General features: G+C 40.2%; 4 protein-coding genes across 12 annotated transcripts in view; 2 read left to right on the top strand and 2 right to left on the bottom strand.

The window, feature by feature from the left end:
- LOC128793557 (dipeptidase 2-like) overlaps positions 1 to 6,304 on the bottom strand; it is a 12,886-nt gene extending 6,582 nt beyond the window's left edge. The window contains exons 1-7 of one of the 3 annotated variants that reach the window (XM_053952849.1): positions 6,269 to 6,304; positions 3,014 to 3,297; positions 2,121 to 2,247; positions 1,538 to 1,667; positions 1,082 to 1,223; positions 572 to 641; positions 1 to 59 (exon numbers count right to left, since the gene is read on the bottom strand). The exon at positions 1 to 59 is cut by the window's left edge and continues 118 nt beyond it. In XM_053952849.1, the coding sequence (XP_053808824.1) occupies positions 1 to 59; positions 572 to 641; positions 1,082 to 1,223; positions 1,538 to 1,667; positions 2,121 to 2,247; positions 3,014 to 3,147 (662 nt within the window). In that variant the 5' untranslated portion in view covers positions 3,148 to 3,297; positions 6,269 to 6,304. Of the gene's footprint in view, positions 60 to 571; positions 642 to 1,081; positions 1,224 to 1,537; positions 1,668 to 2,120; positions 2,248 to 3,013; positions 3,298 to 4,874; positions 5,110 to 6,268 lie in introns of those variants that run through there. The other 2 variants (XM_053952848.1, XM_053952847.1) reach the window with 2 other exon arrangements.
- A 9,104-nt stretch (positions 6,305 to 15,408) lies between these two features.
- On the top strand, positions 15,409 to 26,856 carry LOC128793558 (galanin receptor type 1-like). The gene is made up of 3 exons (XM_053952851.1): positions 15,409 to 16,116; positions 16,991 to 17,056; positions 26,539 to 26,856. The coding sequence occupies exons 1-3, from the start codon at positions 15,409 to 15,411 to the stop codon at positions 26,854 to 26,856; spliced, it is 1,092 nt and encodes a 363-aa protein (XP_053808826.1).
- A 1,730-nt stretch (positions 26,857 to 28,586) lies between these two features.
- On the bottom strand, positions 28,587 to 31,014 carry DDX28 (DEAD-box helicase 28). Its single transcript, XM_053952846.1, has one exon. The coding sequence runs from the start codon at positions 30,997 to 30,999 to the stop codon at positions 29,368 to 29,370; it is 1,632 nt and encodes a 543-aa protein (XP_053808821.1). The 5' UTR covers positions 31,000 to 31,014; the 3' UTR covers positions 28,587 to 29,367.
- On the top strand, positions 30,357 to 47,109 carry DUS2 (dihydrouridine synthase 2). 7 transcript variants are annotated; one of them, XM_053952844.1, is made up of 16 exons: positions 30,357 to 30,435; positions 31,424 to 31,563; positions 32,474 to 32,519; positions 33,203 to 33,294; positions 34,131 to 34,174; positions 34,843 to 34,907; positions 35,999 to 36,042; positions 36,643 to 36,708; positions 38,323 to 38,393; positions 38,793 to 38,879; positions 38,985 to 39,153; positions 40,110 to 40,231; positions 42,839 to 42,982; positions 44,137 to 44,224; positions 44,850 to 44,923; positions 46,132 to 47,109. In XM_053952844.1, exons 2-16 carry the CDS (start codon positions 31,441 to 31,443, stop codon positions 46,367 to 46,369), a joined length of 1,473 nt encoding a protein of 490 aa, XP_053808819.1. In that variant the 5' UTR covers positions 30,357 to 30,435; positions 31,424 to 31,440; the 3' UTR covers positions 46,370 to 47,109. The 7 variants fall into 7 exon arrangements, with proteins under 7 accessions (XP_053808819.1, XP_053808816.1, XP_053808817.1 ...); XM_053952841.1 differs by lacking the exon at positions 30,357 to 30,435 and adding an exon at positions 31,054 to 31,103; XM_053952842.1 differs by lacking the exon at positions 30,357 to 30,435 and adding an exon at positions 31,088 to 31,103 and having other exon boundaries at positions 31,401 to 31,563.
- Positions 47,110 to 56,336: the final 9,227 nt, after the last annotated feature.

The following is a 56,336-nucleotide window of genomic DNA, read 5'->3' on the forward strand; positions in this document are numbered from 1 at the left end:
TATGAGGTATGAGATAAATCTATCAGCATACCCAGGCGATTCATCTCCTTTACCACTTCCTAAAACAGATGTACAGACAACAGTGTCCGTATTAAGTTTCCTGCAAGGAAGGTGTTTAGCTGGTATATGGAAACAGATAGATTAATTCTGCAGCTGCCAGCTAGTCATAAACATGCTGTGCCTGTACTTGTTGCTATGTACCTATTAATTCATTAGTGATTTATTCACTCAAAATTAGCCAACATGCCACCACATGTTCAAAACTTAGAAAACTTAGTCAAACTAAAATAAGTAATTGGAAATGTTATTCATATCTTACTGCTTGCACATATGAATTCATACATCTAATCTGTATTAAAACAATTGTAATTTAATCTAACACTTCTTTTACCCTAAGAAGCATCACAGGGAATTTAGTTTGACTGGTCACTGGTAAATCTTGGTCACCTCCTAACTATCAAGAATTTCCAGTAATTAATTTTTAACGTCAGTTTGCTTTTAAGAAGATAAGGCCAGAAACTGTTAGTTGCATGACAGATTGCCCAGATTAGCATTTGAAAGAGATCCTTACTTGGCCAAATGCAGTCAGACCAATAACACTAGGATAAAAGTTGTGTATTCCTTTAGATGATGATTCAGACCTTGAAAAAGGGAATGAGGGAGAAGAAACAACATATTATTCTGGAGAATACAGTATCAGCAGCTGAAAACTCTTACACTACACACAAGAAAAATGTCACATAGGCAGATGTGGGGATAATGAGCTACATAATAAGTATCTTGTTCAGGCAGTGTTTTTTATGTTCATACCTGCTTTCAGGTTCACTAATGTTGATTTTTGTGAAGGAATTTAAGACAAGCAGGTTGTCAAGTGTCCAAATTATGATCATAACAAGCACTATGTAATGGATGTAGTCTCCCACTGTACACATGGTAAATTATTCACCCCCAAAACCTATCACCTTGACTTGCTTCAAAGTCTTTCACAGGGTAAGTTTGTGTCTGAATCCATAGCTCTCCCATCATGCAGCTGCCACTCCTTTGCATTAGACAGTCACACAAAAATATGCACAATAGTTACCAAGGAGTGTTGCAGGAGTGTGTTAGAGTCATGTAACGAACACCCAAGTCATAGTACATCCTCAGTGTTGCCAAGCTGCTGTCAATGGAGTGGCCACCCTCTATTCCAATCAAACATGCAATCCTTCTGCTGTCAGAGATACCTGGAAAACACAAAGGGAGATACTTCCAAAGTAATTCCATGACAGATAAGAAGCCAGCACTACTGAGCAGCAATTGTCAGTGTAAATTGCAAGCAATAATAAAGACATTTTGATAGAATTGGAGCTTGCAGAGTACATGTTTATATGGCAAATTTTCTCATGACTGGACCAGGGCTGTGTGCAGTCAATGGCTGTGGTTCAGAGGAAATATTGAAGTTACTCTTTAAAGCAGGATAACTTGTTTATTTGCATCTCTCTGTACACACCTCCTGCAATCACGTTTTTAAAAATTCTTTTACAAGAAGGAGCATCACCTTGGGAAGTTGTCACAAGTTCCAGCTCTTCATAGCTGTTACACATCCTCCTGACAACATCGATTTGCTCTAAGGTCAGGCGCACAGCATCCTTGTTCTGAGCGCTGCAAAGAACATACACTGACCAAAACTGAAAGAGACATTGACAAGTAAACCAGATAACTTGTGTTTTGAATTGGAAACTTCCATTTGCTCATAGTTCAGGAACACAGACCAAAATAACTTCCTGCAGTTTACAAGGGAGTTGTCACTATAGCTTTTTCCCCAAAGAAAGGGTTGTGTTGCAAGGCAAGACCACCCACTCCAGACATGATCAAGGCCTCCTGATACACTCAGCTACTCCACCATACATGCAGGAAAGCAAATATAAGCTTCCTTTAATTTATATATCACAAAACAAATGCTGACTAAGAGTACCTGAATTATAAAATCCAAACAATTTGAAACACAGCTGTCATGAAGAGTGTCTGTAGCTTTTCAGTTCTATTTTTTTTTTTTTCTTTTTCAGCATAAAGAACCAAAATCAGGGAAGGAAGCAAATGTAGAAATATGTTCTGAACCCCACCACCATAGCAGTACATACCTGAGCTCCCACATAACCAGCCTGAAGTTTCACAAGGTTTGTGTGGGTCGTGTTGAGTTCCCTCAGGTTGACTCTACTGAGTCTATTTTGGTAAAGTATTCTCAGCTGCAGTGCAAAGTCATTGTGGCTAGAATGGAAAACAAATAGGGCTTGTGATCGAAATAAGTTGTTCCCTTTCTAACCCAAGTGTAATTTCTTCCACTGTTTGGAGTCCCTTAGACCATTAATTGCCAATAATCTTTCCAGCAATAGATACCTAAAAGTCTCTCTTCTGCCTTTTCTGCTTCTCACCCCATCCCACCAGCGAGCAGGTTGGGGGTGTACAATAAGTTGAGTGGACACAGCTGAGACAGCTGACCCCAGCTGGCCAAAGGATCTTCCAGACCATATTCTCAGCATATAAAGTCTGGGGGAAGGAGGAAGGCTGGGGGCATTCAGAATCACAATGTTTATCTTTCTAAGAAAATGTTATGTGTGATGGAGCCCTGCTTCCTGGGGATGGCTGAATGCCTTAGTCATGGGGAGTAGTGAATTAATTCCTTGTTTTGCTTTCCTTATTAAGTTGTCTGTGTCTCAACTCATGAGTTTTCTCACTTTTCTGATCCTCTCCCTCATCCCACCGGAGGGACAAGTGAGCAAGGGCTATGTGGGGCTCAGGTGCCAGCTGGGGTTAAACCGTGACACCTGGCTAGAAAATCAAAACGGTGTTTAGGGTAACACAATCCTACACTAAGTATCCTCTGAACCAAAATTCCTTCCCCACGTATCTCTGCAATGATAGCTCAGTGCTGTGTGCTCGTAAGAGCCCATGTCTCTGCTAATCTGACACTGCAGCATTTCCTCCTCACTTATCAATCTCACAAAGAGGGTTTAGATGAACATAGTTTATATACCCATCGATCAAACGTGCATCTTGCATCAGCTCAATAGCTCTTTCTCTCATTGATTTCCCACAGCTGAATGGCACAATATCAGAAAAGAACATCAGCAGCCACAACAACTTTGCAGTATTTCTCTTCATTTCCATTTTCCAGTGGAAAAAGTGCTAGAGCACAGGGATACCACAATTGTACACTGATGACAATGAAACAGCAAAATTTCCAGTCTGCAGAGACTGTAGGCTTAGCAGTGCAGGCAATTTGAATGCCCCTCCTTCTGATAAGGCCACTTGTGAATTCTGGAGGAGGAAAGAAAAAACCAAAGAAATAATAGTAAACAGAAGGGAAGGTAGCATTGGAAACTCTGAAACTGCTACATTCTCCCAAAGATTTTAGGGTCTCTGGCTATTGTGCTCTTGCACATATGACCTCTCCTTAAACTCTGCTGCTGCCACCAGCTCAGTGCTGGTGAATTGCTCAGTCAGAGCTGGCAGGCTGAGCTTGCTACACCCTGGACTCACAGCTCCCAAAAACATCTTCCAAAACAGCAGAAGAAGATTTTTCATTATTTTAACTGGCTTGTTCTCTTTCTGTGGGAAATCTCACACTGAAATGAGCACTGAAACTGTTTTCTGAGAAAGTTGAGACGTGAACTTAAAACACACAGAACATCAGATGGGATAAGAGGAACAGTGATTGCTAGAAACAAAACCATCCTCAAAATCCTTCCTCCCATAGCAGTACAGTCTCAGAAGAGAAGTTTTTCTTCCATAAATATGCATCAGAAGTATACATGCATCGTGAGACCCAAAAACTTTAGTGGCACAGCACTTCTACAAAACCATAAAGTTTAAAGAGCAATCAGAAGTTGTTTTTTTCTGCTCTGTGGCAACGATAGAGATTTCCCTCAAATGTCAAAGCACAAATAGAGACTTACCCTTTTACCACAAGTGCAGACTTTGTTACCACAGGGAAAGAAAGTCTTTGTATCTCTAATCTAGAAAATGTTAAATTGGTTTGTGGCAGCTCAGCATGCAAAATGTTAAAAAGACAAGGTCAAAAAACTGCCCAAGGAGAAGAATTCTGACAAGTTAGTACCACAAAGGCCAATTAGTTTCTGTAGGCATGTTTTGGTTGCAAATTCCTCAAGGTAAAGTACTGGACAGATCTGCAGCCTGACTCTCTAGAGCTCTGCCAGATCCTGACAAAAGGACTCTAAAGGAAAAACTAAGATTTTATAGCTTATTATCTGTTCTTCATATACACATAGAAGTTCATATAATGTGTCAGTTCAAACTGCTTAATGAGAAAGTAGCAAACCTTTTTCACATAGTAAAACTGTTCTGAGGCTATAAAAACTGATATACACTGTAGATTTTGGTCCAAATATTTACAATTTTTTCCTGAATTCAACAGCAATTTTAAGGAAGATTTTTCAGCAGGAACTAAGTGTTCTTCCAGGAGTTTGACTGCTAAAATAAATTATTTTCATCTGTACATTACCAAATCCCCTTTCTGTGTTTGTCTACAAAAATGCAGTTCTTTGTAGCTACAAGAATTTTCTATCAATTTGCGATATCAAAGTATCTTCTCAATTTCATGCAAAATATTCTTTATACTTTGACAGTAAAACTCATTTGCCTTTGAAACTGTTTAGGTATAAAAAAAGACTCATAATTAAATCATCACTCAGAGATCAGTACTTGAAAATTTAAGGAGTATTGCAAGCACTATACAAAATTAAGAACATGGTACATTGGCATCCGTGTTTAAACAACATTTGAAATACAAAACCCACACAGCTTTTTCCCATGCTGACTGAGCAGAGCTGAGAAGTGGAAGCTGAAATAAGATTTATAGCTTTTCTTTTGTTTACCTAGAGGCTCCTTGGAGCAGTTACCTTCTTCAGATAATAGAGCCGAGTCGAAATCCACATTCCACTGTGCTGGATACAGCAGCTAAAGCTTGGCACTGGACCTGCTTGGCATCACAGCAGCAACCAAGAAACCTTCTGTGTTTCTTTAGCTCATGTCACAGGCTGCACACACAGCAGGCATTTGGAAATTGCCACTTTCTGAGATGCAAGCTCTGTGCACGAGCTTTCAGCTCAGCTACACCCACATGGGAGCCCCACAAGGTTCCTGTTGTGCCTTCTTAAAAACCCAGCATTTCCTCCCTCTCGTGGCAGCCTGGCTGTGCAGTCCACAATGACTCTGTTCACCAGCAGATGATGTGTTAAAATCATACCACAAATGTGGTATGGTTCAGAAATGGGTGCCTCTCACCACAGAATAATTTAGGTTGGAAGGGGTTTTTAGTGGGATGTCATCTAGTCCAGCCACCTGGTCCCAGGTAAGGTAACTCCAAAGTTAGAGCAGGTTGCTCAGGACATCACTCAGTGGAAGCTTTGATATCTTCAATGAAAAAGATCATACAACCTTTCCAGGCCCCTGTTCCAGTGTTTGCTTTTTCACATTGACTATACCTAAGCCAATAAATATCTACTTCTTGTTACTATATCTGCTGTATTTTATTCAGGACTCACAGTGCCATTGTATTTTATTTACAAAGGTCAAAATAGTCACAAGGTACAGGAGACATTTCCAAAAATAATTATGTCTCTGAACCTACTGTGGCTTTTCACTCCCTTTCAACCATGAAAATTTGAGAACAAGGAAATATATGCAAAAACCATGATGCTAGAGTTTCACAAGAAGTGGTTTGTTTATTATAATTTTTATTTCACTTCATATTTTTTTACCGGAAACCAAAAGGGCATCATGCTTTTGTTTAGGATTCCATTGCAGAGAAATGACCAAGTCTTATGATGAAATCTCCCACAGACCTGTTGTGCAAGTCGTGTCTTAAGTGAACACACATCCATCATCAATCCTCTAGTTCCCACTAACTGGAAAACTTAAACAGAAACCCCTACATCTCTGGGAATTCTGATGCACGTTGCTAATTTGGTGAACTTCACTTATAAGCATTTACTATACACTTCTCTGGACTAGAGAACCCTAAACAATACAAATGAAGTAACAAGAGAAAAGACAACTATTTTCTCTTTCTAATCTGAAGTTTGATCCAGACCAGAGCCATTATTATGCCAATGACAGGAAACCATATTTCTTATTGAAATTAAAGCTGCAATTATCAGGTTCAGACTCCTTTTCCATTTGTGGTCTAGTTCTAGCCCATATTTCATTGTTAATTTTAAAGTTTTCAGGTTCTCATCTCTATCTTCCAGAGTAATTAAATATCACATACCTTGCAATTTACTTTTCCCATTTTCTGAATTTTCTTTCCTTGCAAAGTCAAGTTAAATCTCTGATCTGATTTCTACCTAAAACTGCTTTTCCACATGCTAGCAGAAAAGCTAAGCTCACCAACTCCTTGTTCAAGAGCATTTTTTGCTGAGCCACTAAGCACCTTCTTGAGCTTTTAACAGTTCACTTCTTTGCAGATTAAGAACATAACTGATTTTTAAAGCTGCTCAATGCCAAGTGCTTCCTTTGGCTCATTGTGAGCTTTCTTCTATAATTTTATTCCAAAAGCCCTGGATTAGTGTTAGCAGCTGTCTGTGTATTATAATTCTTACAATGTGGCATTTGTGATGTACATCCTTCCTGCAGAGTTCATCTGGCAGGACTGGTCTCTTGATAAGTATCCCAGGAGCTATCTTTATTGTCCAGAATGTTGCTACACAGCTGTCTCTCCCTGATAATAGATATCCCTATGTTTATAGTATGTTTTATTCACCTCACGCATATTTTGGAGCAGGCTGAGAAGCTGTAAAATAACTGCAGCACTCACACTCAAATCAGCTGCTGTCAGGAGGCAGAGGGATAACATTATGTGTTGGAAGTACTTTTCCCACTAGGAAGGCTTGTCCCAGCCCAGATCATCTTCATTAATTTCAGCACTTACACATCCAAACCACTGATAGTTTTTACTGTCAGCAGAGATTGAACTGTAGATGACTACAGCTGGGAAAGTAGGACTTTGTACATGAGATGCCTATTGCAGCCATTTTTAACTGCAATTTTGTTTTCTATAAAATTCTTCTCTTCTACCAGCTCCTGGCACCAGCTACACTACATAACAGCACTTCAGCATTTGGGATGGATATAGTTTTGTTTTTGTCAATCAGCTTCAAAAGCCCATTGGAATTGCTTAGGGACTTACAATAACATAGTACTGTAAGTCCTGCTTATCAAGTATTCAAACCTGCTGTCCTACTTCTGTGTGAAGATTGCAATCTCCAGGGCAGTCAGTTTGGCATTTCTTGAGGGCAGGTATCAGTGTTTTAATTAGAAACTGTTACAACATGTTAGCAAGAGGAAATCCTGTGTATCAGGATTTCAGTTTGCATAAAAATAGCAATACAGGTAGAATTAACTATTGCAAATTGAGTTCCATCTGTTTCTTCTACTCATCTCAACATTAGTTTCAGGTCCTAAAATGAAGCGAGTTCACACTCAGAGGGGGTGGTGATGGGAGGTCCTTTGATAATTTTAATCTATTTAAATCAGCATGGTTGCAACATATTTCTTAGATGAGACCTTATGAGAAATATTCATCTTGGGAGATTAAAGATGTTAAAAAACAAGTCAGTAAAAGACTTCTTTTTCCCATGTTGCTCTGCTTTGGGGGTGCCTGAAGCTGCCCCAGTTTCACGACTAATTTGACCAACATCCTGAAGGCAGTTCAGAGGGTGCCATATGGTCTCAGGACATGAACATACAGAACCACATCAATTGGCACGAGTTACTGAACACAAAAGAAACAGGAAGTACCAAGACAAGTTGTTCTTTTCACAGAGGAAATATTTCATGAAGCACATGAAGATATCACCAAAGCTCCTTAGAAGGAATCTAGAGTTGAACTTCGCCTATAGCTGAAAGCAAATAGTCCATAATGAATGCAGATACCTTTCAGGATGAACACAAATTAGTACTATTCTGATACCCATCAATGTGTCCTGTCGACAAGTTTTTCTAAAAACACCAAAGCTGCTGTGGATTCTCCTGGCTCAATACTCTGACAGAATCAATTTCTGTATTTTCTTGGAAAGAAAGGTGGAGAAAGCAGCAGTGGGAAAAAAATAGCTGCAATAAGCTTATCTAGTATTTTATATTATATTTATTTTAAAATAGCATTAATATTTACAATTGATAATGTCCAAATGGCAAAGCAAACCAAGCAAGGCTTCTGTTTGTTTAGCTATACATTTGTTCTACAAAGGTATCAGGTATCCAGATTAATCTTTTCATTCAAGCAAGGTGAAAGTTCTTGCCACGAGGTGGCAGGAGCTTCCCCGTTAAAATAATCCGTAGCCTGTGATCTGATGACAGATTGCTAATTGGCAGGACTGGAGATGACTTCTGAGAATCAGGATACAAACTAGCTTGCTGCAGACAGGTGGGCTCTTTTATTTGGAGGTTGTTCCCCCACCCAAGGAAATAAAAAGGAAAATTTTCTATTTTGAAAGGCAGTTGAAGAGGTCATGAAAGCCTCGAGGACAACAGAAGTTGTTGCCCACTTAGTTTGAGAATTTTATCTGAAAAGGCTTCCAGAACATTTAAAGAAAAGCAAAAAAAAAAAAAAAAAAAATCCTGTTTAAAAGCAGAATACTCAAAGCTCTACTTCTGCCAGTTCCCACTCCAATTTTTCAGGAAGAGTAAAGCCATTCATATCTATTGAAAGCCCTTGTGGCTTTAGGCACCCACAGCCAGGCAGGGCTCCACTAAATGCCGTGTTTCCTGTTTAGCACAGGTTTCTGAGAAGAGCCTCTCATTTTGGTATCAATGAGAAAATGAAATTTAGAGCAAGTATACTAAGCTTCATTTTTGCCACCTTTTTATTCATGTTTCAAATACTTGGCTTTGAGTTTTGGAGGGATGTTTAAAAATGATCATCCTTGCCTGATGTGCAGATGGTATCCAGGTAATCCTTGAGCAAGGCCTGATTTCTTATTCATTCCTATGCTTATGAGTAGAAGCTCTCAAACACCTTTAACTGCAAGCTTGCCAGCACATGCTAGGAGGTTAGAAGAGGATATACCAGGTTTCTAAATAATCAGCTGTGTGCCAGTCTCTTTGTTAGCAATTCTGAAAGGCTTAAGCAATGACTTCTCTTTGCTGTGTATCTGCAAACAGCTGTGTTGGGCACACATACAGGTAGTGTTTATTTTCCTACCTCAGAAGCATTATGAAGCTGAATGGAGCATGGAAATAAATTGACTGATTGTGTGTCTTGTTCATATCACATTGAACAAACTGGAAACTAAGTAAAGTTGCTCATTCATGTCAGAGACTTTCAGAAAAATCTAGAATTTGCTGCAATTGTTTTGAGTTAGCTGCCTCAGAATCTGACAGGAAGCACAATCAGATGCTCTTAAACATTCAGAGCTGTGTGGAAATAAGAGATCCTAAGTATAATTTTTTTTTTTTAATTAACATAAGTGTTAAGAAACTTCCAAGTACTTTTGTTTTGGGATTTTTTTTGTTAGACCAGAAAATTTATCAGCATAGAATCCATTATTTCTGAGGTGTTTTTCACAACATATTGTGATGCTTAAGAAGAGGTCTCTTTAACTGGGGAATTTAGCAGTAATTTCAATTAGGCAGCAGACAGAAATTTGCCGTGGTTCTATTGGAAAGAGAACTCCCTTGCAGCAATGAGAGCAAATCACCATGGAAACTTTTTGCTAAGATGGTATTAAAGCACAGCATGTACCCTTAGATCTCCTTTTGTAATAGGCAGCATTTTGTGATACAGTCTGGAGTGACTGAGTTAAAGGGTTATTTGCACATGAGGTACCAGGAGTTTCCCAGAACTGTTGCAGGATTCTGTTATGCTGCAGAGCTGGCCAGCTGACAGCAAATCGTGTTACACATAGAAAAGTGTTAAGAGATGAGTGGACAAGTGTTTTTACCCAAGTTTGGTAAAGTCAAGTTGATACACACACGGGAAAAACAGATTTATGAAATGGCCTTAAATCAGTTTATCACCATGAGAAGCTAACTAAATGTTCTCATGCTGTCATACAGCAATCTGGTTTTCAAACCAGGATGGACCAAGCTCACACACTCCATTGAAGCTGTAGTATCTCCTTACCTTCCTTCTCATAAACACCAGGTCAGGTGCAGGGGAGCAGCACCTCTCCAGGGTGACTTTGTGCTCCTGGCTCCCACAGCACAAGTGTGTCTCAGACTCTGCACTCAGATCTGACTGCCCTTTGTATAGGGGCACAGATGTATTGACAAATATATCACATTAGGACCCAGAAAAAGACATCATGTTCTTCAGTGTTAAGGCCAAACTCACACCACTTTGTCTCCTCTGACTTCACAGAAGAGCTGTGCACAAAACCACAGGAGCACACAGGAAGAGACACATTGTCTGGAATCTGTTGGCATAAGCCAGAATATGTTCCTTATTCCCTACAGAATACTAAACAAGTATCTACAAGCATTCTGTTTTGAGGTTTATTATGGTTTTGACATATTTCTGTTGTAATTTCATATGTGTCTGCCAACACTGTATGCCAGACTTCTCTTTTTGTAACTTGATTCCAACATAATGTCTGTTAGAACCAAAATCATGATTTTTTTACTCAGTTGGTCATAAATTAATAACAAACTTTGTTAAACAATTTTACCTGCCTTATCAAAAATTATACTGCAGAAGAAAGTTTGGAAACAATGTGGATATAATGCTTTTGGCTGTTTAAATGAAGCTGTTCTATTTTTATTATAAATTCTAGGTAAGGAAAAAGGAGCTTGTAGGGTATTTGTAACCAGCTACATGTCCAGTAAGGATGACACAGAAAAGTCATGCAAGGACTTAATGGCCAGAGTGAGATACATAAATTCAATTTTGATCCTTCACTGAAGAGACTCAAAGGCTACAGCTCACAAAAGGTGAAAAGATTTACTTCACTCTGGCCCTGGGAGTTTTGTAGTTGCTGTAGCACTTCATGATAGCTCCTCCATGAGCAAGGCTACTTCATACAGCTGGGCTGGGGGCCTGGTGGACAAGTAACTTCTAGGGGGATGAAGGTTTCAGTTTCTTCAGAAGCTATCTAGATGCAACTCAGGAAAAGGATTATGTGGAGTTGGAAAGGAATTGAATCTGGGTTCTCATTTTTGGGGACAAATATGCAGAGCAGTCAATGGGACCTCCTGCCTCTCTTGGGGTCATACTTCAAGAGGAATGGCCACTGCACCTTCTCTTTCCACTCGGGATCACAGCTGGAAAGGGTTGGTGTGATCCATGTGCAAAGATTTCTGACCTACCACTGCTTGCTTCCCAGTTGCATGTAGGTAGCTCATTAGTCAGCCTAAAGGGCTTTTCAGTCTGAAACAGCCTTTCAAAAAGCACCAAGAGCTGCTGAACCTAAAGGCACAAACAGGCTTTTGATCTGGATGTTTGTTTTTCTTTAAATGGATCTGAATCTGAGATGTAACCCATATTCCCCAGAGAGACAGAAAAGTGTGACAGGAAGGTTCTTGCTTGCTGTTATGCTTCAGTGCCCTCCTTCCACTCCAAAGTCAAGAGGCTTAGAGAGCTAATGCACAAGTATCAAAAAGCTGAACCATGACTATCAAAACAGTAGGAGTGGTTTATAACATACCTGATATTCAGTGCAATTAGGAGCTGAAGCACCCATTAGCAATCAGAAAATGGACAAATTAGTTTGTACCTAGACAAGCTAAAAATGCTACCTTTTAAATACTACTATTTAATCTTTTGGGGTTTTTTCCCCCCACCCTTATTCTTAGGGTTGACATTCTCCCACTCTTACCTTACTCTGGGATTGCAAATTTGTTCATAGAGGTCCAGTACTATCCTCTCTCAACAAGACACATCTAATGCCTGTTTAGTCAGGGATGAAAATCCAATGCTTTTAGCCCAAATCAACTCAGACTGAAGCAACAGCATCTGGCTTCCAGCTCATTCTTGATCTTGATCACTAGTGATGGCTGTCAGACTTCTACTTTTTTTTTCCTCTCACAGAGATTATTCTGTGTCCTTTTGCTATGTCGTCCCACTCATGTTTAAATATTTGTTGTCTTCCTTTAAGAAGCAACAGAATTTCTAAAGAACAGCAGAATTTTTACAGCTGAGATATTTCATGCAGCTCAATCCACAGGGCATTGTTTCTGGTTTCCAAGTGAAACACTGTGAATTTTAAAATACCACACATAATGTGAGTGCTCCCAGCAAATTACTACAGATTCACTTGCTATTTATGCTCCTGTACTTATTCAAGACCTGACCTTCTGCTAGTTGGACTAATGAACAGGTCTTACGGCAAGTACTTTGTCTTGGCATGGTCAGTTCCCTTCTGACTGTATTTGGATTGGGAATTGTCAGGGACAGGAGATTTCTCACTGTCAAAACCACATGATTTAAAGCAGTGGAGAAGTGGCACAATGAAAGAAACAGAAGAAGGAATCTTTATCTTTGTGAAACTTTTGAGTGCCATGGTAAACATACTTTCAGGATAAGTTTTCAGCAAAGCATGTAAATTAACACTGGAAATTACTTCCTCGTGAGTAAGGCCAGCCAGGAATACTTCCACACCAGCCAAGCTCCATTTGAAATCAGATTTGCAGCATCCCAGTTCCCTAATGAAAACGAGCTGAGTTCCTGCACATAGTTTTCTGGATGTCTAATTCAGCAGGTGACTGCCACTTTCTATCCAGAATATTCACCTTTCTTCCCCCTGCCCCAGTTATAACACTTTCACAGAGCTAGAATGTTCCTTCTGTAAGAATTTAGGTAATTGCTGAATTTTATTTTTTTAACAAATCTAAACAATTCTATGATCTGTCCCTCCTCATTGCCAAAACTGTGCTATTCTGTGCCTATATTCTGCTTAGCATGCCATGAGATCTTTCAGATCTGCAAAGCTGTGTTTGTTCTGCAGGTGACACATACAAGCAATTCCTAAATTCCTGCATGCATTGTTTCAAATCCCCTGCAGTAGAAACCACACATGCTGTAGTTTTTATTATTTTTCCCAAACCCACTAAAACACTAAAATGCACATTCTCATTTGCTGTGATTGTTACAGGTTCTTTTAAAATAATTATTTCTGGTATGACTGTCCACTAAAGAAAAGAGGAAAAAACGAAACCACAAAAACCCCAAGTGTCGAAAATACAAAGATAGCCATTGGAATCACTTTCAGTAGCCTTTCCTAAAATGCTACGTGTAGTTCTATGAGTAATATGACAAGAAGTAACCTTACAGTGGTCACGTATTATCACAAAAGGAAAAAGGAAAACATATTTATGTTTGATGATTTAAGGAGGTGGGGCGTGGGTGTGCATAAGGACGAGAGAGAACTGCAGCAGGCAGAGGTGAGCACTGAGCTGACAGTGCTTGAGGGAAAGAAAGGCTGAGGGCGGCAGGAGCTGCCTGAAGGCAGCAAAGGAGGCAAAGCGTCAGCAGATGGCACTCGGGCTGCAGCACAGCCCCGCAGCTTGCGGAGGTCCCAGCAAACACGCAAATCATTCGGGAACTGGAAGACTGAAAGGTGTCTGAGGTCCTGGGCCATTGAAAGGTGTCTGAGGTCCTGGGTCACCGAAAGGTGTCTGAGGTCCTGGGCCACCGAAAGGTGTCTGAGGTCCTGTGCCATTGAAAGGTGTCTGAGGTCCTGGGCCATTGAAAGGTGTCTGAGGTCCTGGGTCACTGAAAGGTGTCTGAGGTCCTGGGCCATTGAAAGGTGTCTGAGGTCCTGGGCCATTGAAAGATGTCTGAGGTCCTGGGCCACCGAAAGGTGTCTGAGGTCCTGGGCCACTTGAGGCAGCCAGGCCATGGAGCTGCAGGTGGCGTCAGGTCCAGCCACGGTGATCTGCTCATGACAAGGGGAGATAATTTTTTCCACTGCAGCTCAGACATCTTTCTCTCCCTGGCCTCACCCCATAACTACCCCAAAGCTGTGAGGGAAATAAGGGATTGAGCTCCAGATCTGTTTTAAGCGAGGGTATAATCAGAGCAGGCTACAGAAGGCAGCGCTGTCACTTCTCAACAAGAGCTTAAGAAAAAATCACAAGGCAGAGCAGCTCTCAGTTCCTGAACTTCGTCCCTAGAATTAAGGGCCCCCCCCGAGTCAGACCCTCCCATTCACAAGAGCCAGTGGTGCCCCACTCTGACCAAGTGCCCGGAGTTGTAACCACTGAAAATAGACGTGGGTACTCTTCTTTGCGGGCAGCTGTGCTGCATCCATAAATCACTGTGTGCAGGTACTGTTAATGTTTGCCTAAACTTTGTTCCCTTCTCACTGCCTGCAGAATCCTTTAAGAAATGTGAGGAAACAAACCACTAGAACTAACCTGCTTATTACCTTCCAAAACATATGTGCTGTTTCTATAAGTAAGCATTAAAACCACAGTAACTGAGCTATTCATTGTGAATAAAACTTCTCTTAAAAAACCCAAACCTATCTCTGCTCCCTTGCAGGGAATATTTCAGCTGCTCACAGCTACTAAGACTGAACATTTAATTTTCCAGTGCAGATGCTGTTGGCACTACTAGACTGAACCCAAAATGTCTTCGAAGCTATATCAACAAGGTCCATGAATATTCAGGCACTAAGGAATTTGGGCAGATATCCCAGAAGTGGCAAGACCCAGTGCTGAATCTAAAGCTTTCCCAGCTTTTTGTGTTGAAAACACAACTATTCAGATGGCTTTATGTTCTAATGGGACCATTGAAGACTATGAAACAAATAACTAAAGTCATTCTCTGTCGATTAAAATAAAGAATTTTAGCTTTTTTTCAGTCTTATGCAGCTAGTAACAGTGCTGCCCCTCACAGAACTGCACACACTATTGTTCAGCAGCTGCTGCTTATCCATCCCTTTGGATGAGAACTGTTGCTTTGCTCTTTCCCCTCGTGAGCAGTAATGCACGGGGACAAAGCTGGCCAGGGGTTGTTTTCTGAAGGGCTCAGGTCACAGCATTTGTTCTCTCTGCCACAGCTCAGGGTGGAGCTGGGAAAGCAGGTATGACAGCCACAGATCCAGGCAGTGTGGGAGGGAAGCAGAAGAGGAGGAGCATGTGGAAGCCGAGCTGCTGCTGCTCTGCTGCTGCTCCAAGCTCCCAGGGCAGCCTCATCCTCTGTTCTTCTGGCACAGACTTTTTCTCTGCCACACCAGCACCAACTGCCAACCCCGGATGTCACCTCTTGGATGACACAATTTCCTCAACTCCTTTTTTTTGCCAGTCCCTGGAATAAACTGCACCAGAGACAGAGAGAACTCAGAAGAATCATCTGAAGAAAATTACTGCTCAAAGGAAAGACACAGCATTGGAAAAGGCAAAAGTTCACCTCTGGCCACCCCTACCAAACACAGCAGTCAGGGCTGCAGTGACTGTTCCTTGCCTGGCTCCATGGAGGAGCAGGAATACAACTTTGAGCTTTCCTTCGGAGCCAACACCAGCAAGTGCAGCCTTGAGACCAACCAAACAGAGATCCCAACATGCTGGGCAGGAGCAACCAGGGGCGGCCCAGAGGTGGTGATTGTACCAGTGCTTTTTGGGTTGATATTTCTCCTAGGAATGGTGGGAAACACATTAGTGTTGGTGGTTTTGGGGCGTCTCCGGCCTGGGGGACGCCCATCACGCAGTGCCACCAACATCTTCATCCTGAACTTAAGCATTGCAGACTTCTCCTTTCTGCTCTTCTGTGTTCCCTTCCAGGCCACCATCTACTCCCTGCCAGAGTGGATCTTCGGTGCCTTCTTTTGCAAGTGGGTTCACTACTCGGCCATGGCAACGATGCTGGTCAGCATCTTCACTCTGGTGGCCATGTCTGTGGACAGATACATTGCCGTGGTCCATGCCAAACGCTCTCCCTGCATCCGCAGCAAGCGCAACGCTGTCCTCGGCGTGGCTGTCATCTGGCTGCTGTCTCTCCTCATTGCCATCCCCGTGGCCCAGCACCAGGCCCTCATGAGTGGCCATCAGCAGGCTCCCAACAGCTCTTTCTGCTGGGAGCACTGGGCAAACGGCTCCACAGCCAAGCAGATGTACAAGATTACCATCCTGCTGGTGGGATACCTCCTGCCCCTGCTGCTCATCACCTGCTGCTATGCCAAGGTGGGTGCCAGGGATGGGAATCATTTTAAATGGAGGGAAAGATCCCAGATTCTTGGTGGCTTGTGTGTGTACACAACTACACAGCCAACCCTTTCCAAATCCTCTCCTGGTACAGAATACGTTTTTGAGGTGGGGGGAGGGAAGGAAAACAGAGAATGAAATTACACCAGCTCACAAAAAGGATTACAACTACCAAGATGACACCCAGCCTGTCACTCAAACATTGCTGGTTTTCATTTTTTTTATTTTTCATATTTTTATTTTGTTCTTTCTAAATAACAAATGTTTGCTACTGACAAGAAGAAAAACCTATGACGGTTAAATATAAACATTTCCAGGTTATTGCTGTGCTGTAATCAGGTTTCAAAAGCTGCATCTAGATGTTGTTAATTGACAATTGCCTACAGTGCTCCAACACTCCTTATGACCCTCCCTCTGGAGGGTGACCCACTCCTACCACTGCATTTGTGCTGCCTCCAGGAGCAACAGAACAGTCCCACCAGGGTACAGGACTGGCAGCCTGCTCTCTGCCCATGTATATCATCAGTCTAGGGAATAAATGAAGACAATCTGAGCCTTAATATAAAATTCAGAGTCCATCTGAAAACTCCTGTGGATTTCAGCATTGTGCCAGCTGAGCTCTTAATATATGCTGAACTACTGAAAGCCTAGCAGGTTTAATGCTCTTTCCAAACCTTGTTTCTTGAAAGAGAAATTGGAGAGCTTAGAATTAAAAGTCTGAAACATCAAATTCATCTTTGAAGTCATGTTAAAACAATTACTTCAAATTTTTGGTGCTTGTAGGAGGAGTTCAAGTATTAATACACAAATTTTAATTTCCCATTCAATATATTGCTCCTTTTTTTCCCCCAAGGTTTTATACCATCTCCATACAAAAGTAAAGAACATTTCCAAGAAGTCAGAGAGATCAAAGAAGAAGGTAAATATCTTTGCTTTAATGTGTATATTGACAATATACAATAGATATACCAGGTTTATAAAGTAATCAGCCTGGTCTGTGCTGATTCCAGCTGATTTAGAGCCGTTACAGTTTCTGCCAGTCCTTTTTGTCTATGAATCCCAACCAGACTTAACTGCAGATTATATGTAGTTTCTACTGGTTCATTACATTCACTAGCATACACTCAGTTTTGTTTGCAATTTACTTATGAGGACCAATTCATAATTGTTGTTCATAATTCTTGCACCTTCACAGTCTGTAAGGGTGGTATTCAAAGGGTATTTGCAATATTAACTCATAACAATAACTGTCAAAGTTATAATACACCACAAACAATATTTATTAGACAGGTGTTATTTACCCTTTCAGAGTGTTTTGAGCATGTTTTCTGTGTTCATCTAACATCAAGTAGGTTCTGATAAACATTCTTTTCACCACCTTTTCTAAGGCAACACATTATGCAGCAATGAGCTGCTGGGTATTGCCTGCTGCAGGAACACCACCAGACCTAGATGGCACAGACTACCTTGAAGAGCACCGTGTCTTATTTTGCCTACTGACTTTTTGATAAATGTTGATGCTGCTGCAGATAAACTGTGAATAAAAATGTCAAAACCAGGAGTATAATTTCTGGATCAATACAGCAGACTACAAACAGAAAGCAGAGTCAGAGTTTTGTGTGTTTAGCAGCTACTATGAGAAAAAGCAATCAAGATGTGTTGACAATTTTGATAATGTGAAATGCAGCAAATGAAGTGCTAAGAAGTACTGTCATTCCACATAGAATTGTTTCACAGGTTTGAAAAATTGCTTTAGGTCTCAAAATCACCAAAAATCCCTAAACTGGTTGGTTTAAATTACCCTCCAGAATTTCCTTACTTATGTATGAATGGCAAAGTACCTATTTTGTTGCTAATTTTTAAGAGAATGCTATCAACAGTTAAAAATAACTACTGTTACTTTCCTGTAAAAAAGTTAAGAATTTCATTTATGACATTTTTCAAATGTATCCACTTGTTTTGTTTTCAGATTTGCTCTGTAGAGTTTGATGAGAAAATAGCTCTACAGTTCCTTCAATCTCAAGTTTAGCTATTAGATATTGCCAAGAGGATCAATTCAAAAAAAAACAACTTTTACTTTAGCTGTTCAAACAAGTTAGTGGTGCAGCACTTCTTCCTGCCTCCCCTTAAGTATTTCCCTGGCCATAATGATGAAACACCCTATAGCGATTCTTGTTCCATGTAGCACAGTCAGAGCGAGTTAAATAGGTGATCCTTTCAGATAGAAGAAAAATTAAATACATTCCTCTAAACACACACATCATCCTTCACAATATGTCTGGAAGAAGTTCCAGCCCTGTCTGTGTAGAAATTGTCCATCTAGCCTTCCTGCATGCCAAACATCTTCTTTAGTGTACTTACTTAAAGGGGTTTTCTGTTGCAAGCACTACTCAACATTTCTTAGGGAGACTTCCTTGGGTTGGTTGCAGACACACTCAGTTCTTGTATATGCTTTCAAAGCATACTTGAAACATAAGAGTGGGAGTCAGTTTTTTAAAGCACACCTTCTTAAGAACACTTCACATTAGAGCCTAATGGGAAACTCAAAGATGGCTGTCAGTTCTGTTAACCTAGCTTCCTTCATATGTACTTAGTTGGTCCATTTGTGCAAGTAGTTGTGTTTGAGTTTAATTCATAAACTTCATCAGGGATTAAGTGAATAGCTTTTGTTTATTTAACTGAAAAATGTTTGACAAATGAATCTTGATCCACATTTGGAAGGTTAATTTAGTACATACAGAACACTGAGTTTGTTCTGAAATATGTGTGACTTCAGTGGCTAAACCCTGATTGCCTTGAGCTATGAGAGAAAGTGTAGCACAACAGCCAAGTCTTCCCACATGAGGTGATAAAATTGTCTGAGTCACATCTGTTAATTCCCAGTGTGTGTCTTCACCAAACTGACATGGAAAACAAGGTGATATATTCATAAAAAAAGAGGATAGTCTGAAACTATTACCATGCAGTTCCTGCTTCACTCCTATAATTTCAAGAAAACAGGGCATTTGAGCTATTATCCTCCTTCTACCTCCAAGAGAATGGAGTTTGGGTTTTCTCTTTTTGGGTTTTCCAAACCTTTGGATTTGGTTTGGGTTTTTTCTTTTAGTTTGTGGGTTTAGTGTTGTTTTGTTTTTAAACAGTTAAATAGTAAATTTTGGAAAAAGCTTTTTGTTTAAATCTCCCAATGCTCATCTGGGCTCCATACATGAGTAAAGGTCTCAAAAGAATTAAATTGCAGACTCAGAGTCCTTGTTGGACAAGATTTTCCAGTGAAACAGTTGCCAACATTACCACTGCAGTTTGCCCTGTCACTCAGCATTTCAGAAGCTATAAGAACTATCCTCAAGATTGAACACTTCAAGATAAAACGTAGTTAAGAAAGAAAGTAAATGACATAGAGCTCAGGGAATGGTCTTGCCATAAGCAGCATTCCACATGCTGACTGGAAACACATTGCTATTATTCTCCATTATAGGCTGCTTCTAAAAAAATAGTATTACCAGGTAAGATTTTTTTTTTAATGTCAAGACTTATTTCAGGATCTTTAGCTTTCATTGACCTTGCTGGAGTCTTGGTATAATACCAGTCCTTCCCCATCCCCAGATCCTGCAACACTGATAACAGGCAGAAGAGATATCATTCTTACATCGTTTGAGCCATACAACACAGTAAGAAGCATTACTGGGACAAATCCAAGTTAAAGTCACCTAAAAGGTCATAGAGGAGCTGGTATTTGTCTGCTATTAGTACACCCTCGAAATCTGGAAACAGCATGTGAACCTCAAAAAGACAAACATTTACAGAGCAAGTGGGACACTGCTGGATCCAGACCTAAGGTGGTTTCTAAAGAGAAGATGATAGCATGGCCAAATGAACAGTCCCAGTGCTGTGCAAGTACGTGCATGATTTTCCTAGCTGCACTGCTGTAGCAAAGAAAGCAAAATAATCCTGGATTTAACTGACTCTAAGTATGTGAAGCATATTACTGGAGCCCAGGTACTTGATACTCTAGCTCAACCTCCTCCTTTAAAGGTCATACCTTATCAGTAATTTGTATCTATGCATTTAAAATGAAAAAAAAAAAAAAAAACCTTTTTTTTTTTAATAAATCAGACCCATGGAAACAGGAAAAAAAGCATAATGAACTACAGTATTAGGAATTTGTTTTTCCAATAAGTCTCTTGCTTGATTCTCTACCCCTTTCTGCCTTTTTGTGACACAGCATGGTTCCCAGTGCCTGCTCCTTCCAGCTGTGCTCCCTTCCCTCCCTGGTGTGTGCTGCCTGCTCCCAGCAGAGCAGCACCTGCTGCCCAGGGCCCCACAGAGCTGCACAAGCAGGCAAGTGTGTGATAACTCTGTCTGTTATCACAGTATGGAACTAAACCCAGTTAAAAGTTCAGTCAGGGGGAGGGTTTTGGCTATCCACATACTTAAAAGGAGCTCTGACACATACACCTACAGAGTGGCACTGCCATCCCATTGCCTCTCAAGGGGGTCTTGTCAGAAAGTTCCCACTGCTATATCAAGCATCATTTTGTTCTCTAAACAAAAGTCTCCAGTACCAGGCTTCAGAATCTGAAGACCCAGCTGTTGTCTCCCAGACCACAGTGCCACAAGATATAGCTGGGCTTTCAGTGTGGATTTTATTTCCTGTATGATGTTTGCAAAGTCACTTTTCCCTTTTCTTCTATTACTGGTCTTTCTACAGTCTGTCATTGTCCCATTTGCCACAACATTGTACTCAAAGTCTGTTATTTGAAGATATGTAGGGGCTAAAAGGACAACCTAAGAGGGCCCTGGTTTTTAGGACAAACTATTCATGGGCAATGTTTAGACCCACTATTGTAAAGACAGTTACAACCATATTTTGTTTGAATGGATCCAGTTTATGAATAATCCAGAAAGCTCTGACAGCTGTCACCCTCTCCAAGTCAGTGTTCAAACACCTGGTGAAAAGAACAAGTTTGTCTTTAATAGAATCCTACAAATGCCATACAGGCACATATCACAAAAACACAAAAAAAACCAAAAACAAAAACCCAAACAACAACAACAACAACAACAAACCAAAAGGTTTTGTGCTTGGGTTGTGATCTTTAAGCTTTAAAGTTACAGGATGGTTATGTTCAAACTACAGCAACCTTTTCAATTTATGCACACGTGAAACTTATGAAACTTTGCAAGAATTTCCCTTGCACAAGTTTGCTGCATCCTGACTTCATTCCATTATCAGAAGAATTTGACCCTTAATTCAGATTCCTACTTTAAAATTTTTATATAACTTTGCCATCTACACATCAAATGTTAGACATGCTCAATTTAAAGTGCTTTTCCATCTGTATCATCTGTGCATTAGAGCAAGGAAGATGTTTAGAACATTTTGCATGCCTAGGCTGAAATTCTGCATGAAGAACTAAGACTGTGCCTGCAGAACAAAGACATGACTGGCTGCTTTCCCATTTAATGCCATAGTAGCTGCACAAGTTTGCCGGTCTTGAAAATCAGATGGTGTGATGCTGCAGGATTCTCCTTTGAAGTTTTGAATAATCATTTTTTGAGGCCAGCCAGCAAGAACACATGCTAAGACATTCTGTGCACTCCTCTATGACAATTAAGTGTATTTCAGTTCTGTCACCTCTTTTCTGAACTATTCAGAGTACAGCATGTCTGTAATTTGGCTCCAAAGAAAGTTAACAAGTCCCTGTTTGACAGTGTTGCAAAATATTTCATAAGAGCCCAGCCCCAGGAACTCTGATCTTACGTCTGCCTTAAATAAGATGATTTAATGATGGAAATTAATGCAAACTAAGGTCTAGCAAGGCCCTGTGGTATTTTATTGGCCTCTGGAGCACACCAGGGTTCTTCAGTGTTTACTCAGTTCTGTATTGTGCATCTTTAAAGAACAAATAACAAGCTTTGCAAACTGAACAATCTGAAATTCTTTTTCAAGTTTAAGAATGTGTCTGGGGATGTGAATTTCACAGCTATTTTACAAGCTCCCTTGAAAGGATAGGAGTTGTGTGACCTTGAGGCCAAAAGCTTCAATTAACAGACCAAATGAGCTACTTAAAGATAAAAATTAGTACTATGCTTTTCTATTGGTTAGCTACAATAGAAAGGTGAGCCATGCCTACCTGGTGGGTAAGCAAATCAGCTGTTCATTGCTTCCAGAGCTAAGTAAACACAAAGACACATGGAGTCTCCTTGGAGTGCTGGACTTTGAAGGTCATACAAGAGCCTGAGGTAAAAGGTACAGAATTCCTTCAAGGTAGACAGGTATTCCTGAACATCTTGGCCAAGAGAGGCAGATAAAAGTTGCTCTGTGACTGCTTTCCTGTAGCTAAACAAATTATTTGGCTATTGTTCATGCAAACTGAAGGTTTTCATGTAGACAATGAACGTGATGTTCAAGGCCTTGACATTTGAACAACAGTAAATACAGCAAAGGAACATGGAAGATCCTGGGATCCATCGAGCAGAAGAATATAATTCAGAAGTGTCATCCTGCACATTGTTTGCTTAACAGGCACCCAGGGCAGCAGGAATTAAGAGCATCATTACCAATTAGGGAGTAATAGAAATATCACAATGCTCATACACATTTATGAATAGAAAGTGAATAAATTTCAAGGGCACCAACAGAGGAGATTAGTAGCATAATCCCAGAATGAGAGATGTGCAGATGTGCAGCTGGAACAGTGCAAGCAAGCTGCTGGGAAATGAAGAGTCCCTCTTAGCACATAAAGCAAGTAATCAAAATGAGCTGATAACATCTGAAAATATATTTACTTCAGTCCCTCCTCTTCTTCATGAAATACAACTGCCATCTCTGGCTCCTAGAAAGAAGACAGAACAATAAGAAAAAATACTTTCAGTGTGGTTTTAGATCACAGAAGAGTAGCATTAGACTCAAGTGTAATAAAAAAAAGACCAGAGGGCAATCAGAAGTGCTTCAGTAGTAATTAAAAGATGTGGGTGATCTGAAGTAGAGACAGCTGCTATCCAACATTTAAGTTATTTAAGAATAGGTATGCCATTTTCTAAGCATTTTGCATTTATCACTAAGCTATGGGCATGTTTCTGGAGATCACAGAATCACACAGAATCACAGAATAATGAGGTTGGAATTATGGAAGAAAAAAGGACGAAAAATAATCTCACCATATTCAGTAGACAGCAGTTGTCTCACTAATGAAGCCCAGTTTGTCTGCAAGCCAGTAATGTTTAATAATAACCTAACTGAATGCTCTTTCCCATTTCTGTGTGGCTGAGGTGCACAGTAGAAATGGATGCAATGATCAGCTCTGAAAAATGATGTGCAGCTGGGCTGTCTCCAACTGGGACTAAATTAGGAAAGTGACAAGCCCTCTACCCCTCTAGACTGTCCTGTCCACTCTTATATTTTAATCTCAGGAATGTTTATTAATATAACATTCAGGTGGTTCTTCCTGAAATATGTAAATCCATGGAATACTTGAAGCATTTGACTCAGTACAGGAAATCTTAATTTTGCCCTTGACAAGATGCCTGACAAGTTGAAGCAAGAAAATTCATGAAAAGCTTATCAGGGACAAAAGCTCTAAACACAATTAAATGTTAAAGACTTCATCATTCTTGTAAATGAGGTATCTCACCCAAAATGTTTTTTAAACACATTTTCCAATGCTTTTTGAAGGATGGGGGAGGGGGAGGAGTAACAGAAGTTCATCTAATTATCTGATAAACAATAATATCTTCTTGTCTTTGTTACCATGCTATTGATCCACTGTACAGCTTAAACACGCTTACTTTGCCAGTACAACAAATACACTGTAAGTTATATCCTGGAGCTGCTTGAAAGACTTCTAGGAATAGTAAGAGAGACTTAAGTGGTCAGTAGTGGCCATTGTACAGGTCTGTTAGAGACCCACCTAAATTTCAGAGTCGAACCAGAAGTTTGCATTAAGTGGGGACAGCTTGATCAACAGTAATCCAGTGCAAACTATCACAGCTCATGGAAGAAGCTCAAACAGTACACAAACTATTTGGATCAGTCCTCCACAGCTGGTCACAGTCTACAGTAACAGTAGTTTAAGCTACAGCAAAGTTACCACATTAAAAGCCAGTGTTTTGTTTCAGTTTCCTCTGTCTTAACTACATATTCCCTAACTTGAAAAGAGAGACGCAAGTTCCATTTCTAAACCTGTTTCTTGAGTCATTAATTATGTACATTAGTTCTCTAGTATTGTCTGTGTTTTCCATCTGCAAAATCCTAAAAAGCTAGACCCCAGAAACAGCTCTGTGCTATTACACAGCAACTGCAAATCCATTGTTTAATACTCAGCCCGACATTAAATGTACAGTTTGTTATTTCACAATAAAAGGGGGGGGAAGCTAGGTATATAAGCCTTATTCAAAAGAATATTTCAGTGCTTGTAGCCCCCTAATGTAAGCAGATGGATGCTATGAAAGGTTGCCTGGGTAACAAGCCTAAGGTACTTAACATTGCCAGAGGGTAAAGAATTAGCACCATAATTGCTGGTGAAAGCTAATGACGGGACCTGCTTATGAATAATTTCTTTGGCACTCATACCACAGTGGGTGACCTAGACCCCACAAGACCACTAGGTCTGTGTCTTTCAGTCTCATCAACTTCTAATCATTCCAGTCTATTTTTAAGGACATCATCTGGCCCCCAGCATGGTTGGTTTGAGGACACTTGGCAGGGTAGTTTGTTCACTCTCAGGGGAATATCTTTGTTAGCTCAGCTGTCTGACAGCATTCTGGTAGGTGAAACAAGGAAGCACCTGGAGCATGCCAGGTACACAACGAACCTACAGGTTATTGCCTTTCAAGGTTAATAGAACCTTATTTGAGAGACCTATTTGACAGAAATCCTGTCGTGTTTTTTTTTTTCTTTACTTGTATTGTAATCTTGATGTAACACAATAACACCTTCCTTAAAGAGGTTAATGGGTTTAACTTAATGTAGCCATGATAACCACTGACTAAGCAAATTTGTTCACTAGAAAATTATCCCTTTTCTAGGAAAATAACTTTACACTATTCATTTGAAATAATGAAAGAGAATTATTGAACAGAAACATTGACCTAGACTAGTAAGGCTGTAAATCTTGACCTGAAACGAAACTTGAGTTTTAATTTTTCTCCATTGCTTTTCTGCTACTTATAAAACAATTTTCCTTAGGGGAAGGATAGCATCTGCATGTTTGCAAGTTGTTACATTTATTAAATGACCAAATAGAAATGAGAAACACTAAATACCAAAGTTAAATAGCAGCTATCGTGCAGAGAACCAAGTGGGGCAAGAGGAGGGAAGTCACCAGCTGTGTATCTGCTACAGAACCCCAAAACTGAGGGATTAAATACAAAACAACTGCTCACCTTACATTACCATTTGTAATTTTGAAAATTCACAAAGTCAGTTGGAATTAGCCCTACAAAATTTCAGGAAAGGATCTTAGGGCCCCCAAGTCAGTAATCTCTGAGACTTGCTAGACATTCACTGAGTGTTCTAGAAGTAGAAAGTGAGAGAAAAGCAACACTACCAGCTTTCCTAAACTTGGAAAGTGTCCTGCTCCCACAGGCCTCAGGGTCTTACAAAAAGAAAGTTGGAGTTACAGCTTAATTTTATTTACTGTCACTGTTAACCTTCATTTTTTATGAAGATTTCAAAGAACACTGTTTTCAGGAAAATTTTACCTCAATACAGGTCAAGCTTTGGGACTTACAAATGAGACTGTGTCAGAGGCTGGCCAGCTAACTGGGGAGCAAGCACTGCAGGGGCACACCTCTAACACAGGCAGCACAGGCTGGGATCCCACCGGCACAGGGAGCCTCCCTCAGGTCATCACCCAGCTAGGTATAAGTCTAATCAATGAGCACTGTGTATTTAAAAAAAAAAAAAAAAAAAAACCTCTATCCATTGGTTTTCTAGGTTTCTTCTGTAATAGGGAAGATACTGGAAAAATCTTTCTCCTCAGGCCAGCCTTTGTTATTCCTCTCAGTGGCACGCCTACTTGCAAGTTGTTTTCCCCTGCAGTTATTTTCAATAGCCTCAATGTTCCTCACCCTCCAAATGTTAGGGAATATTATTTCCACTCTTCCTTGTAATACAGGTAGCATTGTTGCAGCCTTTGAACTGTTTGAAGTTTTACAGGCACTACCTCAATTGTCTATAGTTATTTGCTTGAGTCAAAACCAGTCAGTCCAAGTTTACCAGGGTTTTTAGCATCCTTTTTCATATTGTCATAATTTGCCTACCTGGCAGTTGTCAGTGTTGCCTGTATTATGCTGCCTTCACTATTGACAGAGGAAAGCAAACTCATTCCACACGCTCACTTGCTCACTGTGACCATTATTTTATATTATTGTGTATTAACACAATCTTCTCTTCTCCAGACGGCGCAGACAGTGCTTCTCGTGGTTGCTGTGTTCCTGCTCTCCTGGCTGCCACACCACATCATTACCATGTGGGCAGAGTTTGGGCACTTTCCCCTGAACAACATCTCCTTCACCTTCCGCATCATCTCTCACTGCTTGGCCTACGGGAACTCCTGCATCAACCCCATCCTTTACGCTTTCCTCTCGGAGAATTTCCGCAAGGCCTGCCGCCAAGTCTTCACCTGCAAGCTCTTCCTGCGGCCAGTGGCTGCTGAGAAACTGGCCAGAGTGCGCATGGAGAACTTCTCTACCACACACTCCACCACAAACGTGTAAGCTGGGCTCACAAATATGTTTCAGGAGGAAGAGGAGGGAAGAGGGTTCTGTCTGGGGAGAACACACATGCAAGTGCATTCCAAGGAGCGGTGGGGTCTGCAAACGTGTGCACTGTGCCAGGTTACTGGACTGGTAGGAGACACATTTCCCTCTCACTGTGATGGTATATGACACAGCCTGTCCTAGGGTACCTTGCTAGACACTGGGCTATGTGCAACAGAATTACCTGAATGCCCATAAGATAGAGCCTAAATGAAGTTGTAGTTACGACCATAGGATCTAAAGTAAGATTTACACAGAAGGTAGAATATGGACAAAGACAGCAGTTAATTGTGTCTGTAGACAGTCACTGAGATGTGAACAATGAGTGATGCGACATACAGAGAGCAATTTGGGAGAAGTCAAACTAAAGTCTTTGGATGTCTTTGTTTCTTCAACAAATTTGACCATGTGTGAGCTGCATACACATTTAGCTCACTACTGGGGGTAGAGTCTCTAAATCTCCTTGAAGGCTTTGCTGTAGCATTTACCTATTGGGCAACTACACCTTTCACATGATGTGTCAGTGGTGTGACTGTCTGCATTTGGTGGCTCTGTATCAGCTTATACATCCCAGGGTCTGAGTGTCTGTGTGCTCCTGTGTGCAATTACTGCTGTTAATCACTGGCTCCAGCAACTGTCTCTTGGTGAGCAGCAATACAGCAGTGGTATTTCTCAATGTGTGCTTTAAAAACTGTGATTTTGTTTGAAAGTACTGTCTACAAAAGGTTTTGTTGGTAAATACAGTGTTCTCTTGAGTCTATCTACCCAAGGCTTTTTATTAGCTACTTTAGTATATAAATGCCTGAAATTTGTGATGAGGGTTTGTTTGGGTTGTTTGTTTGTTTGGTTTTTTTTTATGAACTGTTGTGATCAACAGTGCTCTAGCAACAGGTAAGGGCATTTGTACTAAGTTCAAGGTTACTACTTGTAACTATATAAAGTGCATATTACTTCAAAAGTAGGAAGCAAATGGCTGAAAGAATTATTTCACTGTGTTGTCTAATTCAGTATTTCTGTGTGCTGCAATCCAGACTGACCTGTTTATAGACTAAAAATGTGAGTTACAGACGTTAAACTACAAATTATTTGCTCTCCTTGCAATGAATGGGTCTCCAGTCTCCACATGGATCGCTCTTTCAGTATATTTCTAAAACTTGGGAGCTATTGTATTGAATAATAGCAGTTTGTAATGCAGTTTGTAACTTCCCTTAAGAGCCCCCTAACTGTGCAATACAAACAGAGCACATGTACAATAGGATAAAGTCATTGCCTGATCCTTGGGTGACTATCTGTGCAAGTTTTCTCTTTAACTTCTATTCTCAGTATACTGAGAATAGCTCCAGTGAATTTTTTCCTTAGGAATTAGATTTAGATCAAATGCTGTGATCTTCTCATTTACCATAATGTAGAAATCGACTATTTCTACATTCCCAGTGATTGCACAGCCTAAAGTGGAGAGCATGGGAAAAACAGCCACTAAAAGAAAGGGTTGTGGCAAATCACTGCAACAGAAATCAGTGCTAAAATGCTTATTTGTGTGATTATTTACCACAGATACAAACTAGCAGCAAGATATGTAATAACCTCAGCCTCACTTCAGCTCTGTTGGTTTGAAGCAAAACAGGACAAAGGCACAACATTCAAAAGAAATCCTACACTCACTCTGTTACATGAGAGTCACTAGAACCTGTGAGTCAACACACTTCTTTTATTTAACAGAAGACATCTTTCAGTGCGCTGGGGGTGGGGTTTTTTTGTTTTTTTACAGTCAGTTCAGAAACTGTATATATCACCACAGTAAGCAGAAAAAAAAAGTACAGAAAACACTTTAGAACTTTTTATTTAATATAAGATGAAGGAGCAAGATCCCATTTCTCAGTGAAAGGTAACTATAACAAAATAAGGCCTTGAAAGAGCCTCAAGCATTATTGTGCCTTCTCATTCCTGCTGTACTTTACAGGTATCCAGTTTAGAGTTCTCTGAATGCACTGCTACATCATAAGAAAATAAAAGTATCCTTTGTCCTTTAGTTCCTTGTGTCTGTAACTGGTCATGTTTTTTCTCCTGCCACAGCAGCAATTTTTCAGTTTTAATAACTAATGTTAGCTGATGGTGGTGGGCAGTAATGAAATAGAACTGTGTATCATACAAACATGCTTTCATTGGATTCGAATTTAAATTATGTCTCAAAATAAGTAAACCAAATCAACTGATGAAGTAATTCCTCAATATTCTCCAAAAGCATTCTGTTACTCACTTACTAGCTTCCTTTGGGAAAGCCACATGTTGTGATGGCTCTGCAAATGAATACTGCAGCTTCCAGAACAGTGCACAAAGTTAACCTGACCACCTGGTTCTGAAACTCAACTCTATTCTTTCAATCTATCTGCCTTAAACACAGCAGCTCATTCACTCTGCCTTAACGGCCTCAAGGTAAGCCCCTACCAGGGAATGCCTCACAACTCCGAATCAACCTCCTTTAGGTGGTGGTTTATTAATAGAGTCCATTCCTGGGAGACCTGTCCTTTTCCGGGCTGCAGTCTCTATTTTCCGTACCAGGTCCACGTCCCACCGATGGGTGACAAAACTAACCACAGCTCCAGGTGCCTTGCTCCCAACCCGGCCGACTCTCCCGGCACGGTGCAGGTAGTCCTGCAGGGTGTCTGGGAAGTCATAGTTGACCACTAGCTGCACACTGCTGGTGTCCAGCCCCCGTGAGGCAAGGTCAGTGCAGACAAGGACAGACACGTCACCCTTCTGGAAAGAGGCAAAGATGCCAGCTCTAGCAGCTGCTGACATCTGCCCCTGAAGCCTCAGGTGCTTGATTTTGTGGTCGTCCAGGATATAGCCCAGCCAGTTGACGGTGCTGGCACTGTTGCAGAAGATGAGAACAGCCCCGCCAGATGATGGGCGCTCCTTGAGCAGCTGCAGCAGTTCGGGCAGCTTGTCCCGGCCTTTGAGGCGGACAAACTTCTGCTGGACGTGAGGCGGCAGGCGGTGCAGGCTCTGGGTGCTGAGGGTGACAAACTGGCCCACGTCAGTGAACTTCGCCAGCGTCTCGCTGAGCCCCGCGGGGAAGGTGGCTCCGACCACCACCACCTGCGTCCTCTCCTCGTCGGGACCGGCCGGCCCGGGAGCGCCGGCGGCCAGGGGCGCGTATGCCAGGATCTCCTCTAGCAGCTCCGTGAAGGACTCGTCCATCAGCGAGTCCGCCTCGTCCAGCACCATCCAGCGCAGCCTCTCCAGGGCCAGGAAGCGCCGCCGCAGCGCCTCCCGCAGCGCGCCGGGGGTGCCCAGCAGCACGGCGGGGCCCGGCGGCGGCGCCCGCAGCTGCCTCCGCAGCCCGCCCGCGGCCCCGCCGCCCGTGAGGCCGCGCACCGCCAGCCCCGCGGGCGCGCACAGCGCCGCCGCCACCGCGCCCACCTGCGCCGCCAGCTCCCGCGACGGCAGCACCACCAGCCCGCGGGGCGCCGCCGGCCCCGCCGCCTCCGCCGGCGCCTCGGGGCGGCCGAGCAGGCGCTCCAGCAGCGGCAGCAGGTACGCCAGAGTCTTCCCGCTGCCCGTCTCGGCGGCGCACAGCGCGCTGCGGCCGCGGCGCAGCGCGGGGATGGCGAGGCGCTGCACGGCCGTGGGCCGGCCGATGGAGAGCCGCTCCAGGCCGGCCAGCAGCACCGGCTGCAGCCCCAGCTCGGCGAAGGTCGGGCCCTGTCCCGCCTCAGCCGGCAGCGCCTGCAAGGCGGGAGCCGCCTCCTGCGAGGGCTCTAGCTGGAAGTAATCTCCGTACGCCTTCCGGTGCTTCCAGCCCGCCGACACCAGCGGCGGCTGCTCCCAGCGCCCCACCGTCTGCCAGCGGGGCTGGCTCAGCTCCGGCCGCCGGCTCCGCAGCAGCAGCTTCCCGGAACGCGGCGCCGCCGCCTCCCCCTGCTCGCGCCGCCGGCGCTGCGCGCCCCGCTGCAGGCGCTGCCGCAGGGCCCAGGGGACGCGCACCACGGCCCCGGGGGGCTGCGGGCTCCCCGCCGCTGCCGTCGTCCCGCTGCCCGCCGGCCGCCGCGGCAGCAGCAGCGGGAGGGCGAGCGCCGGCCCGGCCCGGCCCAGCGCCATTGCGGCCCCCACGTGGGGCGGCGGCGCTGCCCGATGACGCCTAAGGAGGCGCTGGCCCCGGTTGTCCCCTCCCCGCGGAGCCGCGGCAGAGCCACGCGAAGAGGGTGAGTGCGGCGGGGCTGCCGCGCCCTTCTCTTTCGCCTTTTTCCGCTGCCGGCTGAGAGCCTTCCCCGCGCTGCCACCGCGGGAGCAGCCGCGGCCCTGAGGGGCTCTGGCAGGGGCGGCGCGGGGCGCTCGGGAAGGAGCCGGTGCGGCGGGGAGGATCCCCCGGCGCCCTCACGCTGGGTGAGCCCGGTCCCCGCTGCCCGGCGAGCCCTGTCGCACCTGGCGGGGCACCCGCCGCCTGTTCCCAGCAAAGGACACGCCTGTGTTTGCGGGTGGGAAATGACAGTCCCTGGCAGCCCCCCTGGGCTCTCTCTTTCAGGTGACACAGCAACGGGAATGACGGTGAACACCCCGCTGTGCTTTAGAGGAAAGAAGATCCTGGCTCCAATGGTGCGAGTGGGGACACTGCCAATGCGTCTGCTTGCTCTGGACTATGGTGCCGATATCGTGTACTGTGAGGTATGGAGAAGGAGCAGATAAGGTGGTTTTATCTAGTAACATTATTATTAAGGAAAGTACAAATGGACTTGTTTTATTGTATGACTTGTTCTTTTTACACATAGTTTTCCATTAAAAACGAGGCAAGAAGAATCTCTATGTCTTGAGGCGTTTCTCTGAGCCATTCTCGAGTTATGGCAAATCTGTATTTTGAGGTTGTTTAGTAACTTCAAGTAATTTAGACAAGACACCATAGCAGCTTCCTCAAGTTGTACTTTTATTTGCATTTGGGGGTGTAGGTTTTGTTGTTGTTGGGGTTTTTTTGTATTTTGTTTCAGTAGAGTCAGAACTTTGAAGGAACTTTGAAGACTGACTTCATGTCTCATCTGGTTAGTTCTGCTGTGCCTCCATGTATTTCACTCATAGTATTGCTCTCCTTGTTTCTTAAGCACATTTTTTTTTAAGCTGCCTGAAATTGAGGTGTGGGGTCCTCAGCACAAGAACTGTGTGGACCTGTTACAGTGGATCCATGGAGGCCACAGTGTTGATGAGAGTGCTGGAGTACCTCTCCTACCACCACAGGCTGAGAGAGTTGGGATTGTTCTCTCTGGAGGAGAGAAGGCTCTAAGGAGACTTCATTGAGCCGTTCTAGTTCTTAAAGGGGGCTTGGGCTTTTTAAAAAGAGGGAGAGGAACATTTTACAAGGACAGATAGTGATAGAACAAGGGGGAGCTGTTTTAAACTGAAGAGAGGCAAGCTTTAGATTAGATATTAGTAAGAAGTTCTTTAACAGAATGTGCTGAGGTACTGAGACAGATTGCTCAGAGAAGTTAGTCTCTCTAGATAATTACTTAATAAAATGGGCAACTGTTTAGAGCTGATTGGTTGAAACAATTCAACTCACTGAGACTTTTTTATTCTTTCTACTCAGGAGCTGATTGACATAAAGATGCTGCAGTGTAAGAGGGTTATAAATGGTAAGTATGGCATTTCTTCTGATAATGCCTGGAAGAAGTCTCTTTTCTAGTTAAGAGAAAGGATAATTATTTCTCTGAAGCATTTTTCTAGTAATTATAGTGATGTATCAGTACATATTATCTCACTGAATTGAGTCTAGGGGCTTACAGTAAGCTTCTGAAGTGCTACCTTAGACTTGTCTGCTGCTCTATAGTTTCAAACTTTGAGTTTGTTTGGACTGCAGTAGAGACAGTTTCCAATCATGTGTCTTTTTAAATGTTAGCTGTTTGTGACATGATAATATACACACCTTTTAGTCTACTGCAATAAGGAAGCAGCACATACAAGACCTCACTGTTTATCATTCATTTATTAACTTGAAGTCCATGGGCTGGACTTGAAATAACATGATTGTCACTGCAAGCTCTTAAAAAGGTATCTTTGAGACCTGTTTGAGTGGCAAAGAAACAGTTGTTTGCAGTGTCCCTGCTGGGAAACAAAAGTTCACTACAAATCTCCTCTCCCCTCCTACCCCTTCCCAAAAATAGTACTATTAATTCCGGCTGAATCATCATCGGGCTTTGATACTTTCCAAAGAACATCAAATTACTTTGATGGCATTTCATTTATGACATGGTCATATGACTTTTTAAACATTTTTACATTTGTACAGATTTTTTTGTCTGTTTCTCATTTCATACAGAAGTACTTGAAACAGTGGACTTTGTTGCACCTAACGACAGAGTTGTTTTCAGAACTTGTGAAAGGGAGCGAGAACGTGTTGTCTTCCAAATGGTAAGATACCAGATACTCTTCTGACAACATGAGGTGGTTTCACACCAAAGCTGTTGCAGAATTTCTGAGCTGTTGGTACAAATCAAGATTCTACATTGTAAGCTCTCCTTAGAGCTGTTTTCAGAGAAGGTGATTAAGATAACCTCTGTGCTCTCCAGCAGCTTGGTTTTGTAAGAGGTATCTTTTCTGAACTTATGGATGTGGAAAATAAATTGTGCTGATGTCTGATCACGCACTGAAGTTTTGCACTGTCCTGTAAACAGTCTCACTGGAAAGACTGAAAGAAGTAGCATTGTTTAGTACAGATAATGTATGCATTGGCATTGCACAAATGAATTAAAGATTCTTCCTGCTGAAGAGAAAGACAGTAATTTGCTCTTAGAGGCTACTCTGTGTAGGACAAGAGATGATGGGCTTGGAGGGAAGGGGAAGCATGAGTGGACTGCATTAGACTCTGAAAAGACCTTTTTCAGTGGTAATGTGGCCCTGAAATAAGTTGCTTGTAGAGTCTGTAGCATTGTTATTAGTGAAGCTCCTTAAGAACATTAAAATAGATATCTGTTGCTGAGGGTCTAAGAACATTTGATATTGCTGTAGGTGAAGAGGGCAGAGAGACCTCTTTGGATCCTTTTTTGTATCACCTTTTATCATCCAGTGGCTGACTCCAATATGTGCTATAGGTAAATGTTTTAAGTATCCAGTGTGCCTCTGAGTGGGTCTCTGTCTGTACTAAATGTTCAGAACAAATATAGTTGTACACATGTGCAAGTAAGCACCTTGGGTTTTGATAATTTGATGATATTTTGTAATTACAATCCCTCTTCTTTTACCAATAGGGTTCAGCAGATGCTGAAAGAGCCCTGGCAGTAGCTAAACTTGTGTAAGTCATCTTCTCTCACCCCCTTCCCACCATGGGTTTGTCTGGGATTTTATGTACAGGGGAATTATTGTAGAAGACAGTTTTTTTATGCTTGAGAGCATCAATGTAGCTCTTGATAGAACCAGGAAAAGTTTAGTTGCATAAATTCTGTGCTGGGATGGCTTCTTGCTAGTGCAAATGTGTCCTTGATCTCTCCAGTATGAATTTCCCTGGATATTGCACAGCTGCAAGACCAATATATCTGAAAATGTCTCTTACTGTTTGTGGTTTAAAGCCTCCAGTAATGCTTTGTGCAGAAACAAAAAGTGGCTCTTAAAAAGGTGGTTTTAAGCCTTCATTTAAATGGATGGAAGTTTCAATAGGACTTACTGTAGTGATGAATTTAGTGGTGGATATACTTTATATAGGATTAAGTTGAAGGTATTTAAGATGAGTATTTGTAGCTTCTGCACAGCACTGGTTATTGAAACCTTTGAACAATCTGATCTTCAGACCATCATTAAGATTTATATATTTAACTTAAATAAAGGAGAAGCTAAAAATTCAGAAGTTCAAATTTACTTTGAGTTTTCATTTAAGCCTCAGTGATGATGGAACAAATTACCTGGAAAGATATCTGTTTCTTGTTCTAATATGCTAAAAAAAATTAATTTTTCCTTCTCTTTCAGAGAGAGTGATGTGGCTGGTATTGATATCAACATGGGATGCCCAAAAGAATATTCTACTAAGGCAAGTGGATTTTGATTACTCTTAAATGAGCCTTTTCTGTCTTGGAGGTATGGAGTGTGGAATGCATGGTCTAGTTTTCAAATTCAAGCAGTAAAATTTTGATGAAGAGAAAAATTAAATGTAATTGTTTGTAGTAAACAGAACACTCTAGAAGGTGTCATGGCCCTAATACAGTAAAATAACATAGGCTGTTAGAAAATTAAATTCTTAAAGGCTAGATAAAATGAGGTGTTTAGGGCTTTTTAATATTCTTCTGAAGTCATTAATTTGTTCGTTGAGTGAAATAAGTTCTGCCTAGCCTTAATAAAAATTGAAATCACAATTTGTCATCTGAGCAAATAGGTGGCAAAAAACAGTCACAACTTAGTAATGCTGAATTCAATTATTTGTAAGTTTTAAGTGGGAGGACAATGGATCTCTTAAAACCTGGTTTGTTTGTTTATTTTGTAATAAAGCATATGCAGTTCTAAATTAGTCCTGTATATGTGACTAGAACAGAGCATTCAAACTGGTTGTTAGGACTGTTAAGCTCTTGGTGTAGAGATAAAAGATCAATAAATTGAACCATGGCACTCCATTTTGATTTCAAATGCTCCACAGAACCATTAAGAACAAAATACCAAAATATCCATCTTGTGCTAGGGTGAAAGATCAGGAGTACAACTACTGGACAATGGTTATTCTCCAACAATTGTTCTGGGTCAAAAATATTTGTACAAAAAAGCTGTTGGACTCGGCATCTATGTATGCCGATGAAATGGTGTGGGAAGAACAGCTAAAATATTAAATTGTTCATAATTATGTTATGGATGAAAAACAGGAAAATTATTATTATTATATTTGCTAAAAATAGCTTTCCGAAATCCTGTCTGCTCTCTAAAGTGATGAGAGCAAGTTGATGCCCTTAATTACTCTGATACAGGTCTAAGAAATGTAGCACCAAGGTGTTCAGTAATGCTCCTGTATTTTAAGTTTTGCCAGTTTTTCCTTAATATAACATTGTGCTTTTGTTGTGGTCTGCTATTAGGCAAAACAATTGAGCTGAAAAATGTGTTTGCCTGGTGGGTAACAGCTTCTGTCTGTTTTGCCAGGGAGGTATGGGAGCAGCACTGCTGTCTGATCCTGACAAAATAGAGTCTGTAAGTATCACCTGGTGGGGTTGGAGCTGCCTTGGGAAGAATTGTGCACTGTGCTCTACTGGCAGCAGGAGTGAGTTGCATAGACAACAAATTTATGATCAGTTGAGTGAACTACTCAGTTTAGGACAGTGGAGTTAAGGTTATAGAGAAATATTCCTGATTTGGTTGTCCTTGCCATTATCTGGACTATAAAACTGTAACTTTTGGGTTTTTTTCAGTTTAAAAACTTTCAGTGTGGTCCAATATTTGTGAGTTTTATGTGTCTATGTGTGTAATTTGAAATCAGAGTTCACTGGTCATGCCATGTTAAAAGCAGTGTTGAAACTCCAGCAGCAGTTCATTTCTCTCTAAAAATCCAGTTCAAATCAACAAAGAAGTGGCAGTAAAAGTGTCTTAGACTAGAAGTAGGCTTGTGTACCTATTGGATAAAATTGTATATTCAGTTACAGATTGTATATATCTGTCTAGCATGTAAGATTCTTTATAGAGGAATAGTAAACAGTGTTACATTATTCTAATTTATTTTCAAGAGAGAAAGGAGGAAGGTTTTAGTAAAGCCACTGTTGTGATCAGATTTTTGTCTTCTCTTTTTTTTTTCAGATATTGACCACTCTTGTTAAAGGAATTTGTAAACCGGTAACCTGCAAAATCCGCATTTTACCCTCAGTAAGAGCATAAATTGTTGTGCTGAAGTGTTCAGCTGCTATTGCTCTGATTTACTATCAGTTAGAATATATGTTGTTCTAGTATGTTTCACTATACTCCTGTTGCTGTGAAATAGCACTTGGAACTTAAAGTATCTCTTTGGGATGCTGTCCCAGCCTAAATCTGACCTGCAGGTGCACAGAGACTGTGATTGTGGGCTTGTCAGTTTCTATGATAGGCAAGGGCACAGAGGCTTTTATCCTCTAAATTTCTCAACTGAGTCATTTTTTATATCATAGAGGTATAAAAGGGTGTAGGACAGCACCCTTGAGCAGCCAGTAGATGCTGTTAGTTCCTGCTTTTCACATGGGGTAGCCAATACATGATTGCTTTCCGTTCTTTCAGACTAATTTTTCTCCCATACTGTTTTCCTGTTCATGCAGTTAGAACAGCCAATGAAGTTAAAGGGTCAGTCAGGACTTTTTTTACATCTGATGTAGCTTCCTTACTGCTTTTTTTTTTCTTTTTTTTTTTTTTCACATGACTTCTCTACGTATTTTTAAACCTCCAAGAGATTATGTGCCTTCTCTTTTAAAGACTGATTATTTAGCAATTGAGTATTTAATTATTTCCTAGATACTATGATTGCATATGACCTAAACAGATATTTCAGTAGATGGATGAACTGTACCTGAGCCAGTTTTGATCAGGAGTCATTTATGTGTTGGGATAAACAAATGAAGCTTGTGTGAAAAGAATCAGTAACCCAGTCTAAGATCATTTTGGTTCTGAAGTGTTAAATTAGAGAACTGGTACCTTTATCCTAGAGCCTCTTCCTTTTTGTTTCAAGCTGGTTTTGCATAATGTCATCCATCAGAACAGCAGGTGAGCTTCTGTCTCTGCATCCCTGCCAGCTGGGACATGTTGCAGTTTTCAGACTGAATCTGGTATGTTTGGGATGAGCCACAGATATTCCTCCAGCGTTTGAAAGGAAAATTTGCCTTTTTTTCATTCTCCCTTTCCCTAAAGATGCATAAGACAGGCTAGTGCAGCAGTGTGTCAATTTTATTTCTGCTTTTTAAGAGCATTTTATCTCTTTGAAGATACACTGGGCCTTTTGATTTACTGGGCATGTATGAATATTCTTAGACTTTTTTAGATGCTGGTTAACATTTTTAAGGCACATCTGAGAGGAATATTTATAGTTGTGTGATTGCATGTTAGGTTGATTTCAGAAGGCATCCTCTAACTGAAAAGCATTTTAATTACAATTTACAGAGTAAATTAGAGAGGACTTGCTAATCAAATGTTCCAGTCATTTTCAATTGACAATCTGAAAAACTTTGGAAAATATTCTCCAGCTACAGAGTATTATGTTACCTGGTTTGAGAAAGTTTGTAATCTGTAAGTTCATGGAAGCATTGAAAATGGATTCTTTTTTTTTATTGCCATAGCATGTGGTTCTTTAATTGAAGTAGATATTAAATGGTTGTAAATGTTATGTTATTGGTGAAAGACAGGAATCACATCCCTCTTGATAAAAGAAGACTTCCAGCATTTGTTTGTACAATGGTCACATTATAGTTATTCCTTTTGCTTTGAATTAAAATCATGTCAGACTCTCTTATCCCTCAGGTGGAGGATACTGTGAATCTGGTGAAGAGAATAGAGAAAACTGGCATTGCTGCCATTGCAGTCCATGGAAGGTAAATTGATTTTAGGCAAGAAAGACTTAGATTTTTTTAGTTTGTTGATGACTGTACCACAGTATGATATGACTGATATGAGTATACTCTATACTCTAAATGTAATATGTGGTTCTGATTTCAACTGTTAACTGAATTGGTGTTCTAAGAAATCAAGTCAGTAATCAGGGAATTAAACTGCTTGCTGCTCTTTTCCTAATTATTTTTGTCAAAGACCAAATAAAGCTAAAATTATCTTGCATACTTTGTATCTAAAAACATCAAATATATAAAATAAATAAGCTGAAACAAGTGTATCCCAATAATCTTTGTGTCATGTCTGCTGTGGTTTAGAGATCTATAAATTCCACGGGAAATCTTTGGTCTTGTCTTTTTTTGTTTGTTTTGTTTGTTGGAAAGGAAGAAGGAGGAGAGGCCTCAGCACCCTGTCCACTGTGATGTTATCAAGGCCATATCTGAAGCTGTCTCCATTCCAGTAATAGCAAAGTAAGTTGGACTAATTAGCTCATTATGGTCAGATGCCTGTACTTAAGATTTCCAAGTGCAGGAAAAAGAACCATGATTAATTATATTGGTGTTGTTAATTTTTAGTGGAGGATCTCATGACTTCATTAAGGAATATGCAGACATTGAGACCTTCCAGAAAGCAACAGCTGCCTCATCAGTCATGATTGCTCGTGCTGCCATGTGGAACCCCTCTGTCTTCAGAAAAGAGGGGTTTTGCCCCTTGAAGGATGTCATGCAAGATTACATCAAATATGTATGTTTTTATGAAGATCTTACTTGTAATTAACATTGTTTAGAATTGTCAATCCAAATCCTACTGCAGTATCTTAACTTCATTTCAAAGACTTGGTTCTGGAGATATTTTAACATAGTGCATGTTACATGATCCTTGCAAATCAATTCCTGCTTCCTCTGTTTGATTTTGTTCAGAAAAAATGGTTCAGAAATCTCTATTCAGAAAACATTCTTTTTAGCCCTAGTTTCTTGGGAACATTTATGAGGCTTACCAGGCTATCTAAAAATGTAAAGAAATCTAAAAAAATGTAGTCCAACTCTTTCAAAGTCACAGTTGTACAAATTGAGCAGATTATTATATACAGTATACAATATTGAATTTGCAACATTGAACAGAAAGGTGAAGGAGTATTAAAAAATCAGTTGCTCCTAGATTCACTTTTAGAAATTAGTTTCTTTTCACAAATACTGTCAAGAAGTATTTGCAGTAGGGAAGCAAAGGGAGTGCTATGCCAATAAAGTAATGCTGTATTATTGTAGTACTGTAGCTCCATTAGCTAAGTAATCTAATATATAAAGTTTTATCCATTATTCAAAAGACAAAATTTTAATGATGTAATAGGAAATTAGTCAGAAATCTGTAACTTCGATCATGTCATCAATTCAAATTCTTTTTTCTTAATTTCAGCTTGCTATTAACGAGTTACTAAAATATCAGTGCATTTCTAGTCAATGATGTAAACAGGTCAACTCTTTCTTCAGAAGTATATGAGTCAGTTGAACTTTAGTTGGTGAAGTCATGCCAAAATAATCAGATTATAGTCACATTCTTGGGTAGTGTTGAATATGTTACTGAGGAAACTGCACTGTGGCTTGCCTTTCAAAAATGATTGTGGAAGTCATCAAGACACCATGTGCAGTATAGAAGATAAATTTGTTTGGTGTGTTTTTGAATTCTTTGTCTCCTTCCATCAGGCAGTGAGGTATGACAATCACTACACCAACACTAAATACTGCTTGTGTCAGATGTTGAGAGAACAGTTGGAAACTACTCAGGGTAAGAAGCTGCATGCTGCACAGTCCACACAGGAGATCTGGTAAGCATGGACTTCAGAAAAGGAGTTGTACTCTGTCAAACTTGCACACCACTTCTCTATCTAGCACTGCCTGGCATTTCACACTGTCAGGAGAAGCTGCAAAAACCCCAAAACTAACCCCAAAAAATCCATATGGGAGATATGAAATAACAGAGTAAACTTTTCCAGGTTTCCTGCATGCTCAGATGTTAAATCTTTAACCCTAAAACTCTCTATATTCAGCACACCAATTTGAGTGGTGTTTCACTGAGTAACAAGCATTTATCCAATATTTGCATGAAGTGATAAAGAAAAATTTCAGCTTGTCTGAAATTTTGTGGAACTTGTCTTCTTCCAGTGATACTGATTTGGCATGTGAGGTTTTTAATGTTACTGGAATATTTATAACATATTTGTTTTAAAATGAACACTTAGAAACTCAGAAATATGTATCAGGGTTATCTGGTTGTATGGTACTTAAATGTAATTTTTTGTGCTGCTTTTCATTCCTGTAATATCCTAATGAATGATGATTTCCTCTTTTTGAGGAAATATAGTAGCTTTAAAGAATCTTGTCATCCTGCACATCAGAAACAGACTGGATGAAATTTCTCAGTGGGAGAGAGAGAAATGAAAAAACAAACATTTTGAGAGAAACCATAAAATAGGCAGATGAATAAAGAATTTGCACAGAATTAGGGGAATTCAGGTTTGGACACATCTCAAACTGAACAAAATAAAGCTCTGAGCTTGCATGTGTCATATCCATGTTGTGTGTTATAATTATCCTTCTGATAAAAGGGAGGGAAGAGTCTCCTTATTTTTTTTTTATAAAATGAGCAGTCTGAAATTGTTTGATATCTAATGTGTATAAAAATGGATGGAAATGTTGAAAGCTTGAATTATTTTGAAAAAGAATGTATTGGTTTCTAGCAAACCCTAATCAGCATTCTGTTCATCTTCAAAATGAATGGAAATGCCTGCAATCCTTTTGCCATTTTATCGCCTTTTACCAATTTTGGCTTTCTAGAAATAATTCTGTCTATGATTGTTACATTACAGTACATTGAAGGGAATTTGTACTGCATATATAAAGGGAGATAGACTTCATTATTCTTAAAGGAGCAGTGGAATCCATGAACAACATTCAAACTTTGCAAGTTACTTTTCACTTTGGCAACTTAAAGAGTTTGACAAGTTCTAGTATGCTAACAGACTGTCTATTTTGATTATAGATTTTGAGTTTAGGAAAAAAGATAAAATATAGATTGGAACTCAAATCTTTTGCAACTTCAATAAAGTCTTAGCCCAGAGGGTGGTGGTGTTTTCTGCTGCATGAATAGCAATGCATAACATGTAAAATAAATACTGTAAAGTAACAGTTTTACACAGGTAATTAGAGGTGTCACAGTTCATACATATAAACACTGGATAGAGATCTGGTGTACAGCTGTGGGGTTTCTGTGCTATGCCTAACAATTCTTTACAGGCTTCCAAAATCAAACTGGTTTTGTACATGTGATGCAATACCAACTTCAAAATGGGCTAAAGCAATGTGTGTGCAGGAGAGGGGGACAGAGTGAGCCATTTGAAAATTTATGAAACTGCTTTCTGCCAGCAAACCTGGTCTTTTAACCCCTGTTCTGAACAACCTGTTTCATGTCCAGATAACTGAGGAACATTTAGTTTTTTTAAATGCACCAGTTTATCTTCAGACAGTAATAGTGCATAATTCTGCTGTCTCCTGGCGGTGAAGATGGGTTACAGCCATTTGAGCTTTAACCTCAGTGCTGAATGCAAGAGAGCAGCCTGCTGCTCTTCCCATAAAACATTTGTATAGCACTATGTAATAAATTGCCTTCCTTTAGAAGCATAAGTTAGTATTGTTCAGCTTCATTTCTTTTCTTCTTGGAGCATTGGAGATGGCTTTGTGGGCAGAATTCATTTTGTCATTGAACAGCCCCATATCAACCAGCATTCTCATAACAGAAAGTAAAAGTTTCTTTTATGCTGCAGGTTTTATTGCCGTTGTCATCTGCAGAAAATCAGTAGTCTCAGTTGTTCAAAGTACATCCAGCCTGCCATGAATTTGAAATTTAAAGGGTTTGAGGCTTTTGCCTTTGACTAAAATCCTGGTTGCTTCTTCTCTTTATTTGGGCTTGTGAATAATACTCTGAAGTCAGAAAATCTGAGATTTTGAGGGGTTTGGATGCTGTAGTGTTTATTGCTTATATTATTTTTAATCACTATAATTAGAAGAAGAATCTTTTTCCTGCTTGCCCTATTGCCCTTGTGGAGCTGATGCACCAGGAGTCACTCTGAGATGTTTGTTTGCTGATTCATCCAACTGCAAGTTATTAAATGAGCTAATAACTTGAACACTGCAGGACCTGTATTTCTGACAGATTCTGCCTTCACTCCCAAGCTACAAATTGCACATGTAGTGCTGGAAATTAGAACATCCTTTTCCTACTTGTAGCTCAACAATATCTGGTAAGAATTGAAAGAGAAATGATATGCTGAATATAGCCACACTTGCACTTAATTCTCTGTAAACACAATTGATTTCTACATTTTCTTTCTCTGTCATAAAGTGATTTCTAATATAAAGGAATTCTGTTTGAATAGTGAAGCCTTTGAAATGGGTGACTTCTATGAAGAAACCACAGCTATTTTTGAAGAAAAGAAAACATCTTTAGAAACCAAGACACAAGATGAAGATGACCAAATGGAAGATCCAGATGTAATAAAAATGGCTGTTAGATTTGACAAGTAAGCATGCAAATCAAGTTTTTCACTATCTTGCATCTCTGAATAATAACTGTGAGGTTCACAGTCTCTTAACAGTTTTTTGAAAACAATGATTTGCAATACAGCACTTACTGAGTGAATTCCTGTGAAGCAGTAAGTGAACATCATTGCATAATCACCACTTTTCCTGTGCCATTCAGATGTTGTAGGATATTCTTTAGTTCCAGGCTTCCTGAGACTGCTTAATTCTTCACTTAACTTGTTGAAAGTGCTGAGTGCTCTAAAGAAACATTTTAAAAGAACATGTCTATGTAGAAAAGTGTATTACAAAGATCTAGAGTTCAGTTATTTCTAGTGAAACTTGACTAAAACATAATTTTTCTATAAGAAGTCCTGAACAAACTTCTTAATACTTTTCTAAGCAGAGAACTTGCTCATCTGAAGTCTTCTAAATGTGTTCCACTCAAAAACTATTCCTTGAAAAATTAATTCATGGAGTTGAATTCTATTTTATATCATTTTTAATTATAAACTCTGAAGCTTATAGAATTGCTGTTACTTTCCATGTTACAGTTGTGTTTGCTGTTTTTGCTAATAGGCCTATCAAACAGCTCAAGAAGAGTGTGATATGTAAAATCCTCCACAAATGCAGTCATAATGCTTCAATATTTAGAGGATATATTACCTGACTCCTTGAGAACTGAATACAGATTTTTTAATGTTTTTTTCTGCTGTATGTGAGGGTCTGTAATTCTTTGTCAATAACTGAATAAATTCCTACATTTTCTACCCTTTTTTCATTTGATTACTGCTTCGTAACAGAAGCAGCTTCTCCTTTTTTTCTACTAGTGTTTAATTGGTGCTTATAATAAGCAGTACCAAACTGTATCTCTCTTCTGTGTCACATATTTAGTTAGAGTCTCCTTTCTGGTGAGTATCTCTCCTCTAGCTGTATTACTACAGGATGTAAATGTTTGGGAAAACTTTAGATTTTATTTTAGATGTCTTTTCACACCTATTACTTGAGTTATCTAATGAAGAAGAAGCATCTTTTTCATCATTTGAGCTGTAAAATTAAACTTCAAATAACTGGTAGAAGTAATACAATAAGCAGAAACTGTCTTTTTAACATGGAACTTTATGCACAATTTTTGACCACAAATTTTTCTGTCTAGGCGAGAATATCCACCACAAATCACTCCAAAAATGTATCTTCTGGAATGGTGTAGGAAAGAAAAGCATCCTCAGCCTGTTTATGAAACTGTGAGTCAATGAAAAACTCTTTCAAACCTCTTCCTCTGCCTTGTATATGAAATTAAGTATTTTAGAACTCAAGGTAATCAAAAATTCTGCTTCCCAGTCTGGTGTAGCTCTTCCAGAAAGCAGCTGCAGAAATGGTAATGCACACAGGTATGACAACAGCAGCTTATTTTATTAGAAAATAAAAAATCTAGAGTCAGACCTTCAGTCTGCTTTTGATTCATTTGTGACAGAAGTTGCTGTAACTTCTCTGTCATTATATAGGAGGCCATGACTGACTTTCTTTTACTTCTGTGAGGTAAAGAATTAAGTCTTGGAATGTTTTCTCTGTTGTTGCACACTGTTACAGATAGGAACTGTATGGGACAGGAGCACCTTTTTGCTTATGTGGGGACATTATTTCATTACTTTTTATTTTTGTAGAGCAAAAATATTTGTAGCTTGGACAATTTTGTAATTTTATAATGTTGAATATGTATGGTGAAATTTGTGGTGTGCATTAGAGTAATTTTAAAGTTATGTTACTTGTTATTTATACCTATGAAGGAATGTTGGTGATGTTGTTTCTTCTGTGAATGACATGACTGGTTTTTGACAGCCCCTTCCCTTTTAATTCTTTTTTTTACAGGTTCAAAGACCACTGGATAGATTATTCTGTTCAGTAGTGACAGTAGCTGAGCAAAAATACCGATCAACTCTGTGGTAAGCCATCTTTAATTTTTCAGCTGGATTTTTGTTTCTGAAACGTTGCTTAAAAACTTCCATTAAAGAGATATTCCAGTTTATTCCAGTTGGCTTTGATAAAGGTCAGCTAAAAGCTACTTCTTAAAGCTACCTCTAGGAGGTAGAAAGGATTAAAAACTTCTGAGAATTTAATGTTACAAGAGGAAGTAAGCACTGGCATAATCAAGTAAGCAGTTACAGATTTTAATTCACTTTGTGTTAGTCCACAAGTTGTATTGGAAGGGGAGCAAATAGGTGACCCAGTTCCATTCTGTTTGTGATGAGTTCAGAAAGAAGCCAAGGGAGATGGAGGGGAATGTTGGAAGAGGCTGGAATATCTTCAGCCACTGCAGCAGATCCAGTCCCAATAAGAAATCAGGACTAAGTGTCTATATTCAGTGAAGCAGAGGACGGTGCACTGAGTTCTTGGAGATCACAGTTAATTAGCAGCCACATCCAGGGCTGCTCTGAAGTTTCATTATGGTATTTTATACAATCATCTATTAATACTGGAGTTGATTTGAGGCATTTGCACCTAAGGTGATCTTGATTTAACTGCAAAGCTAGAGCTCAGCATTGAACATTTTAAACAGGACAAGTGCACACAACTGCTTTGCAGCCTTCCTGTTCAGAGACTTTAGGAAGTTATGCTCAGCTGATATGAAATTTTGAGTGGAAAATGTTTTCAAATATTGACTTGCACAAATGTGTGATGGGCAGTTTTTCTCAGAAATGACAGAATTTTTATTATTATGAAACAGTTCCTGCTTTTGTCAGCATCGATGAACTTGTACATCTGCCAGAGATGTACCTGAGCCTCTTTCAAGAAAAGTGATTCTTCGTAACTCAGTTTTATTTAGTGATCAGATTTGTGAAAGTTACGTTCCTGAGGATTGTGTGGGCCAAACACACATTGGCTGTGTACCTTTGAAATGGAAAGTGTTCAAGAGACAAGACCTGATAGAGACAGATTTTCTAGGAATATTGCATCAGGAGTGATGCATCAACACTGACACCTAGCAAGATTGAAATAATTTCTGGAACTGACCTGTTTTGTTCCTCTGCTGTGAGATGACTACAAGTGCTGTTTGTGTCATGATGTTGCATCAGACACAGGAAATTGTCTCTTGGCAGTGTAGAGACCTCAGTTTCTACTTTTACATGTGCTCTGTGTGCTTGCTCTTCAGGGACAAGTCCAAGAAACTGGCAGAACAGGCTGCAGCTATTGTCTGTCTGAGAACACTGGGTGTCCCAGAGGGAAAGCTCTGTGAGGGAGAAAATCACCTGATGAACAAACGCAAGAGGGGGGACCAGGAGCCCTTGATTAGCAGGGACCATGGAGAGGACCTTGCTGAGCCTTCCCATAAAAAAGCCAATTTTATTGAAGAAACTTGTAACGTGAATGTGCCGAAGATGCCACGATAGCATGGAATTAATGGAAATTAGAGTTTTCATGCCTATGCAGCTACAAATGAGCTCCTGTTTGTATATCTTGCTGTTCACGTTTCATTTGGATTCTCTCAGAGACAGATAAATTTCCCAGTTGTGAAAAATGCCACTGAGGTGTTTACTGTTCACCATTCACTGTCCCTATGGTGCCTTTCAGATGATAATGAGGAACTTGATTTTAAAAAACATGGAGAAGGTAATCCCAATAATAAACGTTTTTAAAAATATCAGGTATTTTCAAAGCAATTTTGTCATTGGTTTCATTACTTGTTTTTTTAATTTTTAATAAGTCTACAGTGTACTGGTAAGAGATGTATTAATACATCATCCACAAACACAGGAATGGAACTGTGTATTGGAACTGTGTAGTTAATCAAAAAAATCAATGTAGGAAAATAATTAATAGCAAAGTAGACATGGTTGTGTCAACTGAGTTTTATGCATGTTTTGCAAGCTTAGTTTATGCAACTTGTGTATCAAAAAAAAGGTTTTTTCCAGAAAGAAAGACTTAAAAATTATAAGACAAGCATTAAAATAACATTCTTCTGTGATAACTTCTACTACATTTTTTACCTTCAGAAATATGACAGTAGAATTAACTTTTCTTTTCCTGGTCATAGGTGTTAACAATTGTGTCTTTCCAGTCAGGAACTGGAGCCAAGCCTGGTAGCACTGGCTTTGTTGAATAAAGACCCTTTGAGTTTTTGTCTTTTGAACTTGAAAGTCCTTGTAAATGTCTACAAGTAGATTACTTGCAGTAATGGCCATCCAAATATGGTCTTGTATGTTTCTGAAATGTGACCTTGTTTGTCTCAGTAATCAGCAGTTGGTGATACAGGGGTCTTGATCAAAGGCCCATGTTCTCTTCTTTGTTTTCCATCATCACAACTTCTTATTAAAGTAAACTGTAAGTAAATGCTGTATGCCAGGAGAGGATACACACCCTGTCTAATTCATGGCAACTCAGCTGAGCTTGTCTGATTCAAATGAGACTTCTGAATCCTCAAAAGAGTGCCAAAAGAATTCCGAGATTTCTGTTATTAATAGTTGATTGAAACAGTGGCTTAGTTTCCCTCAACAGTGTGAGGGATCTTATCAGCTCTGGTCTGAAAACAAAATGATGGGGATGTATCATGCCATGATCTCTAAAGTACTTTGTCTAAAGAATGTACAAGATATAATTCATTCAGTTGTAATTCGTAAAGAATCTTTCTATTTAAAAATTTGATCCTTTTCCTCAAGTGATAGTGCCACATTAAACCACTATTTCAAAAAGGAAGAACAATATCTCATCAGATAATATTCAGGGTTATGAGTTAAAATGTCTGTTGTTTAGAGTAATTTACAGTAAATCTATACAGTCCAGGAAGAAGGAAGTTTTTCTTGTTCAATTTGTACATTGCAGTAAATGCACTTTAACATGTTTACATTTGATATCATTTTAGTTCTACAATTTTACTCTGAAGCACTAAAAATTACAGTATTAATCAGAAATTTCACAAGTAGCTCTTTTCCTTTTATAAGTTCTATCTGGACATCTTACTTTTGTCAGAACTATTTGAAGCTACAATAATAAAGAAAAAGTCATTTTTAGGTCCTGCTATCAGTGTGATTTGCAAGGTCTAATGTAATAGAATTATGGAATGTTTGAGTGTGGAAAGGACCTCTGGAGATTGTGTGGTCCAAACCCTATGCTCAAAGCAGGGTGAACTAGGGCAGGTTTCCCAGGACTGTGTCTACCTGGGTTTTGCACATCTTCAAGGATTGACACTCCACAACCTTTCTTGGCAACCTATTCCAGTGTCTGAACACCCTTAAGGTAAGCAAAAGTGGGGTTTTTTTTTCCTTCTTCTACATGGAATATCCTGTGTTTCAATTTGTGCCCATTGCTTCTTGTCCTGCCACGCAGAAGGATCTGGAGTAGTCTTGTAATCATTGTCTGTCTAAAAGGAAAACTGAATCTTTGGGTAACACAGGTGGTGGTGCCTAAGTACAGGGTGGACTTGTATGGCAGCAGTTACTGTGGATCAGTGGAAGTTTCAGTGGATTGGGATGAGCTTATAGATAAGTCAGTCATGAGAAGCATGTTATTTCTCTTTTGACCCAGAAAAAAACCCAAAAAATTACTCAGGAGAAAGTGTGTCACTGCTGACTTGAACTTCTAACAGAAGTGAGATAGGATCATTCAATTTAGAAGCCAAGGCCCTCATAACACCATTTGTACTTTGGAGGGGTTTTATTTCTGGTATTTTGTCATATGATGTGAATGTGCATCCTCCTGCCTCCTTAGTGAGGTACAGCCTGTGCAGGCTTTTCATATTGCTTCCTTCCAGCCAGTGACTCCCTGCACAGGTATGTGGTGAGAGGTTGGTGTTCCTGTGCTGCTTGAAAAGGTGTAAATCTTGGGTTCATTTGATCAGCTAAGCAGATTTCTGCAGGATTTCTGCTGTCAAAATATTCACATGTAACTGTAGTTGAAGATAGATACCTTAACACAGTTTGCATGAATAGCAGCCTGAAGGGGCTTTACTACTCATATTACAGAATATGTGCCTTGGCTTACTTGATGGAGAGAGTTGGATAAAATTGGCTGCATAGTTTGCTATGAGTGAAACAAATTCTATTAACACTAGCCTGCAAAGTGTGTTTATTAAATCAAATGGATGCTAAATGTTGGCGGGGATGTTTCTATTTTCTAATAACAGCATGTTTTTAAATCCTTCCTGAAATTATTACATGGTTGCCAATGTTTCACTTACTCCTCTTAGCTCTCTGCAGTGGTTGTACACGGCAATGGGGTTGTCTGTGCTGTAGCTATGGACAGGCCAAACAGAGCCTGTGAAAATGAGAGTGAGGAGTCACTCTGTTGGAATGAGCTTTTAATGCTAAATATAGAAGGGCTGTAATTCTGGCAAATGGCTAGAAAGTGTAACATTTGACACCTTTGATCAGTTTCAGGAAGAACCAAGAAATGTTGCGCTTGTATATATATGTATGTGCTTGCCAGAATGTTGTGATTTAATGACTTTCTGTTATATACTTTCATTCCTTGTAACTCTGTTACAACATATGTGACAACTTTGATCATTCAATTCATCCTAACCACTTGTACAGGTAGGATTAACTGTATTTATTATATGTGTTCCCTTCTCAGCACTGGTGGGAAAGTAATTACTTCAGTGATCAGTGCTTTCCTCCTAGGAATCGTTGCATTCACATTGCTTTTAAGGAGCAGTTGGTTATTCTGTGTGTTTCTGCCGTGCTGCTCTTCCCTGCTGTACCTTCGAGAAGCAGAAGGTGGCAGGTTTTTAATTGTTGTCACAAAAATACACTGTCTTCTGCAGTATTTACCAATCTAGCCATTGCACTTCAGCATTCTTGCATAGGGTGGCAATTGAGACCACAGCTGGGTTGGAGGATATTTAGCTTCACTTTTCAGCAACTTTTTTTTTCTTTTTAATTTTAATGTTGTGTGAATATGATACTTGGTCAATACTGATGAAAGCTGTGTTCTATTTTAAGTATTTGCTTAGTGAAAATGTTTCACTATTAATCCTATGGAACTCTGTGAAGCAACTGGAGGGGTTTTTGTCCCTGGGGTACCATCAGCCAACAAAAGAGCATTTGTAGTTTTTTTACTTGATAGTGATGCTGCGGAGAGTATTTGTGATGATACCTGCCAAAGTGTGGTCCATGGGTATGGGGAGAACTGTAACTTGTCCTCCCTGTATTTTGCTTACTAGAAATGTGAATGGGAATGCAGAGATATTTTTACCAGCCTTTAGTGTGGATGCACTCACTGAGGGTCTACCTCCAGGGCCTTGCTGGCTGGAATGCTTTTTGGAATGTCCCAGGCTCTGAGCCCAGCCTCGCCCTGGAATGTGAGGTTAAATGTTGGCGGTACAAATACAGAGTTTGAATATCAAAATCCTAGAGTTGCCCAGCACTGCAGTTTCAGAAACTGGCAAGTGAGCCACATGTCAGCTCAGCTGCTCTCCAAGTCAAAGAATAAGCATGCCTCGGGTTGCTGGGGAAGGAGGGGGAGGTGGGGTGGTTTTTGTTTTGGTTTGGTTTTCACTTACCCGTTATGACACGCAGAAGAACGTGCTTTTCAAACACGTCAACTGGCAAGATTGTGAGAGGTCCCACACAGGTGTTAGCTGGAAAGAGTCTTCATTCACAAAAGCATTTTACTGCCATTCTTTACTCAAACCTAGGAGCTCAACATAATGAGAGCTATTGCCTTTTTAAACAGGAACCTGCTTATATTTGGACTCTGAGTCAAGGACTGATGAGATGGCCTGTAAGGCTTAAGTTCCATCTGTGCCACCGTGCAGGACGTCGATGCTTGAGGCTTTGAGTCAGAGGTGCTGATGACAAAGCTGATGAAAAACATTAAAAGCTACACATGGAAAGCAAGCCTTTGGTGAGAAGGGAGTGCATCATGTATTGTTAAAAAACAGTTGTCTGGGTCAGTTAAGGAGAAAAACTGCTGAGCTCCAGGGGGAGTCTGGTTCAGTCACCTGAAAAGGAGCTCCAGCCTCAGTGGGGTTTGTGAGAGGAGGCTTAAAATATTCCTCACTTGTGGTGTTCACTTAGCTCCCAAATGAAACTGTGTTGCAGGAGCTAATGTGAATCAGCTGATAAACATCTATCAGTTGAACAAATAAATACTTTTCCCTTGCCCTGGTGTGGTGGGAGAGTCTCTGTTTTCTGTTTTTAGAAAATTCTTGTCTGCAAGAGCACTGTAGTACAAATTGATATTTTACTCATTTTAACTTAATTTTCCTTGATAAACTCCGTACGTTTTTTAGTGCTTCAGTATGTCATTGTGTTCCTGTTCAACTGCCTTTAAAAATTATTTCTTGGTGATTGCAACCAATGGATATCTATGTACAGTTGTGAATCTGCATTTTTAAATTAGTATTCTGTTGCATGGAGCTGGCAGAACTGGATTTGAATAGTTCTTCAATGTACTTTTTAGTTAGTTTAAAACAGTATAAGCACATTCCCTTTTCTAATACGTGTTTTAGTTTGCAAACTTCTCCAAGCAGTGTTAGGCTGCTGTGCATGCCTGTGCACAAGTGTTAACATGGATTGTCAGCAGCTGGTCATGGGCCTTCGTGTTAAACTTTTTAAACAGAAATTGATAAAGTGGTTTCCCTCATTGTGGTCAAAGAAAAGTGAGCGTTACAAAAATATTTAACTAAAGTTAGTACATTTTTACCTTTTCTAATCTTAACTGATGTAAAAGATTATCTTTTTGAGTAAAAAAAAAATCAGTCTGTAATTGAACTTCATTGGGAAGCTTCTTAGTGACTTACCTAGTTTGGTTACTTAAGAAATGGACCTCTCCTATTTTTCAGGCAGTGAAAGGGGTTTTTTGGAGGTTTTGGTTTTGTTGGTTTTTTTTTTTTTTTGGTTATTTGTGGGGTAGTTTACTGTTTTATTAGCTCTCTGAATTGCTATAAGATTGAAAGCAAAGTTTCTTACCATCTGTGCATCCATTCTAGTTACATACCCATACTAAATCCCAGGCAACAAAAAGTTTAAAAGCTGAAACCATTGTTTTCTTTTGTGCTGAAATAGAGCCAAATCCTGGACACCAGACAGAACACAAGTAAATGTGTGTGAGTAGAGGCACCTACACAAGCCACAAAACCCTCTGAAGAGATCTGAAGGGTGTTAAAAACAATATGAGGCAGTTTCACTTGAGCAGAAGTGTGCATTTATTTCTCCTGTGTGGCATACAAAAGGGGTGTTTGTAAGGGTTTGTTTTTTTATAAGTTAATTTAACATTGTGTAGTCAGATCTGTAGGTGGAAGGGAATGGAAGGTGGAGTGTTCACAAGGGCATCAGAATGATATGATTTCAGAGAGGTGCAATAGTGGGACCGCAGGATTCAGGCAGTAAATCACGGTACAGTTAGACCGTGATGCCTACCTGTCACATCAGTGGCGTGGTAATGATGTCATGCTGCCCTGTGACATTCTCTTATTACACCTAATAGCAGCTTTCATAGTTTGCAGTGCCTGAACATGGAAAACAGTTGTAGTTCTTAGAAAGTTTATAGCCTGTAGGCTATAGAAATACTGCATTATGAATGTTGAATTAATAGAGATTTAATAAATTACTTTCTCTCCCATTAACTTTTATTAGCATGCCAAGAGTTGCAATGTAGACTGTAAAATCAGTGGTAGTTTGCTCACTGGTGTGGGTAACATGCATGACTGTGCAGCATGACCTGAGAGTGCATATCCCAAAATGGCAGTGATGCTGGCTGAAGGGATAGAGAGGGAAAAAAGAAAAAGTAGAAGATGATTAGTCACTGCTGTCTTTCTGTGCAGTAGTACTGGTACAGCATCTACCCATAGATTAAACATTTACCCCTTTTTCTTGTGTTCATTTTTAGTATTTAAAGTCACATTTGTAGTAAGATTCTCTGTACTTTGTTAGAGGCAAAATGTGTAATACAATGTTTATTGGAAGTGATGCCTTATGCTGCAGAGGCAAACACAGCTCATGGTAAGATGGAGGGAAGAGTTTCCATTTAACTTCATGGAGAAACTCACTGAAGACAAACAGATTTGATCCACCCACACTTTATTTTCTTCATACGTCTTCATTTAGAAAAATCAATTTAGATGAAGAGGAGGTTTTACAGAAAAAGTTGATATATTTTCATGAAAGGAAGAGCTAACCTCATCCTGTTAGAAAACAACTTGCATCTTCACCTATTGCTGCCTGTCTGCTATTGTGTACCATTTTCCTCTCAGCCCAGCCTGTGAATTTGTGGGATCACCTGGTTGGAGAGAACATTTCACCCACTCAGCTCACTCCTCTCACTTCCCCTGTGCTTCTGAACCCCCCACGTCACTGTACTGACAGTGCAGACTCTCAGTGAGCAGCTAATCGTATTCCTTCTTGCATTAGGAATTTTTATTGGCTGTTCTAGGACTGGGACTTAAATTGATTTTCACTAAATACAACTCAGCCCTTAGAGAAGAAGCCATCTGCAACTTTTTAACAGATTTTGGGATATTGACAAGAGCTGATCTTAGCATATTGGTGGTACTTTCACTCAGGTCTGTGTGGGCTGGGAAGAGGGTTTTCAAATGGTAATTCAGGATAGCTTCTGCTTAGTTGTTTTCTTAGGCTTACTAAGCTAAAGTTAGCTTTTGTAAACACCTTTCTTTTCTTCCACTTCAGTATTTAAAGTAGGCACCTCAAGCTGACCAGTCTTTTTAGCTGAACATTAATAGTTACCTTGTTTATCTTGGAATTTCCATTACAAGCCTTTCTTGCATCTCTGGGTGAACTAAAATGAATTTGGGATGCAGCTGTTACACCTGAACAGTATTGTACAGGTATTGACTTCCATTCAAGAAGGTTTTTAGCTGGGATGACAAAGTACATCAGTTGTTTTCCAGTCTGTGGTCTGCAAAGATTGTTTCTGTAGTAGAGGTCATTACACAGCTTCTTCCTTGAGGTTTGTAGGGCACAGTTGGCAGCATCCAACTGCTGCCAGTGTTGGTTTTCCTTACATTGCTTACTCACACTGCAGCTGGGATCCTCAAAAACGTGTGTACAAATCATCCTGTTGACAGCCTCAGCACAAACATCAGTGGCAGAAAAAGAAAAGGCCAATTAAAATACTTCTTAGTCTTTTCGAGTACAGTATGTCCAGACCAGGACTTGGGTCAGTGATAAGGGCATCTGTGGAGTTTGTACAGTTACTGTCTGTAATGTAGCTCATCTCCTTAAAGAATGTAATAATTTTCATTCTTTGGCACTTCTGTGCAAATTAGCAGAGAAATTAGTGCCATCAGAAGATACAGACCAACAGATACACTTTTCTTATGTTTCTTTGTGATTGAAGAGATGGAACTGGAAAATGTCTGGAAATTCTATCCACTATACTTCATATTTATTAACTGCTCAATATTGTGCAGACGCGTTCGTAAGCTTTGCATAGGTTTTAAACTTATTCTATTCATTTCTATGAATTAATCAATTGCTGAACAATGTACAGTACTGAGCTCTGTCAACAACTTGTATCCATAACAGAAATACACCCCCAGTGCATGGTGAACTGCTGTAGTTAACACAAAACTTGCATCAAGAGGATCTTCCTTGATAAGTGAGGAAGTGGCATGATCTGTCATTAGCTTCCTTCTAACGAGAAACAGGTATCTGCAACCACATCTTTAGACTCCCACGCCACTGTGGATATCAAGATGTTAAACTTGGTTTACTTTAAAGGTCATCATGTGAGATCTCACGCACAATTCTAAGCCATAAACAAAACATAGCTCCATAAAAGGAAAATGCAGATTATCAAAAGTGAGTGAAACTTAACACAGTGTCTAAAAATAGACACCAACATTACTTTTCTGACTCAAAAACATTAACAATTTTGCACAGGGTTTGGGTTTTTTTTGGTTCACGTGAGACAAAGTTCAGGTCTGTGTGGAATATAGTTTTATCCTATATATGACAGCAAAATCCAAAATAGGCCAAGTGTTAAGAGTATATGGAGTGTCTGCTGTGAAGAATTTACCATCTAAGAGAACATAGCTGAACAATAGCAGACAGGATATAACTACGAAGGGTGAAAGGTAGGGAGGAGCATAAAGCTGACTAACCCATTTTTCACAGGAGTAGAGGAGAAGCTGGAGTATATATTTTTGCACTTTTTGTGCTCTGTGATGAGGATGGATGTGGTGTAGGGGAGGAAGGTGGGGGATTCAGAATGGCCTCATGGTATCATCAAGACAAAGGAGAAAGAAAACCATTTTACAAAGCAGCTTAAAGAATGTGTTGTGGATGAACTTGTGAGCAGAAAGTTAAAATAGTCAGGGATCTGGAACTGGGGTCACATGAAGAATATTAATGTCAGCGGAAAATTATTTGTCATCTCCATTAGTGCTTTTATTGGTAATTTAGGTATGACTTCAAGATCCTGGATGATGTCCTAAATTCAGACCTACATACTATATACATGATAAGTATTGATGTCCTTTCTTATATATGATTGTTGACAGGAGATTGTTTAACATGGAAAACAGCATTTTTTCAGGTTTCACTAGCTGAGTATAAAGCTTTAGACTGAATTACTTATAAAGGAGAAATGCTGGTTGAATTAGATGGATTACAGTAACATATTTTGGATCTAAGTTCTCACAAACTTAAAAGCTATTTAGCCAAGGAATTTTGCTCCAAGCTCTTTCTGTTTGAAATTTTTTAATTGTGTGCTTAAGAAGAAGGAACTGATATGCAGTAATTCATGGGGACTGCATGAGATTTTTCATGAAATGTATTGTATTTAACTGAGATGGAAGGTGAACTGAAGAATGCCAGAAAGGGGTACTGAATGACCATCAATTAAGGAAGTTGCTTACCTGTCCTTGAGTCTCGTAAATGTCTTGGAAGGACACTGTGTTTGAACTATGTTGCCATTATATTCTTGAACTAATTTTTCTTGAAACAACACACATTCCTCAGAGATACTCAAAGTTACTAATTAAATTCTTGTAGCATTGAATTCAAACCTGTTAAATTCTTTCTTTCTTGAAAGGGAAGTGGACATATAACTAAGGCAAGGGATGATGAAGGCTGACTTGACATCTCTTCTGAACTCTTTAACTGACCTTTTCACACTCAGCAGTAATTTCATGCCTTTACAGTTCCAGATCATCTGTTAGAATAGATACACTATGTTATCAAGGCTCACATAATAGGCTGTGGTTCAAACCAAGATATTGTGTCCTTGCCTTCTGCTTCTTACTGCAGCCTCTTTTGCTTCTTAGCTCCTCCCTTTTGCCAGCACAGACACTTGTGGTTGTTTTTATTTTTCAGCTGAATCAATTCCCTGATTTGATTCACTCTGGGACCAAACAAGTCTTAGTGGTGACACAACAGCAAGGATGGCACCTCAGTGAGA

This window comes from Vidua chalybeata, chromosome 11 (genome assembly GCF_026979565.1).
Source record: "Vidua chalybeata isolate OUT-0048 chromosome 11, bVidCha1 merged haplotype, whole genome shotgun sequence".
NCBI classification, from domain to species: domain Eukaryota; kingdom Metazoa; phylum Chordata; class Aves; order Passeriformes; family Viduidae; genus Vidua; species Vidua chalybeata.

Coding starts and splice junctions, on each gene's coding strand:
- LOC128793558 (XM_053952851.1), top strand. CDS start 15,409: ATGGAGGAGCAGGAATACAACTTTGAGCTTTCCTTCGGAGCCAACACC. Junction 16,117..16,990: donor TCACCTGCTGCTATGCCAAG/GTGGGTGCCAGG, acceptor TTTTCCCCCAAG/GTTTTATACCATCTCCATAC. Junction 17,057..26,538: donor CAGAGAGATCAAAGAAGAAG/GTAAATATCTTT, acceptor TCTCTTCTCCAG/ACGGCGCAGACAGTGCTTCT.
- DUS2 (XM_053952839.1), top strand. CDS start 31,384: ATGACAGTCCCTGGCAGCCCCCCTGGGCTCTCTCTTTCAGGTGACACA. Junction 34,175..34,842: donor CTGGCAGTAGCTAAACTTGT/GTAAGTCATCTT, acceptor CTTCTCTTTCAG/AGAGAGTGATGTGGCTGGTA. Junction 39,154..40,109: donor TGCAAGATTACATCAAATAT/GTATGTTTTTAT, acceptor TCCTTCCATCAG/GCAGTGAGGTATGACAATCA.
- DDX28 (XM_053952846.1), bottom strand. CDS start 30,999: ATGGCGCTGGGCCGGGCCGGGCCGGCGCTCGCCCTCCCGCTGCTGCTG.